At 45.0% G+C, this 72,089-nt stretch overlaps 1 protein-coding gene across 3 annotated transcripts; it reads right to left on the bottom strand.

The window, feature by feature from the left end:
* Positions 1-30,720: 30,720 nt before the first annotated feature.
* On the bottom strand, positions 30,721-69,603 carry LOC135916070 (uncharacterized). Of its 3 annotated transcripts, XM_065449307.1 has the most exons (5): positions 69,465-69,564; positions 56,054-56,120; positions 54,634-54,675; positions 45,681-45,839; positions 30,843-33,223 (listed from the first exon to the last, which is right to left on the bottom strand). In XM_065449307.1, exons 2-5 carry the CDS (start codon positions 56,091-56,093, stop codon positions 32,901-32,903), a joined length of 564 nt encoding a protein of 187 aa, XP_065305379.1. In that variant the 5' UTR covers positions 56,094-56,120; positions 69,465-69,564; the 3' UTR covers positions 30,843-32,900. The 3 variants fall into 3 exon arrangements, with proteins under 3 accessions (XP_065305380.1, XP_065305379.1, XP_065305378.1); XM_065449308.1 differs by lacking the exons at positions 30,843-33,223; positions 56,054-56,120 and adding an exon at positions 30,721-30,829 and having other exon boundaries at positions 69,465-69,603; XM_065449306.1 differs by lacking the exon at positions 56,054-56,120 and having other exon boundaries at positions 30,856-33,223; positions 69,465-69,603.
* Positions 69,604-72,089: the final 2,486 nt, after the last annotated feature.

The raw sequence follows: 72,089 nt of genomic DNA, 5'->3' as shown, positions 1-72,089 counted from the left end.
CTCTTGAGAGTGTGGCAGAGGTCCAGAGGGCTGCTCTGCAACAGTAGTATCGGTGCCCTCACTGCTCTCCTGTCGAGCCACCAGAAGGCACCTTATAAAGGAGCTTTCAGTTTAATATTTTGTTTATTATTCAAGAACATGAATAATTTATTGCAGCAAACATTGTGCTGTGCATATTAGGAGACTTATAACATGCACTTTGTGTCCCTTCAATATAGGCAAAAACGTAAGACAACCTGTGCCGCTCTTTGACCATGTAAATAAAAAATACACTAATGCAGCATACACGTCATCGTGCTGTTTCTTCTTTCTATGTGCAAGAATACAGTGCGTGTTGATTAGCCACAAGATGAACGGTGTGTGTAATTCACAATGAAGACAGGAAACCGCAGGAGCTTAATAATGCTATCACCTATAGACTGTGCATATGACGGCAACACTCCCCGATTCAAATGTGCCATTACATGCATGTTCGATACCACATATTCTTTAACATTGTCTTATGATTGCATGTACCGTATTTCACACATCTTAAGCTCTTGCATAGCACACTTCTGATGTATCCATTTCATAGGCCAAATAATTGTACACGTTGTCCTTTTGTGTTGTATGAAAAGCAGCATCCTTTACAGTCGGATAAAGCTTCAGAAGACAGGAGAGGCCCCACCCAGATGACCAAAGCGTAGCAGCCGATCGCCTACACGTCTAAAGATATAGTCCCTCTCCAACGAGCAGGTATTAGTCTGTCCGGCGGCACGATGTCAGTCTAGAGTGCGTGCCCATTGGTGCAGGCTTGTGTTCACCTGCCTTAAAGTGCAGATTCCGCAGCCTCCTAAAGTTGTATCCGACTATAGAAACACGTAATGCCTTGCACCAGTTGCATAGATTTCTGCAACTTGATAGCACACAATGATCAGGAGCAGAAATCTATAAAGGCATCCAAGCACAGCTGGCTGGCCACACTTCCATTATGAGGGGCTGAAAAAGGTCTCGCCAAATATTCCCATGACATCCTTGAAAAAGAGGTGGTGTTTGGTACTTCTTTAGAATCAAAAACAGATTACACTGAATGTTGTGTAGCACGTCAAAACAAACTGAGCTTGATTATTTGCACAGCATGTAATGAGAGGTTGTGCTTCGCACAGGAAACAAACTGCTCTGTCCAGTACAATTTTTAAGCCGGTATGGCACCTATTATGTCAACAGTGTCTATATGCAAATTAAACTTTTCACAGGCCATTTATTTCGCCATTATTTTTGTATGATGGTTCTTTCAATCAGTGCTTGTATTACATGAGCAGGTGGATCTAAAAGCAAAGCTTTGTTTGCAAACCTTCAGATTTCCATAATTGTGTGGCAAGGCACTGGCATGTTGTCGAATAGCTCACACTTCCTTGGTCCTGCACCAAAGAAGCCCTATGCTCTATTTGAAGTTGGATCGCACAACAATTCAACGGCCCACAAAGAAGTGTAACACACACAGCAAAGCATTCTGCTGCTGTGTATTCCTCTTTGTGTCCCGTCGAATTGTTGTGCAATTAAACTTCAAGCTTTTATACCAAACCTCAACCTCACCAATGCTCTAGTTATTAGGCCACAGTGGTGCACATCCTTGAAATTTTCCAACACAAATTAGCTCTCCAAAAAATCACAAATGTTAAATTCTGCAGCACAGCTGTATTTATGCACGTGGCATATTCTTTACCACTAAACTCACAGGAATCAAAGAGGCAAGCATTAACCAGCCTTGCTGCTGCCGTTACATTATCATCATGACATCATTGGAAGGACAGTGCCACGTTTCAGTAAAGGGAGTGCTGGAGGGAAAGGTGTGACAGCGAGGGCTTACAATAAAAATAACGGTCATGAGATATGTTCAATGCCAATATATGCTGCATGTCGCTCAGCCTACTTTGGCATTGCCGCAAGCGTTTACTCGTTTGGGCATATCACGTTTTGTGTAATCATTGCTCTAAAGCTCTACAAATGGTCTATTTTTACCCCTTGATAAACACACCACGATAAAAATAAAATTTTTTATCATGGTGTGTTGAAGAACCACTTTTCATTGACATCTGCACCACATTTCTCCCGATATGTAATTTTGCCTTGGTGGTTCATGACATTTTCACGTAAAGGGAGTTCTGCAGAGTATCAGATGTGCATTGTTCTACTGCTTAAGAATTAGAGCCCCATTATGAGACGAAAATATACAATTTATCCATGCAGAATAACGCCACCCCCCCCCCCCCAAAAAAAAGAAGATGCACTGAACCTCTGGCACATGCGTCGACAGTGAACAGAGCAAACAATCTGAAGCATTTTCTTCATGCAAGCCAACACACTAAGATCCGCAATGCATTTTCATTTCGCCACAAATGCATAGGCACAACCGGCTCGGCGCAACACCCACATCTCGCACTGCAACAAATTGTGCAATGCCTCGCTGTTTCATAGTGCGGCCGATAGATTACGCATGACCAAAATTCAGCATTGCGCATACTAAGTAACTTCACCAATGAAGAACCCCAAGTTCTTTATGAGATTAGGACTCATAGGTTACTTCACACAATTTGTGATATCCATTTATCTATTTAGGCTTAATTAACCTCTTTCCCAAGAAAGTGAGCCATTTGGAAGGCACCCTGACATACAAGTAGAGCAATCGGCAAAAAGTGATCAACCAGCGAAAAAGTATGTTAATCGCAGTAACGCTGACATTGAAGGCGCCTTAATTCCTACGTACGTTCCGTCGACACACCCTACTACGTTCGTAATGTTCCCACGAAGCAGGAAGCATTCTTTTATATATGCCCGCTCCACCGCAGTATTCTGGAAAGCTAGCCACCGCTTACGCGCTGCTGCATCAATAAGCGCGTCAGACACATCTCTGACACAGTTGCTAACAGTAGTTTGATGGCGTCCAATGTAACGCTCGGCGCCGACGCTTCCCTGAAAACTCCCAGTCCCGTAGAAACGGAGGGCACAGATGACTTGCTCTACGACGGTGAACGACTGAAGCCCGCCACGCTGTCTCCGCAGACGAGAGTCTTCGCCTAGCTCGTCCCACAGCCAGCACACTGATGTCTTCGACAGGCGAAAATGACGCTGAAACTCCCCGTCGGTCATGCAGGTGAACGTGTCCGGACGGTCATACTGACGCTTGCTGCCACTGGATGCAATGAAACAGGCTGCTGCTGCCGCCGCCATGTTCCCGAGTTGAACTCGGAGGGGGTTTCGCGACGTACCAATTAAGCGCGAGTTCACCTGTCAATCAAAACCAGAGGTCACGCCCCGCGCGAGACATGTAACTATTGCGCGCACACCCACTACAGTTGGGCCATGCCCAACTTATCTTCCGGCAACAGCGATGAGGTGTCGAGCTGGGAGCCATCAAAAATCTTGACCGCCGACATAAAACACGCACAACGCACTTCCATCGGTGATGTACTGAGCACCACTATCAAAAACAAAGCGTTGACTGTCGCTGGCTTATGCATACATCTTCTGGGGCTGACCTCTCTGTCTTTCCTATCAATAAATTCTATTCCTTCCTTCCTTCTCGGGCTGAGATTGCCGCACAACACGGTTCAATTGCCTGCATTGTGGCGCGTAGCGCACAGTAAATAATTATCGGCATGTCACTGTAGCTGCTTGCAAGGCGTCAATGCGTCGAGGGGGACGACGATGCTGAGGAGTGCCTATTGCAGCAGTCGTTTGGGATGGTTGCTCTGTAATCGGTGATGAAACGGAGCCACAGCGTCGTAAACACGATCAGCGTCAGAGAATCGCTCGCTCTTCTAGACCCAGTGCAATGGCATTTCTTCATCACAAGCACTGCGCACTCAACAGTTCCGACACCTCTTTCCGTTCGAAATCTGATTTGATAACTGCGCACAAGAGCCCACACCTGCCAAAATGCGAGTGCTGCGGTGTCGTTACGACATCCATCTGCGATCGCTGCTGGCTCCAGCAGAGGTAATCCGCAAGCACCTTCGACTGCACAACACACTCATATACTGCGTACATGCGCTCAGAGGCGCCTTCACTGGGCAAGCGATGACAAACGATGAATTGTGTCGCTGGGGGACCACGCACTTTTCGCAATGTATCGCAGAGGCTTCGCGCACGAAGATAAACTGGTACATTTTCACAGAACTGCGTCACTACGCACTCTAAAATAACATACCACCATTTTGCAGCGACAGCTGCTGTGTCGTTTTTAGTTGGCAAAGCGGGGGCCTTAATGGCGTAGTGAAGCGCCTGCGACGAACCACCATACCGAGGCGCTGCGTTTCTATTCCCCTAATAGAGAAAGAGTGGCCATGATCCTCCATAGATCATGACCGACTTTATTGAGAATAGCACTGCAGCGCCCCTAGGCGACTTATCACCGTATGGACGCCCTCGTGCGTGCGACCCGCTTTAATGTACCGCTTCTAAGCTTTCGCCTCCCTGTCGCCACTCGCGGCAAGAAGTGCAAAATTTAATAATTTTCTCGATCTCCGTTTGTCATGACAAATTTCTAGCGTTGAAAACAAGAAACAGATACCTAAAGAAATAAAAATGTTCGTTCTTTTATTTGTTGAATTTAACGTATTGGTTTGAGTGAAAGTGTAGGTGCAAGAATGCGCCGCATGTACCCTGTTCGCATTCGAGGGAGGATAGAAAGACAGTGCCCGAATGATGAGGCACGCCCTTGACGCGCCCGGGAAAGGCGTGCCAAGCGGCTCACGGCAAGTGTGCAGACAGACAGCGGCACAGTCACGGTATCGCTAAGTTGCGATAATCCGTTGATAACAATACGCGGCACTGGCGCGTTTTGTTGCGCAGCCTTCTGCTCTTGAAACGTGGAAGCAGTGTGCCGCGCAGGGTGCGCTCATGTTGTCATACGCGGCTTTTTGTCTACATAATTTTTTGCCTGCACCTTCGGCGCGTTCCGCGCTATCTCCGTTCACTGAATGCCGTCGAGCAAACTCGGGTAAAACTCGGGTGAACGAGAAACTCAGCGCATCCTGCATAGCACCCCAGGTCTGGGACTCATCTTTGCAAGAAAGTGCACGAATGGCACCATTCATGGCGCAAATGATACTCAATGGCGTTCAATAGTGTTACGTTTGGGCGAGTTGGTTGTACATAGTTCTATTAAACGTTTGCGCGCACAAGGACAGGCCGTCGAAAGAGGGAGATAAACACAGCATGCGCAATGGCAACAGCACAACAGTGTGTCCATTCTTCGTTCGACCACCCATCTATGTGCGCGCAAAAGTTTAATAACACCAGATACGCATTGAGTCAGGCAAGGTACCAGTGTTAATGTTTGGTCTCTTGCCGAACACAGCAGGTTAAGATTCAGCGTAGTTGTAGGAAGACATGTTAAACATAACTTATATGCTTTGAGTGGGTACATTTGTCTGAGGGCATAAAGTTTTTTTTTTCTTGACTGTCTCTAGGGGGGGGAGGGAGGGGGCACTAGTCCTTCCTCAGCATCGGCATCAAGTTGCTATGAAGTTGGGCATCCTGAAAACTCCGAACAATGACCCTTTAGTTAGCACATTATGAAGAAGAGATCAGCTTAAATGGCCTTCATTTTCTGTTGACATACTTGTGCGGTCAGTAATTCCTTCTCAGCTTTCTGAATTATTTTGAGGCCCCAAGCCTGGAGCTCTTGATGTCTTCAAATGCAGACTTTGTAGGATAAGGCTCCTGGCTCTGTAAGTTTGGTTGAAGAAAAGGTGGCCCTCATTGGTGGCTCTTCTAGATGTGAGTGATACGAACTGGCAAATCTTGTTTGCCTCTTGTGTTGAGTTGTGCAGGAGGTAAAGGATTGATGAAAATTAGTCTCGTCTCTACGGCGATGGTAATCACTTACATGGTCCATGACCGAAACTTCACAAATCGTGCTACGCAAGAGAGAGAGAGAGAGAGAGAGAGAAACGTTTATTAAACGAAACAGTGTCCCGAGTGAGGCCGGGTATCTACCGGCCTCGCTCGGGACACTGCTTGACACTTATTGACAGAACATTATAACCGAGACTTACTGGTTCGTCTCAATCGCATGCAGAAAATAAATCTATAAGTCAACTTTTTGGATTAAGCTAATTTGCTCTGCATAACTGGTTGAAGGAACGGTGCGTTCCTTCAACCACTTATGCAGAGCAAATTAGCTTAATCCAAAAAGTCTGCATTCGAAGTCATCGGTAGTGTCAGCGTGCTGCCTCAAGATAATTCGGCTAGCAGGGAAGAAATTAGTGCCAGCAAGAGCTTAGTGCTGACAGAAAATCAAGGGCTTAGAAACTCGAGCGTTCTTTAAAATGAGCGAACTATAGCAGGTCATTATTTGTGTATTCTAGGACATACAGTGTTGTGACTTCGGGGTGGAAGGCAAAGAAGAAACGCAAAGCTTTGTACAATATTTACAGATAGTGGAAGATGGCGTAAAAGTATCAGTAAGAGTGCATCAGACTGACTGGGTGAATGCAAGCGACTCTCTCCTCATAATGGACCGGTTCTTCCTTTTAGTACATATGGCGACCCTGATTTGGTGATGACGTCGCCCGCGTCGAATTCTTGATTCGTCGCGGAGAAGTGGCAGCTCCCCTCCCCTCGATGATATGCACGTTATGGCACAACAGTACCCCCGTCACCAGATAATACATCCCGAATCGAGCTGCTGATTGAGTGACCTCCTTGATGTGGTTAAGGAAATTGTTTTGCCGCCATTTCATCCGCTGGCCTTTCCTTTACTTGGATCTGAAAAAGCTCATGGAGTGACCGAAAATCAACGCCAACTATTTCGGTGAAAGGGAGCACCCTCCCAATGCTATCCACAATGCCAGACCGAACTGCATGAAAACAAACGCTTTAACCTCCTCTGGGCTCTCAAGAGCACCATTACAGTTATTGTACTAAACAAGAAACACGCACCCGATGAATAACCTGGGATACAGACCTCTACAAATAGCGCTCTTTAAGGAAGATCGATTCAAAGAGAATGAACAGCTAATGAACACATTGCAAAGCAATTCCTAACAATTATTCGGGCAGGAAAGACACAGCTGAGGTGATCGAAGGAAGTTTATACTTTTCCCTTTCTCACTCCGAGTGAAATACTGTCCCTTGTCATTGGGTTTACCCATTTGCTGACATGCGTCACATGACCGAACAAGTGTTCCAGCCTATTTCCAGCATCCTGACCAATAGAAATCTAGCGTTAGCCTAGTCTTCATCTTCATGGTACCGAAGTGACTCGCCCAAGCATTTCCATGCGCTAACTCTAAAAGCTGTGGTCGGAACTTTTCCGGCACGAGTGGTTGGTTGTATGTCCGATGCTGGAAACCCTGATATTTCCGGTGCTTCACAGCTGACCTTGTATAGAACGAGATGTTCTTTCGGGCCAATCCTTCATTTACGTTAGCCTGCAGCACACTTAGTGAAGGGTCACTTTTCTTTGCCGCGATAATCGCCTCTCGCTTAACCCTACTAAGCTGCTCTCAGCAAAAAAATACGGGATTAAGCAGTAAGCCTTCCACTTCAGCCATAGGCGCCCGTTCTTCAGTCTCGAGCGGCTCCTCACCCATTATCCCCGATCCTGTAAATGATTTGTGACAAGTCTGAGTAATCTAATTTTCATCAGCCGTATTTCCCGGCCTAGACTTCCGGTGTGAGGATGTTACATTGCCAGTTTTCTCGCTTGAAGATGAGCTTTCACGTTTCTTTTAGGGGGCGTGTGATGGCGATCGCGTTAATGCCATGCAAGTGAGACCAGTAGAGAACGACCGGGGCCCTCCTTTTCTAAAAGCAGTTCCGATTTGATCGAAAAAATATGAAAATTGTTTGGGTAAACATGGACTCACTGCTGCCTTCGTTTGCAACAATCTAAAAGCACCCTCGATGGTTGCCCTGACAAATGGCAAGCACGCACCCTGCTCTGTTGCGACTTGTCTGACCCAGTTGCATTCACCTGTATAGTGTCCGGGAGAAACACAGGACGCATCAGTAACATCCATGGTGGCGGAAGAATGGCGAAGTGCCCTGTACATTTTCCCGCTTACCACAACCTCCTGCAAATATGGCTCGAGCAGCCTCAGATTTTCGTCTCAATGCCCACTGCTGGCTGAGGCGATTTGGTCCTTGAAAATTGAGGAAATACGGCCTTACTTGTTGTAAAGGAAGCAGATAATTTGTCTCCGGGCCCCGAAAGCGTGCTCTGCGTCTGCCTTAGCTTTAGAGGCCCCAGCTGACTGGGCTGTCTCTGCTATCCCTTCCCTCGCTACGTCGGCCTTAGTTGCTACTTCCTTGCTGAACTCTTAGCTCGTGGATGATTTGTAATTCGGCGAAACTGGGTTCCGAAGGAAAGTCGATTTAGAGAATAGTTCTTTTTTTTAGCCTAACTTCCTGAATCAGTTTTTTTTAAATTTTGGCCCGTGTAATATTTCTCCGCGAGCTGCACAGCCTTCTGTAGGTCTACCTCTAGGAGTCTGTCCTGCATCCAAAGTCTAACTTCTGCAAGAACTACAAAAAACTGCTCTAGTGCTATGCATTTAAGCACCTTGTCATGGTTGCCATACACTACTGCACTTTTGAGCCACTCCTTTCAGTTAAACTTTAGCTCGCACGTGAACTCAGTGCGAGACTCGCTGCCCCTTTTTGCCTGTCTAAACCGCTGTCGAAACACTTCGGCAGAGAGGTGGTATTTGCGAAGAAGCGCGGCTTTTACCTTTCCATAGCTCTCGTAGTCTTCTTTAAGCCAAGCGTGCGCGAACTTCCGCGGCCTCTCCTAGGATAACTGAAAGACGTTTCTGAGACCAGAGCCTTTCGTCCAGCCCTATCTTTTCACACGTGCATTCGAAATTCACGATAAAAAGTGCGATATCACGGCCTTTCCAGTATGTAGCATCAGATCCTGTATTCTCCCTTTAGGCGTAGCATCTCCGCAGAAAAGGAGACTTGAACGTGCCGAGCTGTGTCGAATTAGCTCTATTTCCAGTCCTTCCACATTAAGAGCATATTCTCGCTCTTCGCACCTTTCTTACTCCTCTGCCTCCTTGCGCCTTTTCTGCTCCTCTTCGTGCATCTTTTGCTCGCTTCTCCTCTTGAGAATTTCTCCCCAAACCTCTTCGACATCCTCCTCAGTTACCTCCTGTGCCCTCATAACGTCCAGAATGGCTTTATTTCGCCCAACCGCGGCAACCGAAATGCCCATCTCCTGGCAAGCATCAAGAAGGTCCTGTACCCTGAGCTCCTCCATCACAATCTGACGGCTCGTCTCCGGTTTTACCTTTAAATTAGCTTTGCTTCCGAAGCTGCAAATATGTGCAAGGCCCGAAGCGAACTAAGACAAAACCACTACAACCCTTTCAGAATACTTGTGCAATGATCCTTAGCAATTGCTTGTGTGGCAAAAGTCTGGCGAAGTGAAAGGCAAACGTCGGGCACTCACCCCTCCAATGTAGCTGACGCCGATGGTCCTGATGGCAGCCGTCGGGCGGTGTAGCGGGCATTATCTGGCTTCGAATCCCACAGCTTGCCATTTACTGTTGTGACTTTGGGGTAGACGATGAAGGACGGAATCTTTCCGCAGACGAAGAAATGCAAAATTTTATACACTATTTAAAGCTAGTGACTGATAGCGTACAGGTAGCAGTAACAGCGCATAAGTCCCACTGGGGCAGCTGGAGGCGACTCTCCTCACAATGGGCCGGTTCTCCCTTTTAGTCCTTTGGCAACCCTTGTCGGCAGGGACCAGGAGGGCCTGGGTGATAACGTCGCCCGCGTCGAATTCTTGATTCATCGCAAAGATGGCTGGCCACTTCTTGGAGTCACCTCCCATGTTGCATTTTTTATTCTTCGCGCAGAAGTGGGAGCTCCCGTCGCCTCGCTGATATGAGCATGGTGAACTAAGTATGGCAGCTCCGGTAGCATAATGGTAGCCACGTCGTGCACGTAGTATAGTACAACAACAGCTAAATGCCATCTTCGTGTTGACTCTAAAGGACCACCTGTGCAGACAGTTTTAACAAAATAATGTATTAAAACCAAAAGAGCCTATTGCATCCACAAGATACATTGAGGTTGTCTTCCTACAAGCCCACTAAACCTGCAACTGCTATTCTGCACAAAGCAATGAACACTGTGGCAATTCACCCAACCCTGACGAGAGTGACGGCAAGGTGTCTGCCAACCGAGAAAACCGGGAATTCTCAGGGATTTTGAATAGTCTGGAAATACTCAGGGAAAACTCAGGGAATTTTTCTTCTATTAGGGAAAATTAGCTGTACTTTAAGAAAGGAAACGAAAGTCGCGGTTATGGCGGCTCTAGTAACAGGGAGGAATCGTAGTGAATCTACTTTGATGCCGCATCGTCAATTGTAGGAGGTGCCAGTGTACAGCAAACGGCCGCTTTTTGGACGCTTTATAATTCTAACAGCTTCGCGGCACCACCACGTACCCCATAGAGTTAATGTCTGACATTTTGGACGCAAGAACCAACCCTTCGCCGTACGATATTGCTGACTTTTTGACACTGACCAACGTCCGAAATGGCATTACTCAAACAAAGCCACCACCGCAGCTATATATGATTACCTCGCTGCCTCGATCGGCGCTCTCGCACGCAGATCCGCTTGAAGCCGTAGCCATCATCGCGGCAGCGCTAGGCCCAGCTGCTTCGACGTTCGCTGTTAAGCTTCTTGCCGATCGGCGCCGTGTTTTTCATTGAAAGAATTCGCCCCTGTCAGCAATGCCACACCGCCTTTTTGGTCCTTGCTATGGGCTTTGAAGCTCGGAAAGCATGACGCGTTGCATAGGGCAAGTTCCTGAAAGTTCTCTTTGGCTTAGCACAGCAAGATCACGTGGTGAAACATACTCAAAAGTACTGCAGCCAAGCATACCAAGCGCCGGGAGGGGCAATTGTCACGGGAGGCAGTATGTATTTCTTAATTATATATGTGTACACTCGCCGTCTACCGTCACAGTACGAGCACCAATATGCCTAGGAAGTGTACTGGCACGTATTCAGAGCTTTTTCGCATGCGCTTGTCACGATTTGAGCCCTCAAAAGCACCCTGAAACGATTTTGATGGTTTTGTACAAACGTACGGAGTAGGTTTGTACAAATCAGTTGTAGTATGTTCTAAGGTTTTAGAAATGTACATCGCTTCCCAACGGAGCACACTGCTCGATGGAATTTTCACCCGCCCCTATATGAAGTAAACCATCCAATTGACGTCAGTAGGGCAAGCTATGCGATTGGCTGCCCAGGGCGCGTAATCGATAATTTATCCATCTTTATGGTGAACGAATGATGTTCGTAACAGTTGGAATGTTAGTTAATTTGTTTCTATAAAAAGAAAGTAGCAGAAAGCGAATTCACAAGAACAAATTCACAAGAACAATTTCTCACTAAACGTAAGCGCTTCCGGTACACAGCAAGCGTCGTCAGCTTGTGTTACAACGTGCTCCATTTTGACGAGAGCTCCACGGTCAGAGTCGGTCTCAGTCTTTTCGCGGGCACTATGACTCGACTTTCTTGCGTTGTGGACGGCAAACGTAGCGACTGGCAATATATCAAGCTGCGACATTGTGTCCCTCTGCAAGGTAGCAGACGTGGGGACTGGGGCGCTATAACGTAAAACTATTCCAAACTGTTCTATTCCAATTCTGCAATCAGCTCTCCAAGATTGGTTAAAACGTTTTAGGACCACCCCCACTTAACCTGTCTGTCACGCGACGTCACGAAAACCGTGATAGCTCTTCATCTTATATGACGTGGACACACTCATTATGCATGATTTGGTCAAACAAAAAAAATAGTTATTTCTGCTTCGACACCTTCTCGCCATTAGCCCTCGGCTATTGGTCAAAAGTTTTCGGGCTGCACCCACTTCGCCTGCCTGTCACGCGACGTCACAAACCCGCAAAATCTTACGCGTCAAAGTGACGTGTACGCGATAAAGATACATTAATATGCCGAACAAAACCGAATTTTCTTCTTAATAGCCATAGGTTGCCCCGTCCCGAAAGGAATAAAGATGGCTGCCACTGATCGCTCAGGCGCTGGCGGCTCCAACCTGCCGGAGAGCATGGGTTTAATTGCGTATAATAAGACTTTTTGCGCGGCCGTGTAACATTTTTGAGCACTTTCTGCACGTTTACGACCATGTTCTGCCAAATCTTCTTTGCTGAGGATCCATTTCAGCGTCATTCTTAAGCTTCCGTCGCATAGCGCCGCAATTTTCGACGAGCCAGCGCGAGCTACGTAACGCAAAGTGGACCAACCACAGACGCCGATACCAGCTTCATCCAGTTATCGATTTTCAGTGTACTGGCTCGGCCTCATCGAATCCCTCTCCACTTGAGCGTGCTCCTCACCTGTTTTCAGCCAATTAAATAAGACAAGCCGCTCAGTGTAGGCAATATTATTCGTTTTTAAAGCAAACGAAAGTAACTCCTATAAACGAGAAGAGCGCTTGATTAGTCTGTTCAGAAAACCCTTCGGGTGACCGCCCGATCCTTGCGTCGTCGGTTACGCATATTTGACGTCAGGAGATTGGAATAAAAACTTATTGGAAGAGTTTTGCGTTATAGAGCCCCTGTCTGTGCCGCATCGGACTGCCGCTATCCGATCGGCACGAGGATTTGCGTATTGGCGGCCGTCACTTTAAACCGGAAGATTACTAACGCAATAGCGTTCTGTGAGTGTGGTATTAGGGTAAACGCAAACACAAGGAGAGAGGGCCTGGCCGTTTGATCGTGTTGTTTCACAGGATCAGGGGCGCTATAACGTAAAACTATCCCAAACTTCTCTATCCTAATGCTGATATCAGCCCTCCACGATTGGTCAAAACTTTTGGACCACCCCCACTTCACCTGTCGGTCACGCGACGTCACGAAAACCGCGATACCTCCCCATCTGATATGATCTGTACACACTGTGATTATGCATGATTTGACCTAAAAAAAGAAAAATAATTATTTCTTATCCGACGCCTTTTTGCCATTAGGCGTCGGCTGTTGGTCAACAGTTTTGGGCTGCACCCAGTTCACCTGCCTGTCATGCGACGTCACAAAACCGCGAAAACTCACCGCGTCAAAGTGACGTGTGCGGATTAAAGACGCAATATTATGCCCAACAAAACTGAATTTTCTTCTGAATAGCCGCAGGCTGCCCCGTTCCGAAAGGAATAAACGATGGCTGCCGCCGATTGCTCAGGCGCTGGCTACTCGTACCTGCCGGAGAGCATGAGTTTATTCGCGTATAATAAACCTTTTTACGTGGCTATGCAACGTTTTCGAACACCTGCAGCGTGTTTACGACTTCGTTCTGCCAACTCGTCTTTGCTGCGGATCTGTTTTAGCGTCATTCGTAAGCTTCCCTCAAGCTAAGTAAGGAAAAGCGGACAAATCGCAGATGCCGGCACCACCCTCCTTATCCGTTTATCGATTTTCAGTGCACTGGCTCTGCCCCACCGAATCCATCTCCACTTCGGCGTTCTCCTGGCCTCTTGTCAGCCAATTAAATACGACAAGCCGCTAAGTGTAGGCAATAATATTCGTTTTTCAAGAAAGCAAAAATGACCTCCTATGAACGAGGAGAGCATTTGACTGCTCTCTTCAGACAACCCTGCGGATGACCACCCGGTGCTTGCGTCGGTGGTTATGCATATTTGACGACATGAGATTGGAATAAAAACATATTGGAAGAGCCTTACGTTATAGGGCCCCACCAGGAGAGCAAATATGAATGGTCTGCACGGCCCAGCCACCTGGTGGCGCAGAGCTCAACCGCACATAGTAGCAGTAACGAAATGTATTCTTCTTTGCCGCTGGTGTAATTTTTTTGTTTGCAGGAGTGTAATCATTAACACGTTCTTTTTGTAAATGTCTAAAATTTTTCACACTTGGTTAGAACATTATTAGCGCTTTGTTATGGCTGGTTAAACTTTGCGCCAACAGGTGGCTGTACAGTGCCGACCGATCTGGCTGGTCACGTAGGTCTACGCTAAAGTTCCTCCATCAGCTTCAGTTTACGCATCTAGCCATATATCAAAACACCCAGCTCGCCTGTGGTTACCACAATACCACACACGTTCGGCGCTGAGACAGAATGGTCGCAACGCAGTCTGCTTCGATAGCTCTCGCTTGGGGTGGACTGGCAAGAAGCTGGCAGAGCGTTTGGACAGGCTTCGCTTTCCTAGAGAACCGGAAGTCGATGACACGACGTGCCTTCATGACGCAGAGCCAACAAAGGTGGAGCTTAGCCCTGATCACTCGGCGAACGATTTGAGGAGAAAATGCACGACTATGGAGGAGGGTAAGTTGTAATCGTCCGTAGCTCTCTTAATATCAAACGCTTCACGCAAATTGTAGTGCGAATGATTAACTTTAGCTGCACCCTACGCGTCTACAAAATTTGTCCTAAGCATTTCAGGGGCCCTTTAAGGGCAGTAAAAGACAGGGTTTTATTGTTGTCGAATTGCCGGATTGAGATGATTTCGCGGCCCTTAGGGAGTACTGAAAATCGTACGTTCACTGTACAACTAACCAAGAGGATGGTTCAAACCGTTTGTGAAGTGAACGTTCGTAGGAAGGAGGACGAGGACAGAAACGACTGACGCATTGAGGAATGAGCGGGAAACGAGGTGTGCCGCCGCTTCTTTGAAGAAGCTTGAGATCAAAAACCACATGCATTAGCAGACGCCTAGATGCAAGTGTCCATCGTGAAAGCAAAAATAAACTCTTTCAAGCAACGAAACGCAAAACTAAGGCGTTCTACGCGTGCTGAGAGTATGTCTGGACAGCAAAGTGTGATTTAACAGCTGTTGAGGGAGGATCTCACTTGTGACAAAGTTCGGACATCACACCAATGAGTTTGTAAACAATAGATCGAAATGGCTTATGTCCAAAAATATTTGCGTCTGTATGCATCTCCTTTTTATTCGTAATTGAGAACGGTCGACTCGATTAGCAATTGGAATTTTCATTTTTTTCGAAGGTATTTTATTTGCTGAGCATTCCACTAGCCACCCCCCTTCAGTTTTCTTACTGAATAACATAAGCACTACTCCTTACTATAAAAACTGGAAGTCACTTTTTTTCATTTTTTAACAAGCTTACTAAAGGGTGACAACATCGGGCGACGTGGTGTCAGCCCGCCATGGCATATAACAAAGTTCTGTGTCACTCAGGGAATATTGCAAAGCCAATCAGGGAAACCTGGAAAACTCGGGGAATTCCGATATGTCAACTTGGTAGACACCCTGAACCGACACCATGGAACCTGCGAACACTAAGCTCTTTCTGAGACAAGACCACGAACTTAACCTGCCAGAACAAGAGCTCTGTTGGCTCTACTTGGTTCAGTGATCATAAATTCATCATTATGAAACAGGATGTATTAACAATTGCAAACTCAGAGTAATGTATTCACGGGCCTCATTTTGCGGACACGAGATGAAAAAAGGCCTACTGTGACTAATGATCCTGCCGGTGAGTCCATGATGTCAAGAAGTGTGCAAATTATTTGAATAGATTAACAATCGTAAAGCGAACTTGTGCTGTCACTTGAAACAATACCATGTACTTTAAGGAGTGGTGCCACATTTTTAGGTGTAGTGAGCACCTGCACTGCACATATTTTTCAGTTATAAAGAAAGTAAGGCAGAATGGGCCTAATAAAACTAATAGCAATATTTTCCCATAAATAAATATTTGCTCAAATCATCTGAGAACTTCTTTTAAAAAGTGTGAAATTTCGTTAAATGTAGCTGCTGTGAGATTATTCTGTGTAAGAATTTTTCCTTATGCATATACTATTTGCCCTAAGTAAATTAAATTCTATAGTTTTACCTGCCAGAACGACAATATCATTGAGGGATGTTTCAGTGGGGGACTCTGGATAATTTTGGGTACTCTGGGTTCTTTACTTTGCACCCAATGTACCTTATTTTTTGCATTTTGCCAGCATCAAAATGCGAGCATTGTGGCTGGGATATTATCCTGCGCTATTTGGCTTAGCAGTGCAATGTCAAAACAACTAGATGATGATGGTTTTTACGTTGCTTGCGCAGGGGTAGTTTCAAAGTAATTTAGTTTGCTCGAACTGTTTGTGCTGCTTTTTAAAATTACATTTTAGTCTCGTTTTCATCTGTTGCACGGATTCAAGTTACTGGTGCCCTGCAAACTCTCACTCAAGGAACACATTTCAATGATCAACTGTCAGCAGACTGGTTGTATTAAAGCACCATTGGAAGTTCCAATAAACAACACTTGTAGGATGTATGACATGCTTTTGCTTAAATTCAGAGGACATCACTATTATTGAAAGCTTGAATGGCTGCACGAAAGAGCCTTTGGAAAGTATACACTTTTATTTACAAATACAAACCTTTATATTATCTGACATTTTCACCTAAAAATTTATCCTTGTCGTAGAATTGTGAATAAACTTTTACAGTAAGACTAGGCTGCAGTAGGATGAGTACAAGCGATCGTGCGCGTAGTATTACTTACCAGAATTGTATTTGAAATACTATAGTACAAATTTAAATTAAGGGCCAATATTTCTGGGGATTCATACTCTTGCGGACCGTTCAAGGTCGTTCATCTTGTATGCACCCAGCTCATGCAAACTCGTTTATGATGTATGAGAATCTCGTTCATTGGCAAGGACGCAATCTCATACAGACGCGTAGTACGACAAATCGTTCAGTCCGACAAATCGCTCGGTCGGCGAGAAATCGTTCTCTCGACGAAAAATTGTACAGTCTATGGAGAAATAATAGCGTGCAACATTTCTCTTAGATTCTCGTTCTTCTTTTTTGAATAGTGTCGCCGCCTTCACCGAGTGTCCTTTTAAAGATGTTCCTGCTTGACAGTAGAATGCCTGTAGCGGGGTTGAAATATCCTAGCAATTCAGCTATAGAAATCGTACTATAAAGAAAGATTATCTAAACTTCCTACAGTATTTGAATCTGGCGATGATTTGCCAATATCTCAGCATGTTCCCCAGTGCTGACGACCGAATAGAGCAACATTCATTCATTTAAAATTTAGCATATTTGAATTGTGTATCATTACTGTACAAAAAAAAACATTTAAGAGTTTCAATAGTTGACATTATATGTCCGAAGATAAACATCCTTGCTAGCAATTTCATCTTTTGGCGCCTTGAAAGTACACACATGCAGAAGCCCAGACAGTCCATTCAAAGAAAACGTATTGCAAATAACCTAATTTATGCAAATTTGCTGATCTACAACCTGCAGAACCATTGCACAACACACTTTTTACAATAGTGGCTGCCCTAAAGACCTTGTCCATCAGCTATTTTATAATTTTAGTTTGACACAATATGTGTTACCACTCCGAAAACTTCAATATCGTATGTTTTATGTGCCAAATATGTATTATTGTCATTTGTGCCCATTACACATAAAAATATATGCAAATAAAATTTCAGTTTGCCATGAGGATTCTGTGCTTGCTTATTAACACTCACTGAGAAAAAGTGCTTCCCACTATACTGACGGCTACAATAAATTTACTCTATCCAGTATGGTATAGTAGCAAAGACATATCTATCATGGTTTACCTTCACCATCGATGTTCAAGTTGAATTAAACTCATTATTCCTTTAAACTCAAATCGCTACAATAATGAAAGCAGCATTATAAATTCTAGACCCAAATTTCGCAGGGTACAATAGTTAATAATTAGGCATGCATCATGGAATAATATGTTGAAATATTACAATGAATGTTATAAAAAAGTCCGTGTTTATATATGCACGTTTATATACGTAAGAATGGGACTACATGCAGCGCTTCCATTTGGCAAATCAGACAGGCATGTGCATGTTAGGAGCGCGCCCTCATCACTGCACGTCTCACTAGAAATGACAAACATATTATGTTCTCACTGTGACATATATCCGATCATTTTCCTTCCACTATGGGTCCCACGATCCACCGAGTATGTCCACCATTCACCCAACACGCACTCCACTCACCCAGCATTTACACGTCACCCGTTATTTACACCCATCATTAATCCAGCACATCCATCAATCACCCACAGGTCACCCAGTATGTAGCCAGCACCCTCCCAGCAAACCCAGAATTCATCCACCATTTACTCGGGTTATGCAGTATGTACTCCAACATACACCCACGACGCCCACCATTCACCTAACATGCCAACCGTTTAGACAAGTCACCCAGTGTGTATCCCACTAATACATCCCACCATCTAGCACTGGAGCCATCATCTACCCAATATAGCCATGATGCATTCCATCATACCAACCTTGTTTTCCACCATGACAAGATCATTTTACATCATGCCCAGGATAAAATTCATGATGGGCAATGCTGGGATTTTCAGTAGGGTTAATTAACCCCAAGAATAGCACCACATTATTAAATACATCGTTAAAATATGTCTGGTGATATCAAAATTTTGGAGGCTTGTATGCACGCTAACAAATTGCTAGGTGTAACTCGTATTTCATTTCATGGCGTTTTGGGGGTGGATAATAAGAGATTGCGGCACATCTCAGAATCTGAAATGTGGCTTGAGCATTGATCAACGCATTACCGTGCTTTGGCTGGGTGCATAAATGTTCTGCTGCATGTAAAACTCCAGATATGAACTGCTCTGCAATTAAACATCGATGACGTCTTTACTGCAACTCCCAGCCCGTGAAATAGAGCCAGTGGTAATAGTAGCTGCCTATGATTTCAAACAAGTGACATCTGGATCACCTCAAAATGAAGATAGATTCAGTGTCTGTCCCTTAATCTCAAAAAAGCGTAACACATTTTCATTTTAGCACCACATTGTTGAAAAATTCATAATGAGTCTAGTGAAGATACTGCTGAACGAAATTGCCATGACTTGCTGCTATATTTGGCTAAGGTTCTTTGCAAAATCAGGATGGGCTTTAGTCTCCAGGTGACATGCTTGGATTTTTTACGCAAATGTACCAGAGCTTACGGATATCTCCATATGGAAGCTGAGGTAGCATACGCTGGGTGATTGCCACTTCGCACCTGAGATGTTCCTGAAAGTAGGAGCAGCATTATTCGGCATGTGCAGAAGACTTAAGCCACCTGGAGGACCCACGGTGCCTGTTTATGACAGTAAATTAAGGTATTTAGTATGGGAACTTAAGATGACCACTCTTGCTTCATTGCTATGTTTTTTATTTCGGTAACCACTTGAAGTGCATGAATTACTAATTTGAAAAATTCAATCTCAGTGTTCTACAAAGGGCCTCAAACACCTAAAAGTATGATTTAAATTGTTATTTGGCTGGGCATGCAGAAGAGTAGCAATGTCGGGCAAATGCGACAGCACCAAAGCAAATTGTCTGCTAAGTTATGGAAAGTGGTTCATCAATGACGTGGAGTGCTATATTAACTATTTTTACTCAGACTTTTCCCGACATCTACACATTACACTTGAAACGGTCGCCCTTGTTTTCAAGAAAGACCTGCTGATTTGGGACATATAGCTGAACTATGATGGTACACTATACACAGTATTTAACTTTTGTTTACTTTTCTAGCACTCACTGAAGTCCGCCCTTCACAGCAGTCCCCAGAGTCTATCACATCAGTAGTTGCTAAATTAGAGACGTCTTTGTCACCGAACGGTAGGTCCACCATCCTAATATGTTGAGATGTCATTGCTGTGCAGCAAAGTCGATTTTTTATTTGAGGTAATTTTTTATTGATACAGGCTGGTTGCTAGCTGTTGTGTATGGTGACCATATGCACATCCTGCATTAGGTATGTCTTCAGCTTTCAGGTTGTTGCAACTTATTCGTGTTCCCTCGAAGTATTTTAGTTCACTACTGTTTTTAGCGCTTCCCTAATTAACCACCGCTATGTCATGGTTCATTGCAATATGCTTAGCTGTCACTGCTATGCGGCATGGTTCATTTTTATTAATAGTATTTTTTATTTATGTACCGGACGTTTCCTACCTCGCGTGTATAGTGATCACACGTACAACAAAGCACAGTCTACATTAGGTAAGTGTGTAGTTTTCATGCTGTTGCAGCCTAATTGTACTTCCTCCAAGTATTTTTCTTCAGTACTGTTTTTATAGCTGCCATAATGCAGCTCCTAATGCTCCTAACCAGCACTTACTGGGTCTGATGACAAATTTTTGATAGCGCGAAATAATGCAATACACTGGCTAGTGCTATGAGCATTTGCTTCGAAAATATTTTGCACACTGAAGACAGCTTCAGCTACAAGAAGACAAACTTTATTTTGTTTTACGACTTAAAGCAAAAGTTTACCAGAGCTGTCACATTTGAGCGTATCACGTGGAACATACAATCGTGCGCACTATGTCGTACAGTGCTGCACATGTAATCAAGCCTTCCAGTCTATCTAGATGGATTGCTGACTGAGACCATCTACAACATGTGCGTTGTGACAGCTGCGTTGTACTGTCATTTTCGTATAAGCTATGACTTTATAAAATCCCCCATTCTCTAAATTCAAGGCACGACGAGACGAGGCAGGGCCACTGCCTAGAATAGAACGCCGTGCTCCTTCAAATGAAGGCTCGAGGCTGCTACTGCAATTCCTTCGCTACTGCAATATTAGGCTCCTACATAAACAATTGTGTAATGAACTGTTGTCCTTCTCTTCATTTGACATGGTCTGTACTACCAGACCAGACAGCGGGTGTCAGTGACACTCCTGTTGATGCTATGTTTGAGCAAGTTTTACATAGTGATAGCATGGAGTGCACTGATTAAAAAAATCGCCCTTTGTGTAGAATATGCTAACATGAAACTTGTTATTATAGTTTAGTGGACACCTTATATCTGCATTTCTCATCAGAATCACCAGTATATCGCAGTCTTCCAGCGTCTCCGGATGCGTCGCAGTCAGCTGAAGGATGTGCTTACACAAAACAGCTTGAAAAAACCATTCACAAAGAGGATTCATAACATAGTACAACTAATCAGTTCAAGGCACACCACACTAGCTTCTTCCCGACGCCGCCCCGGCTGCGTGAGCCGCCGGGGACTTTCTCCGTCGGCGTCGCCGCCGCTGGGACGCGGCTCTCAAAAGTTCAGAATTGGCAGGCCAGCTCTGGGCCATCCGGCAAGCCAACGATGCTGCCCAAGCACAAGGACTTCGAGCCGCCTCCTGAGGCCACCACACAAAAAAAAAAACTGGGGAACCCTTTTTCAATAAGGTTTCTTCTTCTAGCCACAGCTACTCTGCAGCGTTCAAAGCGGTGCTCTAGAATTAGGGCAAAGCCCAGGATGACGAGATGTAGCAAAAACACGGCTACTTTACTATGACTCTCAATATTGGCGATATGGATCATACGGACGAACTAAAAACGTCATTTTTGACCTAACTAAGTAACCATCCAACGTTTGCGAAAATACATTTACCTGTGGGACTCTGCAGGAAAGCCGGGCTAAGTATATTTTCCGCCTCTTATCTCGGTAGAGAAGACACGAAAACAAAGTAAAGGCAATACATTTTCCTAAGATACCATCCCGCAACGAAATATTTTCGAGGTAGCCAACATGGAAAACACCTGACCATTCTAATGTGATAAATATCAGAAGCCACCGTTGTCTACGTTGCACCCAAGAACAACAATCAAAACGTCAACAACCTCTCGAACCTGTCACTTCGCAGGGAATACCTTTCTGTTGTTTCGCGGGGCCCACATTCTGTCATAACAGTGGAAAGCAGACTGAATTTGCGCTTTTACGAGACTTGATACACTTCGCAAGAAGTTTATGTCTCGACCAATATTTCTTCAGCAAGCCCCAAAAAGAAAAGCCAGTATTACGCGGCGTCATGACATGACAATGGACCCAAGACCGACACAGGCATAAAATCTTAGTTTTGTATATAGACGCAATCCTAGAAGACATCATACACGTGTGTGATGCTTCACAAGCGAAGTATGTCTAATCTTACAAAAAAAGGAAGCTATTTGCTTTTAGGACAAGGCAACCGCAACGATGTACTTGCGGAGCTGGCAAATAAAGGCGGGGATATTGTAGTTCTAAACCAAGTGGACTACGTTCAGTAAGAGAACAGACAACTAAACAATAAGCAATTTCGCAAACACATTGATTCGGAATATACTACAAGGCCTTGCAAGAGATTTAACAGGAGAGCCCGATCGACGCAAAGCTCCGCAACTCATTCAACATGGTATAGATTTGATGTCAGGACATTTCCATACGCTTTTCTAAGTACATAGGAGGAAAATCCTGCCCGGTCCAACATATCAGGTACAGGAGCACTGTTTGAGCAAGTTTTACATAGTGATAGCATGGAGTGCACTGATTAAAAAAAATCGCCCTTTGTGTACATTATGCTAACATGAAACTTGTTATTATATTTTAGTGGACACCTTATATCTGTATTTCTCATCAGAATCACCAGTGTATCGCAGTCTTCCAGCGTCTGCGGATGCGTCACAGTCAGCTGAAGGATGTGCTTACACAAAACAGCTTGAAAATCCCATTCACAAAGAGGATTCATAACATAGTCCAACTAATCAGTTCAAGGCACGCCAGAAGTCAGGACAAGGAGCTAGATCTCAATCTCACAGTCGTACACGTCACGACTTGTGGCAGCTATTGCTGCGGTCGGCAAGCTTCATTTGCTACTTGCTCGAAACACTGTGATTTTTGCGATGCTTTGCATCTCAAGCACGCGTGTTACTGAATGTGTTGCTGTCTTTTTTAGAGCGCACACAAATCCCCGCCTTGGCATCAAACCTTGTGACCAGTGAACTGGTGCTGCCCAAAAATATAAATCAATGTCTGTGCGCCTGCTCGAGGGTTTTTGTAATGAGATGCACTGCTCTCTCTCAGTGCACTCTCAAATGGATTCGCAACGATCAACACCCCAAGATGAAACCTCTCTGGGAGCAGAGCAGCCATCTGAAACCACCTGATCATCCTTTTTTAAAACAAAGCTTTACTTGGTTTTCCTTGTAAGTTTCTTGTGGCTGCAGAGAAAGTATTGCCAGTGAGTCCACCTTCGTTTTGCAAAACAAAAACAAGGATATATGCATACAATATAAACATTGAATGTTGGTGAATGGATCTGTAAATAAAATATCATAATATAACCAACATATTCTTACATATACCTAATTTTCTTTTAATCTAATCGTTTCATGTGTGTTATTTGGTGAATACCCAATTCGGGCCAATCTTCTAGAATGGGTATTTACCATTGCGACACAAGAAGGGCATTCCTTCCTCTACAAGCATCATGCATTTCCCTCATGCTCATGTCAAGCAAACACCAAATTCGTTTTCTGAAAAGTTCGTTTTGTCGTACCTTATCAACTGAATGAATGTGTGTTGGTTAAAAGCGCAAGGGCCAGGTAACCTTATGAACTCTGTAGCACGTAGTATAAACGTTGCATGAGAATTAAATTGTCTTTGTGGTGGATAAATATAGATGTTACTATAGATATATTTGTATGCATACTGTACAAAATTTATTCGTCTGTTTCACACAAGCGCCACAGAATGTCATACTTTTAAACCTCCTACATAAAGGTTTTTCAGTAGTAATGCTGCTTTATTTAATTTTCAAATGACACCTTGAGTTAAGAGAAGGATCCGGAAGGTGTTGACATCTGGCTCTTTCAAGAGGCAGCAGCGCTATCGTGACGAGCATTCCCGCCTCCGTCAAGTTCCTGTAAGGCTAATGCAGCGCACATGACCAATTTTCTCCCGTGCACAGCTTCTGTGTGAAGCAAGAAGGTATGTTATCATAGATTTCTTATATATTCTGAGAGCGCAAATGCATCTGCAGCCACTGGGAAGGATGGGAGGCGATGGCCAATTAAATTTTGAGAGTTTGCCCTCAATACTTATTTTACAAGCTCCATGGAATATGGGTACCTATAACAGGACTAAGCCGTCGTGCTTCGATGTCCTTGAGAACATGGTTATCAGACATTCTGATAGAGCCACGGATCTTGCCTCATATTCTTGATTTCCTTAAGGTAACAACAAAAAATAAGAAGTGCGAGACAGAGCTTGTTGCATGATCTTCGCTCAAATTTCCTTGAAAAAACATTTGTAGTAGGATCAGAAGCAGCACATCATTAATGGAAATGTTCATAATGCAAGGGAAATAACTAGTGGCAGAGCCAACACTACAGTGCTTGTGTTAGTGCTGGGAATAGCCAAAAAAAATAGATTCAGCCAGTTGCTTTTTCACTGGAGATGATGCTGTCTGCTGTAAGTTCCTCTTACGCTTAATAAAATAGCTAATCATCATGCTGAAGGCATGTGGCCTCATTGCAAAGACATTATTTTACGATCAGGGAGCCAACAATTGCGTTATTGCTTGGACACTGGATGTCAGTCCTCAAAAGCCCTTTTTTATCACTGATAAAGTGAAGATCTATTTCATTTTTGACACCACCCACATTTTGAAATGTACGAGAAACGATCGAACAATCTGAGAAAACATGGTATCTCTATTGACAATAATGTTGCTTCCTGGAGGTACATTGAAATTTTATATGAGTCAGAACGTAGCTTGAAAATAAAATACCTACCGATAATGACCCCTAAGCACATCTACGAAAGTGTATTAGGCAACATGAATGTTAGTTATGCTGCTCTGATGCCCAACATCAACGGCTATGAAGGAATAGAAACATTTATAATCTTTGATGGTCTTCCACAAGAAGCTACGAGCACTGCAGAGGTTGTAGAAAAAATAGCTAAATTGTTTGATTTGTTCAATTGTTCTTGCGTTGAGATTACACAGCGAAAAATCAGCTATGCTATTACTGCTTCTACAGAGCACATAGTTGTCACAAATTTATGCATCTGATGAATTAAATCTTGGAAGTTCAAAGCGCCTGGACAAACATAAGTACAAAGAGTTCGCAGGTTACAATAAAGCAGTTTGCCTGTTGTGGACATATCTAAAAATATACTTGAACTTCAAATTTTTACTCACGCACCAACTAAATCATTACCCCTTAGAAAACCTGCTAAGCATTATTCGGCAGTAGCATGGCTGTAATCAGACTCTCAAGGCATTTCAGTTGGCTGCTGGTCTGAAGCATGTTATTGCTGGAAAACTATCTAAGTTTTCAGGTAGCACTAATTGTGAAGCAGACAAAGTCAGTCTTTTAATTAGGTTAAAGAAACTAAGACTTGACCAAGATAGCTGTACTGGGACTGAGAGCTTTAGCTCAATTCTTTCAGATTACTTTTCTAAGAGTGCGGAAGAACCACGAGATGCCTAAAATCAAACATGGTATGTTATGTGTCCGGTTACCAGTCCAAGCATTTCTGAAAAGGGTTCCATATTCACAGGTAATGATCTCTGAAAAGATAAAAGGCCGAAACGACCTTCACTAAGCCAAATTCATCCAATGTTCAAAGCAGTGGAGGTGCAGAATAAGGCCCTCGGAAATATAACAGTACCCACAGAAGCAGTTTTAGATTTTGTATGAAGATTGGAAAAATTGTTTTCAGCACAATTAGGTGCTAGTGCGCACTGTAAAAACCTATTGGAAAAACTGATTCACATTCTGGGGAAGGTGATAGGTTTAAAATTTTGGAGTGCGGAGTGTCACAAGTTGATCCTGCAAATTTTTTTCTACGTCAGGATTCTCTGGTATATTAAATTTAGAAACAGAAAACTCAGTCGTGCAAGGACTTCTAAGTCTCCTACAAAGCGAAACCTGGAAAAACTCACTTTACAACGCAGGTGATTTATTAGCTTTTCAACGCTGATTGTTATATGCATGCGAGAATGGGATCTAAGGGACTCCCAAGTGTTTGCCGCTAATTTGTTCTTGGCCAGTTTTTCTTTCTGATGTGATTAGCTATTGTTTGTATATTTTGTACCATATAGCACTATAAATGGTGAATGTTCTTTCTTGTATTTGCGTTGTCCATTCAGCATGTGGCTATTTTTGGACGCCCAAACAAAAAAGAACAATTAGACCATCCCTATTGGTTTCTCAGCGCATGCCGTGCTGTCAAATGAGCCCTTTGCAAAACCAGGTGAGAATTTTCATAGCCCCTTTGTCTGCAGTCTGTGGCAAGCAGCAATGAATTTCTGCTAATATTGGCAGTTACTTGCATTTTCCGAGCACTGTCTAGCCAGTTGGCTTTGTAGAAAGAATACAAATAGTATGTCAATAAAAATATTTTCACCCTTAAACCTTTTTTTTTTAGTTTTCCTTTAGCTGCTGTGATTTCACAAATTTTGCGTCCATTGAAATTTGGTCGGTAAGTTTAGAGATAGTTCAAGCTAAAGATAGTTCAAGTTGCATACGTGCAAAACCTCCTTTTACAAAAGTAAATGGCCACCATTAGGTTACAAATGCCACACGACGTTCTTTTCGTCGTCATCGAGCCTGATCGGGATAATATTTCTCGGTCGCGATTGGCTTCTTGGCTCAAGCTGTCCAAGGGGGGCAATTGCAGTGCGCACTGGACTCGATCGCGATCAAAAGTAGGAGTGTGACACCGGTATAAGTGGAGGCAGCCAACTGCTGTTACGCCGTAAGCTGTTGCGTTCTTTCCGCCAAGGTACAAGATCTGGTAGTGCCGCGAATATGCTGCATAAAAGTGACACGCGGTGTCCCGCAAATTATTATACTTCGTAGCAGAGCGTAGGTCTTGTACCTTAGATATTCTTTGTAGTGCGCTTTCGCTTCTCCTATTTCAAACCATTTCTTGCATGGCAACCATGTTTATTTGTGTGAACAGCGGCAGGAATGGCGGCAGAACGGCGGCGTAATAAACAAAATACAGTGATGGATGTCCACAACAGTCGGTTCAGACTGTCCGTTAACTCGACCTGGCTCGGTATTACATATATTTAAATATGTAGGCGCTACGTTACCACACAGCAACCCAGCCAGCGGGGGCACGGTACGTAGCCGCGAGAACCCAGAAAACCGCCATATCGCAGAAAAACTCTATTTTTGTTTCTTGTTCTTCAGCGCCATCCCATGGTCGTATACTTTAGCTCACGCCACCGCTATCCTTGTGAACGTTGCGCTGTGGAGGGTACAGTGTTCCTTCTCCACGTTTGCATGTGTGTTCTGTGGCCATGTGACATTTGTGCGTTCTACTGCTTCAACGCAAGGTAGGCGAGAACAGGAAACGCACAAGGGTATCAGCCGTCTGCAGATCCCTTTCAAGATATGGCGCTCGCTACCGCGTGCGGCCGTCCAAAATACGCACTTGTTGATAAAGTCAAAGTCCCACCCCCCACCTCCCGTGCTGCGTACCCGCTTTAATATATTTTTATTCCAATCTTCTGACGTCAAACTTGCGTAACCGCCGACGCAAGCATCGGGCGGTCACCTGCAGGGTTATCTGAACAAACAAACCAAATGCTCCCCTCGTTCATAGGAGATCACTTCTGTTTGCTTGAAAACAGAATAACATTGCCTGCACTGAGCGGCTTCTCTTACCTAGTTGGCTCACAAGAGGCGAGGAGCATGCTGAAGTAGAGAGGGATTCGATGGGGCCGAGCAACTGCACTGAATATCGATAGCCGGAAGGAGACGGTGGTGCCGGCGTCTGCGATTGGTCCGTTTTCTCTTACTTAGCTTGCGGTGGCTCATCGAAAATCACGGTGGCATGCAACGGAAGCTTAAGATTGACGCTAAAAGGGATCCTCAGAAAAGAAGAGTTTGCAGAACGAGGTTGTAAACTTGACGAAAGTTCGCAAAAACGTTACACGGCCACGCAAGAAGTTTTATTACAAGCAAATAAGCCCATGCTCTCTGGCAGGGGCGAGTAGCTAGGGCTGGAGCGATCGGCGGCAGCCATCTTTTATTACTTTCGGAAAGGGGCAGCCTGCGCCTATTCAGAAAAAAATTCAGTTTTGTTGGGAAAATTATTGAATATTTAACGCGTACGTGTCACTGTGACGCGGTAAGTTTTTGCGTTTTTGCGACGTCGCGTGAGAGGAAAGTGAAGTGTGTGCAGCCCGAAAACATTTGAGCAATAGCCGAGGGCGAATGGCAAAAAGGTGTTCAATCAGAAATAACTATTTTTTGCTTTGTTCGGTCATGTTATGCACAATAAGTGTGTACACGTCATATCAGATGGGGAGCTATCGTGGTTTTCGTGACATCGCCTGACAGACTGGTCAAGTGGGCGTGGTCCAAGAACGTTTGTGACCAATCGCGGTGGGCTGGTTGCAGAATTGGAATAGAACAGTTAGGAAAAGTTTTACGTTACAGCGCCCTAGGCATTCTCTTCTGCATCAGCAGATGAAAAGTGTCTTACTTCACACTTACTAGCTGCACGTATACCCTTGACTGAAACTAAGTGCTAATGCACCAGTCTCCTTTACCAAATCTAAACAAACTGTGCGCACATACATCGCGAATGCACAGTGCACGAAGACAACTTCTCAATGCGTATAATACAGCTCGGAGTGTGAAACAGTCCACATTATACACAAGAAAGTTTTGTCTTCTTGCAAGACCAGCCCACCTTCCTCTGTGACTCATAGTCACGCAGTGTTGTCGCCTACAGCTTGAAATTTAACATATCGCTTTCAAGATTTAGATTTCAAGCCATAGGTAAAAACACTTAGTTTGGCTCCTGAGTGTTTATTTTCCTTCCTTCCCGCTTTTTCGTCTTTTTTCAGTTTTATTTATTTATTCCATTTCAATAGTTCCCTTCAATTTTTTTTTCATGAGCAGCGGTTCAGCTGCTCCTTCTATTATCTCTTTCAGAGACACGATAGCCCACGACTACTAGTGAAACAGGTAAGAGAGCCGTGATGTGCACGCCGTTGACGTAGCCGTTGACAGGTGACGGACAGGGGCCGTGTGACTGTCTTTGTGCCCACCACTTCTTTATTCTCACCCGCCGTGGTTGCTCACTGGTTATGGCGCTGAGCTGCTGAGCACGAGGTGGCGGGATCGGATTCCGGCCACAGCGGCCACATTTCAATGGGGGTGAAATTCGAAAACACCCGTGTACTTAGATTTAGGTGCACGTTAATTAACCCAAGGTAGTCGAAATTTCTGGAGTCCTCCTCTACGACGTGCCTCATAATAAGAAAGTAGTGTTGGCACGTAAAGCCCCATAATTTATTTTAGTTCTTTATTATCAATTTTACAACCTCGCCGCTAACACACCTTCGCTCTTTTCCGCACCCACCCGCCACACGCCCCCTCCCCTTAAGAAGAACCCCACTTTTATATATACTGTGGCGACGAAAGTATATGTCACCTTAGAGAAGACAAGTGCACTTGTCAAAATGTTGGCTCCTGCTCTCAGCTTGCCTTGCTTTCTGCAAATCCGTGATTTAAGTGACCATCACTGTAACTGAGCCACAGCAGTTGTGTCCGTGCTTGTGGTCATGGTGCAGGTGGCGGTGGCTTTGCTCTTGACAACAATGAAGGTAGCAGTTTTAAGTCAGACTACCGAGCTATACACTCTAGCGGAAGATAACCGCCGCCACATGGCATTTAAGTGGGTTCATAAAGTGGTGTACACGGCAATGAACTGGTGGATGTCGAATCGAAGGTGCTCGAAGAGCCAGCGCCACTGCTTTCGTTTCCTACTCTGAGAGCGGACGCCAACTTCCTCCTCTCAAGTGTCATCCGAGCAGAGACAGGAAAGCATTGGGGATGATCGCCACAGACGGCTCCATAGATTGCACCACACCATAGACTTTAGGCTACGACCTAAAACTCAACGCAGCTGTGCCAGCTTTCTGCACAGACATGGCCTGGGGGTGGCGTTTACGAGCTGGTACGCGCGGGTATGCCCACCTCATGCGACGCACCGGGTCACGAGGCTGTGAACTGTGCAATATGAAACAGACTATAGGTAATGTACTATGTGACTGCTCGAAGTACGTGGAAGCGCGTCAAAAGTTGTATGGAGTCCTTACGCGCCTCTGTCGGAGGACGTTATTTTAGGTCCTTGGTCAGACGTGAAATTGAGTTTTAAGGCTATCCATGTCTTACTTGGTTTTTTAAAGAGCACGGGCCAAGACTGTAGGCTTCAAGCTGTCCTTACTATACGCTTTATATCTTTCCTCATGATCGGCATCCATCAAGTGCCCTTTTCTTTCCTCTTTCTTTACCTCTTCCCCTTCCTCCAACGCAGAGTAGCTGGCTAGAGGAATGTACCTTAGGCCGACCCCTCTGCGTGTCACATGGTTAAACTTTTCTCTCTCGCTCACTCGCACAAGGTCGTTTTGCTCATTCGCGCCTGGGAAACAAGCGGATCGATGACTGGCAATAAATAAATATTGTGCAGCTGTACTTATCACCCTAGCTTCATGCCCCAGCGGTGGTTATGAAGTGACGCCACAAAAGCCGCGCACGAATGGGCGTATGACAAAGTTTATATTACAAGTCACCTAGTTTAATTTACTCAGTAGCAGCAGAATCAGAGCTATGATGAGCACATGTTTCCCGAAGTTATGAATGTGACGGGCATATGGCTGAGAGGGCAACACAGGTTTTAAGCGTCACTCTCGCAGGCTTTGCTCTTCAAGGTTTTACTGGAGCACACAATATTAGTGACTGTGGGTTATTGAGACCACCAGTGGGTGTGCCAGTAACGCATACTTCCGAGTTTGTGCTATTCTTTTAATGAAATAGTACAATTCGCTACCTGAAATGATAGTCGAGATATTATGAGGCATTGAACTTGACTACTATGTGAACAACAAGGAAGGTCAATGCTATTCTTTTATTTTTATTCAATAGGAAAGATAGTTGATTGCGACATGGCATTACGAAGTAGCAGCGCATCCTCTGTTTCCGTTCACCTCTCACTCCTCTGCAAAAGAAAAAAAAACGCACAAACTGCCAAACACTTCTACATTCTATGAATATTTTCGAACAATAGTATCATTTCAGAGTGCCTATACTACCTCGCCTAATTAATTTCTTTCCTTCCCCTATGGCAATGAGCATTTACTAGGCAGCGAAAGATTTCGTGTGATTATTTCAAAAGCTAACGAATGGAAGATTAGCAGAAAAAAACAGGGGCACACAAAGCATATGAGCGTTCAAACTAAGGGCTCTTATGTAATTTTCCATGGAGTTCTTCTAATTACTTTGTTAAGTGGTCTGAGAATGAAGTAAATTCAGATGTTAAAAAGGACGCGTAGGTCAGGAGAAGGCTGGCGCTTAGCCCAAAAATGAAAACAAAAGAACCTCGCTTTCCAAAATACCGCCTAAAGTATGGAATATGCCCTCGGCAAGTTTGATGCTTTGATGTTTCGGTATGCGTGTAGTTTGAAAAGGAGCACACAAAAAGACACGACTATTTGCGTACGTTTTGGCCGTGCTACGATCATCTGGGCAGCATCAGATTATATATATATAGTGACTATGGTGAGGTGGTGAGGTCACTATGCGTGAGGTGACCAACGTACACAATGTGTCGGTGTATGCGCAACGACGGAGCACGAGGGTCGCACAGGTACCATCGCGCGGCGTGCCTTCAGAGTGCCACAGATCTTGCTAGCTTCGTTTTTTTTATTCTGCATCACATTTGTTACATTGTAACAAGGATCCAACAGAGACATGCAGAAAACATCTTTCGAAGGTAAAATAACAGTATTTTTACAGTACACTGAACGTCTATTGCACGCAAACTACAACAATCTGAACCTTGATGGGAGGTGTTGAATACCTAACTGAAACGTCTCATAAGCATCCATAGCAATGATTATGGTCTTTAGGGTAATGCCAAGTAAGCGGGCTTGCTTGCGCACATTCCGACTCGGATATGAGTCTCGAGTTATGGATAAACATCGTCTGGAAAGAAGCGCTAGCATAGTGAAAAGACGGTCTTAAGAATTGTTTTTTTAAACTGGAGCTTTTCAGAGATTCGTCACTCTCACCATTATTACTGTGGTAACTAGCAGCACATTTTAACAGCCGATACCACAATCGTGAACATAATAGATTTCTCTGATGCTACTCTGTTGTCGGTTCCAGCATCTGAAATGTGGCAGTGGAGGCAACAATTCTCGAGGATATCATGGCAGACAATTAATTTCAAGAAGTTACAAATGAGATTTTCACGAGGTAGTGTAATCGTTTTTAGTGAGAATAAATGGTCTCCATTACCATAGGTGCATGAGTTCCAGTACGCGCAATGGTCGTGATCGAATAAAAATTATCACGCTAATTCACACTCGTATTGAGAATCATATGAACGCTTAATGAAATATAAGTGCGCCCGAAGCTAAAGGCCGATTTTCTACATTGGTGCATGTCGACTTACTTTTTGGTTAAGTGCTCTTAATATAGAAATTTCTCGTTGAAAATTCTATTATGTATTTGTTGTTAGCCACAGGTAACTGAAAATTAGTGGCGGTGCCAAACGCTGCGATCGTGGTCAGCGACTCGCAGGCGGCAATCCACGGCTTCGCGCGCGTTAGCGTCTAGCGGGAAGCCACCCGCATACTCTCAATTTGTGACGACGGCCACTCGTCATCGCCCTCACGACCCCAAAATTCTACGGTTTTCCTCCTCTAGACCCCGGCACACACCAAAGTCTCGCTCGCGAGTAACGAGGCAACCAACGCCACGGTTCGAGGTCTCACAGGACGAACCGCCACAAATTATGTGCCCGCCGCCTCCTCCATCGAGAGTGGAGCATCGGACGTGCCGGATCGGGACACTACGACAGACATGCAGTAACAAGAATCAAAGTGGGTGTGGGGCAATCTCCTAACCACGTTCAGAGACCTCACCCAACACTACAGACTCGAAAGACGCACAATCCCGCCACCGCATGATAAATTAAACAGGAATGAGGCCGTAACTTTACGCTTGCTCCAGGCACACACCTACCCTAACCCCACCGTCTTACATCACTGATAACCAGGTTTATATCAAACAGATTCTTGTAAAGCTTGCGGACAGAGATCAAAGAGATCAACGCTGTGGCACATGCTCTGGGAATGTGCCGGCCACACCAGTGCTGAAACCACCGCCGTTCGCGACGCGTCCATAATCGCGACCGTTGCCAGAGTACAGGAAGTCTCGAGCCCACTTCTTCCCGACGCCGCCCCGGCTGCGGGCGCCACCGGGGACTTTCTCCGTCGCTGTCGCCGCCGCTCGGAAGCGGCTCTCAAAAGTTCAGGTTGGCAGGCCAGCTCCGGGCCATCCGGCAAGCCGAAGATGGTGCCCGAGTACAAGGACTTCGAGCCGGCACCTGAGGCCATCACAAGAAAACAAAAAGCCTTGCGGACCATTCTTCAACATTGTTTCTTCTTCTTCTAGACACAGCTACTGGAGCTACTCTGCAGCTTTCACAGCGGTGCTCTAGAATTAGGGGAAATCTGAGGATGACGAGATCTAACAAAAACTCGGCTACTTTACGACGACTCTTATTATTGGTGGTGTGGATCATACGGGCGAACTAAAGATGTCATTTCTGAGCTAACTAAGTAACCATCCAACGTTTGCGAAAATACATTTACCTGTGTTACTCTGCAGGAACAGCGGGCAAGGTATATTTTCCCCCTCTTATCTCGGTAGGGAAGACAGGAAAGTAAAAAAAAAGTAAAAGCCATACATTTTGCTGAGATACCATCCCGCAACGAAAGAGTTTCGAGGTAGCCAACATGGAAAATACGTGACCATTCTAATGTGATGAATTTCAGAAGCCTCCATTGTCTACCTTGCACCCAAGGGGAGCGATCAAAACGTCAACATCCTCTCGAACCTGTCACTTCGCAGGGAATAACTGTCTATTGTTTCGCGGGGCCCACATTCTGCCCTAACAATAGATAGCAGAGAGAATTCACTCTTTTAAGAGACGTGATCGACTTCGCACGAACTTTAGGCCTCGACGAATATTTATTCAGCAAGCCTAAGAAAGATAAGCCAGCATTACGCGGCATCATGAGATGACAATGAGCCGAAGATCGACACAGGCATAAAATCTTAGTTATGTAAATAGACGCAAGCCAATAAGACATCATAGACGCGTGAAATGCTTCACAAACGAAGTATGTCTAAGCTTACAACAACAAAAAAAAAGCTATTTGCTTTTCGCACAAGGCAAACGCAACGATGTAGTTGCCGAGCCGGTAAATAAAGGCGGGCCTATTGTAGTTCTAAACCAAGTGGACTACGTTCAGTAAGAGAACAGACAACTAAACAAAAAAAGTTGTAAAAAACAGCACAGACAGAGGTTTGTTGCTGACTGTTGTGACTGTGTGGTTTACAAGATCCCTCTTTCATGCAAGCGTTTTTATATCGGCCAAACGGGGCGTTGCATCAACGACCGCATGCGCGAGCACTTCAACAAATTTCAAAAACGGGCAAAAGATAGTCAGTTGTTACTACATTGCAATGAATGCGGTTGCAAGCCATCCTTCGAAGGTGTAACCTATCTGTCAAAATATCGTGATGACCGCGCACGCCTTATATCCGAAGCCTTCCACATTCACGTTAGTGGTGATGCATGTGTAAGCCTCCCGTCCATTTCTCTCCTTCCAAAGGAGATTGCCTTCTTATCACATTAATTGCATTCCCCCTGCGCATGCCCTATCCTGTAGATTCCGTGGTTTCAGATAGCGGCGGAGCATATATATGCTGACTGACGGAATAAACACACTTTCGTTGTTAGTCAGCGCCGTTGTCTGTGTCCCTTCACTCGTCCCGTCGTTTAGCGCTGTTTTTATTGCTCGTAATCATGAACCAACCCGCCCAAATGCGTACTCTTTTGCAAACAATAAGCAATTTCGCAAACACCTTGATTCGGAATATACTACAAGGCCTCGCAAGAGCTCTAACAGGAGAGCGCGATCGATGAGAAGCTCTGCAGCTCATTCAACATGGTATAGATCTGACGTCAGGACATTTCTATACGTTTTCCTTAGTACACAGGAAGGAAACCCTGGCCAGTCCAACATAGGTACAGGAGCACTGAGAGAACCCACATCCACTTACCTTGATTCCCTAATAAAAATACACAACCTACACATGAATCCTACTTGCACGACACAAATCACTTTCTTCGGTATATGACAGACGCAATTCCAATATCATGCTTACTTGGGCTGGTTGGTACATGTCTAAAGAAAACGGGTAAAAGCGCTAAACAATGGCAAGTCACTGAGGTCAGTGCTTCGGCTGTCTGAGGCACGTTCCATGGTTCAGCGCTGTTCCTCGTTTCTTTCTAACGATTCCAAATGGGGCCTTTCATGTCCCATTGTGCAATAATTTACTTTACGCGAATGCTACATGATCGTGATGAGGGCCCTCGCAGAATCACATAGCAAACATAGCACTAGGGCATATCCAACCCAAAATGTATATGGAATTTAAAGGAGACTTAGTCTAGGATTAATTAGTTTCGTAATTAACAGTCTGCATTACTTTTAAACGAGAGGCACAGATAAGCAAAAGAACTGCACCGAACTACGCTAACATGTTCACGCACTAAATAGAGTCCAGTTTCTAGTCAGCTTACGATACCAGACCATGTATCTACAAGTGGCACCCAGATTATATTGCTACGGCACAATATGTGCGATCACGAAAGGCCAGCAGCGTGAAGACGACGACGACGATTTAGAAGCTAGCGCGGGCTGTTGCCTCTTGGCCAAGCGCAGCGTATTTTCCTTGTAAATATATTTGTACATAGCTTGTCGTCTGCGTCTTCCTACGTAACATATTTGGTGGAGGTGCTGGGTAAGAAGATGCGGGACGGGGCGAAATCGAAGAAGCCGGGCGGGTATCAGGGCGATGGGCCGAGCAGATGGTGTGAAGACCCATGTTTTCAAACTCCTGACGGACAACTGCCTGGATCAGTGAGACCGTGACTGCAGATGTGGTGGTGGGACTGGAGTCGAAGGCAGCCGGATAGGCGGCCTCGATCTCACGCCGGACGATCCTGGTAACATCGGCAGTGTTGTTGGGACGAGGAGCGTCGGCACAGGAAGATGTCGCTGGGTTGTTGGGCAGACGGGCAAACTGCTGGTCAATACGTCGGCTTTTGGCTAGTTCCAGGCGGCGGCACTCTTTTATAACAGCATCCACCGTGGCTACGTTGTTGCAAACGAGCAAGTTGAAGGCGTCATCGGCAATGCCTTTGAGGATGTGGGAAACCTTGTCTGACTCAGTCATGTGGGTGTCAACTTTGCGGCACAGAGCCAAGACGTCCTGAATGTACGTGACGTAGGGCTCCGTTGACGTCTGCACACGACCGGAAAGCGCCTTCTGCGCGGCAAGTTCGTGACCGTAGGGGTTGCCGAACAAGTCTAGAAGCTTTTGCTTAAGCGAATCCCAACTGGTCAGCTCATCTTCGTGCGTCCGATACCAAACTCGAGGTGTGCCACCGAGGTAAAAGACGACGTTGGCAAACATGATAGTTGGGTCCCACCGGTTATTGCGGCTGACGTGTTCGTAAAGGCTGATCCAGTCCTCGACGTCTTCCCCATCTTTTGCCGAGAATACGCCAGGATCACGGGGAGCGGAGAGGGTGATGTAGGTCGTCGAAGTGGCAGCTGGTGTCGGAGCCGGTGGAGTCGGGTTGGCGTCGCCGGGAGCCATGAAGGTAGGCTCCACGTACCGTCCACTGCGAAGCTCCGTGACGAGGTACAGGGAACGTCCACCTCCACCAAATGCTCTGTGCTCTTTGAAATTCATGACGCACCCACTGCAGGACATCTTGGGGTAACCCGCACGTACGACCGCGTCCGCCGCCGCTTCTATTGGCCTGGTCTCGCTCGCTCCGTTCGACGCTATGTTGCTGCCTGTGATCCCTGCCAGCGTCGGAAGACACCTCAGGTGCTACCTGCCGGTCATCTCCAGCCGATCACCGTCCCTGTGGAACCGTTCTTTCGTGTTGGATTAGACCTGCTCGGTCCCTTTCCCACGTCATCCTCTGGGAACAAATGGGTAGCCGTCGCGACTGATTACGCCACCCGATACGCTATCACTCGGGCTCTCCCTACCAGCTCCGCCACTGACGTCGCGGACTTTCTCTTGCGTGACATTATCTTGCTTCATGGCGCCCCGCGACAGCTGCTTACTGACCGTGGTCGAAACTTCCTCTCGAAAGTTATCGCTGACATTGTGCATTCCTGCTCCATTCAACACAAACTGACTACTTCATACCATCCTCAAACCAATGCCCTGACAGAGCGGTTAAACCGTACTCTCACCGATATGCTGGCGAAGTACGTTTCCAAGGACCACCACGACTGGGACATTGCCCTTCCTTACGTAACATTTGCGTACAATTCTTCCCGGCACGACACCGCCGGATTTTCTCCCTTTTATCTACAGTACGGTCGCGAACCTACCTTGCCCCTAGACACGGCACTTCCTCCTGCTGCGGTCTCAACAAGCGAGTATGCGCGCGACGCCATCGCCCTCGCCGACCATGCACGCCAGCTTGCCCGTGCTCGACTTACAGCCTCACAGACCACTCAGCAGTGTCAGTACAACGCCCGCCATCGTGACGTACAGTTTTCACCTGGTGCGCTCGTGCTCCTGTGGTCGCTCTCTCGTCACATCGGACTTTCCGAGAAGCTTCTTTCGCGATACACAGGGCCCTACCGCGTGCTGCGCCAGGTGACGCCTGTGACTTACGAAATTGCTCCTGTGGGCTCAAGCTCGTCCTCTCCTGTGGCATCTAGTGATGTCGTACACGTCAGTAGGCTCAAGGCCTACTACACTGCTTCCGAGTCCGATCTTTAGTCGCTCCGGGACGGCGCTTTTGCAGCCGGGGGTAGTGTTACGGCACAATATGTGCGATCACGAAAGGCCAGCAGCGTGAAGACGACGACGACGATTTAGAAGCTAGCGCGGGCTGTTGCCTCTTGGCCAAGCGCAGCGTATTTTCCTTGTAAATATATTTGTACATAGCTTGTCGTCTGCGTCTTCCTACGTAACAATATCTTCATTATTTGGAAAGAAAAACAAAATATGAAGTTACCAATTTCATATTGAATGTTAACAAAGCACATCAAAAAAAATTCCTTTACTCATAGATAGTATCATGTGAAAATAACCTTGCCCGATATGCGCCGTAGAATAAAGGGTGCCTGCTACACGTAAAGCCGACGGATCGAAAGCAGTGTTTGCACTTTAAAAACTGTAACTGGTGAAGCTGTGAGGGGGGTATTTTGTATTCTAAAGCCCACAGGGTAAAAAAAATGGCTGTGGCTTAGCTAAGGTTAAGCCCAGGATGCGAAGGATACTAGCCTTTATTTTAGTTGTTGAACTACTGTTTAACCTGGTGAACTGCTCTTGCTTGGCTATATTTGGTTCGGCTAGACGAAGCAACAACTCATGCAGGCGAGCGCACGAGCTGAGACCCGGCTATGTAGCAACGCAGCCGCGAGCGAGCGCACGAGTTGAGCCTCCGCTTTTGCAGCTGTTATGACGTCATATGGTAGCTACGCGGCCGCGCGCGGCGCAGCAAGGAAGAGCGTGGTTGTGCGGCTAGTATGCTTCGCATAAAAACGGCTTTGGTACGGACGCTCAATACGCTACGCACTTGCGTGATGTATTTCTTGGTCAGCGCTACCCGTCTTGTATTATTGATGGCGTATTCACCAAATCCAGCATGTTGGAACGAAATGTTTTACTTCTGGATTTAGTTTTTTTTCTTTGAAAAAAAGTTCCGTTTCGGTATCGCTCCTGAGCGAAAAAAAAAGATTCGTAATGATTCATAACGGGTTTTGTTGGCAAGCAAAATGTTCGAAGCAAAGTAAACAAAACATAATATTTATTATTTCCCAATATGTGAATTATAAGGACTGCGATCATGCGCAGTGCCATGAGTCAAGGCACTGAGCATGATCTGAGAAACATCACGTCATCGAGTGTACTCGCCGAATTACTAAACGGCTGTTCCGATAAAACAGATTTGCACCAACATAAATGAACGATACAACGTCAGCACCCGCCGTGGTTGCTCAGTGCCTATGGTGTTGGGCCTCTGAGCACGAGGTTGCGGGATCGAATCCCGGCCACAGCGGCCGCATTTCGATGGGGGCGAAATGCTGAAACACCTGTGTACTTAGATTTAGGTGCACGTTAAAGAACCCTCGGTAGTCTAAATTTCCGGAGTCCTCCACTACGGCATGCCTCATAATCAGAAAGGGGTTTTGACCCTTAAAACCCCATAATTTTTTAAGAACTTCGGTAACAAAGTGCTGTACGCGTAGAAAAAGAAAGGAAAAGCTCTTCAGCACGCAAGCATTGGGTGTCGCTACGATGCCTATCTCCTAGCTTAGCGAGCAGCAGCCTTAGATTAGACGAGCGCAGGGTCGGCTATCACTCGCACTTTCCCTGCGTGAAGCTAGCGTTTAGGTGGACACCTGCGGTGCGCGATAATTCTGACGTTGTCTGACGCCGGTTGTTTTGGATTTACAACTTGCCTCCTGAAACGCAAACCGATGAAAAATATCTCGGTTCCACTCCAGAATAACGAAAAAATAAATAACCTTTCTGTCATGTTTTTCTTACGGTCAATAATATTGTTTTGTTTGGTTATTCGTTTTTGTTTTCGTTCCGTTCGGACACATTAGTCAAAAACGCAAATCACAATCGTCACGAACTACTAACGAGCCTAAGAACGCAGATTAGTCGGGTAACAGAAACCGGGTGTTAATCTTCAAAAACAGTGCTCCAAACATAATTAAACTAGTGAAGACATATTTTAATTTAACTGAAGACAGCCAGCGACGGCATAAAATTTAATTTTTATACCCGTAACGTATCTGCGGCTAAAACGTATCATGGATTACATCACGCAATATTAAACACAAAGAAAGCCTGCATGGGATATCGCAATTGTAGGAAAAGTAGATGTGGGGTACGCAAAGGCATGCATGACGAGCGAAGCCATTGCTTGGAACGAGTGGGCGACGAGAGTAAAGGAGTCTGCGCGGTGGCGCGGCAAATGAGGAGTTCGTATGTTGGGACTCGATTGCGGACGGGTGGGCGGAAAGAGCTTGGACCGTGAGGACCCGGCGGAACCTGCTCCAGTGGTGTTGATCAAACGGCTACCAGTCCGCTTTGGCGCCTGCCTGTCTACGGATACAGCCGGGTCAGCCCACACATGAGCGGCTAATGGTGTGCTCGGGCAGTTGTCCGGGTATCATCGGGCCCGGCGGCAGTCGGTCGGCCTTGTTGGCCGTGCTTGCGATCCCGCCTGAGGCTGGATCGACGCCGCAACCACAGAGTGCTACAGCTCGCATGGCAGCCGGCCGTGCTGACGGCCCTTGCCGTGGGCCGGAGCCAGCGGAGCACGCCGCCAACGGGCCAGTCAAGTTACGGGAGCTGCCGCGGCTGCCCAGCCACGGTAGCTTCGTCTGCCAGCACAGCCGCCGCCGTTCAATCTACCGTGAAACCTCGAAGTGGTACTGTGTATGAGCGAGTCGCCGGCGGAGTGGCAACGGACTCCTGAAATCAACGAACACTAGTGCGTCTAGTGAGTGTAGCCACGAAGGATTAGCGACGCGCCGCGAAGACATCTTTAAGTGTTTATAAGTGTTATAAGTATTCATGTGTATTGTGTGCTGGTAACTGTAATACGCACCCTATTATACGGTAGATAAATACAATGGCGGGTCGCCAGGCCTTCGTCAGTCTGTGTTGAGCACTTGGGCCCACGAACCGTTTCTATTACACATGAAAGGAACTTTGCTTGCAAAGAACACACAGTTACCAGTACACACACCTAATCAAAAGGAAATTGATTGAGTCTCGTTCAATATCGTCCTGCATTAGGGATGCGAAGCAAGGAAGTTCCATTACAGAGGGCAGACAAACACCCCCTTTAGAGTTTGGTTCAACACTCGTCGTTCGCATGTTAATAGCTCCCCGACTTGCGCTTCCTAAACATAGCTCATCAAATGGTCACACATGTGACAGTGACAGTACAAAAGTGATATAACTGGAAAGAAATTGTCGCACTATGAGCCAACCCGAACAAAGCGAATACTATTTCATCTACAAATTTCAAATAAATAAAATGCCACAAATGAGCACTACGAGGAGCTCTCAGCATTAGGGTTCCTAGAAGGCAAATGCACCCGAATCTATATAATTGCCGACGTTCTACTTTCTTTTTCCATAGAAATTCACTTCCCTGGGTATGTTTTATTAGAGAGCTGCTTTTAGGCACCCGTTCCTAGGAGGAGCATCGGCGTCCCTTGTAACCGAGTGAACGAGCAGAGCAAAAGATGAAACAGCGCATGCGGTTCGCAGCGGATGATAAAAGACTATGTACTGCACAGAGTGCAAGGAGGAAAGAGGAGGATAGGGGTGCAGCTCAACCACGAGCCGGAAAGCGGAGGAAGAGGATATGGCGAAAGCTTGAGAAGAAAAGTGTTGTGCTACTCAAGGCGGGCTACGTGGCGACGATGGCTACGAGATGGCGCCAGAGAAGTGCGCGTCGTCTGTTCAGCGATAGCACCACCGATACTATAGATAAAAACTAAGCGTTGCATGAGTTGAGGTCTGTATGCGCCAGCTGGTATAAATCGCACGTACCCGTCACCCACACGATACCTCTCGCGGTCTGCCGATTAGCGAGGCAGTCGCGTCAGAGTTGGCTCCGTTTCCAGCCCGCCGCACCACACAGATTGTCAGTGCCAGCCAATATATCGCAAAAACCTGCGCTAAAATTTTGCATTAGGTGCTATCGTAATTGTCAGTGAATTATTTTGCTACGATGAACTACTGTACCATGTAAATTTTTGAATCTTGCAGGTTTATGAATATAAACCACACTGTGAGGCTCCACCTTTTGTCCGTGCTGTGCATATTGTGCTCGGCCAGCATGCACAAGCAAATGCTCCTGGTGATCGTATTTTATGGTGAATTAGTGATTACCTATTTATTATTATTAATGTTCACGTTTTGTACACATTTTTCTCTTTAATCGTTTTCTCTTCTTTTTTTCTCTTCATTTATTTATTTTCTACGTACAAGTCAATTGGAGTAATCCGTACCTGCTTTCCGATCGCGCGCATGCTTGAACCAATTTCAGTTATGTAGGCGTGTCGCTCCGTAACTTCCCCGCTCTATCCCAACCCTTTTTTTCACTACAATAATGTAGTCCGTTAAGATGAAATCAAAATGAAGAACCGCACCACGGCGCATACTGCAAGCAGCGTACGGTCATCATACCTTCATGGGCGCCTTGGCGGCACGCGCCGTCCACCCTAGCAGACAACAAAAGGAACCGCGTGCATTGATCCTGCTAGCGGTTTTACCTGGAAGGGCTTCTCAGGCTGCGTTGGTCTGTTTAGCTGAACCTAAAATTCCGTGCTCCTTCAAGTGAGCCCTTCCTACACAACACTTCAATGGCTATTGACATACAAAACTCGTCTCTATCTCTCTGTGCCTTTTTATCTCGCACTGGTTTACTACCTTTCAAAACTGATATAAAAACGGACTGTGTACTATCTTTTCATGTCATGAGAAAGGTCATCATCGAGACGATACAATATATATGCGTACGTGTGTGCGCGCGTGTGTGGGGGTAGGGAGTTTCTTAATACACAAGAGCCGACACTACAAGAGCCGCAAACATAGATTTTCGCACACGAATTCAGAGACGAGGTGGACATTCTTTGCGGGTAATAATGCGAGCCTCAGAAGAATAATTCCCAATGATGTATTACTAACATTTTTAATGATGCCTTAGAAGCATTCCTTCAAATGACAAATGGGAAGATAGTCAGGTATTAATGCACACCCGTCTTTCTTTTAATCTTCAATGTCCCACGTGCCTAGAAATAGTTATCATCCAATGTTTATTGTGACTCCAAGCAATATTGAAACAGAGCGACCTGGTAGCACTATAAAGGGTAAAGGTTATAAAGGCTATAAAGGCTAAAGTATGTCTATTATATCAGACCCACACACCCCGGGAATGCAAGCCCGAGAAAGTTGAAAACCGAACGTCTTTGCCAGTTGCGGCAGCTACTGATACAGTGCGTTCTACCTGGCCAGAATGTGCGGCTGTGTCTCAGCTCAGGATCTGGCACGGCTACCTATCATTCAAAATTCCCCCCAAACTTCTTTACGGCATGTTGCCGTCTGACGCGCAGTGAGACGCGCTCAGTCGTGATATTGCCTCGATTGACTTTTAAAATTGTATGATCAATGTATTTTATTTAGTGTGGTTTTCTTAGCTAAAAAAATAAAACTGGGCATGCAGTAAAATGTGACTGCGTCAAAATTCGTCAAGCAGATCACTGCCGCTGAGGCAGTAAAAAAAAAGAGTTATTCATTTGCTATAAACTAGACTTGTAGCTCTCACTCTTATGGACAAAGTATGTCTGACTAGCCTAGGAACTCGTGTGTGTTTATATATATATATATATATATATATATATATATATATATATATATATATATATATATAGATAGATAGATAGATAGATAGATAGATAGATAGATAGATAGATAGATAGATAGATAGATAGATAGATAGATAGATGTGTGTGTGTGTGTGTGTGCGTGTGTGTGTGTGTGTGTGTGTGTGTGTGTGTGTGTGTGTGTGTGTGTGTATTTGCCGTGAGTGGTGGCACTGGCTAACACTCCCAGGGTTAGTTTAGTAAAAAAGTGCAAAATACCTCAGGAAGTGGCTGAGAAAATGGTGGCGCTGTAGCTAAATTTTCAAAAGCATTGCCCACATATTGTGAATATGAACCACAAGTTATTTCGCCTACGCTGTCACTGATGTCATTTTGTGTTGGCTTCTCATGATCATATATATATATATATATATATATATATATATATATATATATATATATATTCGATCATTGTATGTGGAGGAAATACAATCCTGACTGAATGGGCCAAGTAAATCGTGTTTGCTGACCGAAAGATAGTGGACCTATGCCCAGCCTTCTTATACGTACTAAAGAATACATGGTAGTTTTGCTTGAAAGCTGAACTGATATTGCCACCAAGGCTTAGTTGGTGTTTAGCTTGCACTCCTTCGCTTGGGGGCTGTATTGTCAGCTTCAGCCACTTCAACGTTGGCTGCACAATCTAGAAAACAAATATGCAGTCCAATTGAATGCCGTTTGAAATGAACATATGAACACAAAAATGTTCTTGTCCCCCGTTCAGGGCAGCCCACGCATAAGGATAGCACTGATAATGCGCGGCTATCACTTTTCTGGTGCCTTTGCTCCAAGTGGCTCCGAAAGCAATGTTCATAGAAATCACATATTCGGTTACGACAAATTATCTTTCTGCCGCCAGTCAAGGCGATGGTGCTCTGGCCAGAGAGAAAAATCTGGACATGTTCTACACTAGAGTATCCATTGAAGAATGAACAACTATGTGTGTTCATCATGCAATCATCGTCACGCAAATTTCGCGAGTTAGCCATAAGATATAGGCTGTTCTTTATAATGATGTTGATGAATTTTTGTGAATGTAGGTATGCAAAGGTTCAAAAGGCTTGCATTCTAAACATAATTGTGCTCCTGATTACGAAGATTTCTCGGAATGAGGATTTAGAGGTGTGATTTTTCAGTAATTTCTTAAACAGCAAGGCTGGAATGCTGGACAGCTGTAGATACAGCAACTATGGTAGTTCTTCGTAGTGTCTTGTGTTCACAGTTAGCTATATTGTGCCTACCAATGTAAACGTAGGCGTAGAATGTTTGTGAAGGTATATTTATGAAAGTAGGTGTTTTCTTCCTATGTATCTTTGTTGCGATGACAGTACTTACGTATCATATCTTGCATCACTCAGTAATCTTTTAGACGACGCGAGCGAATGCTTTGAGACGTGCAAGGTTAGTAAACATGATAGTGCGATCGGAAGCTTATTGTGCTGTAACTCAGTATGTGCTTATAGAGATGAAATTCCTAGAATGAGCATAGGTAGCTTACGGCAACCGAGATCAATGAACCATGGAAAGCGAAGCGCCTCTCGGTACCCTTTTTATCATTTATTTATTAAGGAAGGCCACGAATCAAGGAGCTATGATTCATTAAGGCTGCACACGGGGGGTTATTGGCTGGCTACCTGCTCCCAAGTTTACGTAGTACGTGACGCCTTCTATGGAAAAAAACATTCTTCTGCTGCCACTACCATGGCATGGGGAGATATTGGCTATAGCTCCATGCAATCAATTGGTAAGAGTATCCCACACGTAATACGTAGACGTTGGCTCTGTTTACACCAGCACTATCATACACGTGTGTCATTGTGCTTGTAACCATAACGTTTCGGGAGCAGGCCATTTTTCGGGACGAAGAACCAGTGAACTTCAGACCCCGAGTGTCTCTTTACAGCAATTTGATGCCTGCTAGAGCTATTACGAAGTTAATATATTGAGAAAATACTACTTTATCTAGCCGTTATTCTTCACGTAGGGTTCCTGCGTGCTTGAGTCTTTGCAAACTATAGCCGTTAACGTCGTAGAATCGAGTCACATCACGCTTTTTAAGGACGAATATAGGTGAAAATTGTGATAACAATAGTTAAATACATTTTGAGTAGGATGTGGAATGTAGTCTGTATACGTTTCCTCAAGATAGTGTTCGAGTGTTTCACCATGCAAGGGGACATCAAATCGCATCTGAATGGTTTATAAATCGCGTCAGATTTATAAATGTTGTGCATTCATTTGTTAAACGTTCAATTGTCAGTTGGAATTTGTTACCTGTTGCATCATCTGGAATTTTATCATAATCACCACCGCTGCCGCTTTGAGGACGCTTCAGTTTAGGTTGTGCCGACTGACCATTTCCCTCAGTATTTTCTCCGCTATTGCTGTCTTCGTAATGGTCGTAATCACCGCCATTCTGGTCTTGAACTGCCTCTGGATAGACATGAAATTTTTTGTAAATATAGACAACTTTTTAGAAAAAAAACGGTGAAAGAGCAAACAATATATAAACCAGAAACATTTGTCAAAACACTAAGCAACAACACGTGGTAGGGATGCTGCTGAAACAGAAATGCAAGCAGAAAAAGTAACGCAAACAAAATATATATTCTCTTGCCCAAGTTATGCCCGCGCACGGCGTCTTCGAAAACAAAGAACGAGCAACGTCGCTTTAACCATTTTGTCAGTTTACTACGAAATAAATCCACATAAGCTGTGCTGGAGATTGAAGACGAAGGCTGTTATGATTTGCGAAATGTTGTCGCTTTCCGCTTCCTTGGCAGGAATATAGGTTAGCTTCAAAATTTCAGCTGTGCACACTTCAGATTCAAGCGTATGCTTCATCACGCTCATTCACTGGCTATAAACCCCAACTAGATCACCACATAAATAGTAAAAGCGGCAGAGATTAATAACAGGAATTGTGTTGGTTGCCGGTTAATTTCCTTAGCGGGCAAAAATTCTTGTCTTTGGCGCGTGAGCGGCCTGTGTAACTTCAAACTTACTGGGTTGATTTGTTCGTGTCGCCCTTCTCCATTCTATTTGGCGATGATATATATATATATATATATATATATATATATATATATATATATATATATGGTATCGCGCAATAAACACTCACTTTTGTAGAGTCCGCTCCTTTTGCAGTCCCTGTGCTTCTGCGCTACTATGTCGGTAACAGCACGCTTTTCTCTCGCTGTGTTCACTCTTTTATTAGCTTGACATCACTATTTGAATGGTGTGCTGTGTCCAAGCTATGCGCACCTGTCTCTGTTGCATATTTGTACATAGAATGCGGCAAGCTTGATATATATGCCTGTGCAGGGCGTTTTGCAGAGTTTTAATAAAAGGGACTACCATCGAATTCCTAGTAATGGGTGGATGTTCCTCTTGTCGTAAACGCTCCCCTCTAGCATAAGCAATACAAAAGATGTCGCTCGAGCCATCTTCCTGGTACACCAAGATATACGAGGGCGAACGAAAAATTATTTGCACCAATTTTTATTGGTCAACAAAAGTACATACATGTAATAACAAATATAAGAACAATTATACTTACACTAATTTTACACACAGTGCCCACACTGATCCACCAATTTGGGGCATCGCAGCATTAAATTTGAGATACCCTATCATCAGTGAGCGACGCGCGCGGCCTCGCGGAACGCTTATTGTCATGTAAACCTTCACAGCCTTTTGCGAACTCACAACAACACCACATTCAAACTTCTGAAATGCTGACACCTTTCCCGTTCCGTGGACTGCATTTCCTTGTGGATTTGGATGGGTGCAGACGTCACTTGCTTCATAGAAAACGAGTCACACATTGTTGCTCGTACGCTTTGGAATATGTGAAGCACAACCGCCTTCTTCCATAATTCACAACAGCCCTGTGCCGTGCAGCCCTGTGCCGTGCCCTGTACCGGCAGATAAGATCATGTCGGTCCAAGAAAGGTACACCAAAGTACACCAATGGTTTAATTTCGCATTTAGAGCCGCAATTCGGCTTAAAAGGAGCAAGGCCAAAGAAGCTGTAATTCGCACTCGCATAATTGTGCCGTGAGCGCGCAAGTGATGTGTTGTGCCTTCGAGTGGAATTAAGCTTGATTATGCCAGCGTTATTTATTGTTTTGAAATGAAGGAAGGTATCTGTCTCGGCTGTCTATGATTGCCTTGATATTATACGTCAATCGTCTAATAATTTCTTGGCGTAATATTCGCTTTCTTTTAAGGCGGTGAATCTTCTACTTCTTAAGATGTAAAAGCTTTACGTTCTCACCTCTGCATATTAATCCCTCAAGCTTGCAATCTATTTCTTGACAGACTGACTACTGCTGTCTTATAAGCTTGGATTTGGCTCCTGCGTGGTGGTTGTGAATGGCGGGAGTGTTATAGATGCAACTTCAAGGTTGTTCCAGCGGCTTTACCGACAACGCCCTGCACCAGCCTTCTAACATGCTGGCTTCCAGTGGAAGATTCTCGACGAACACTTATATATCTCTCATTGTGGCGACAGTGTACGCAGAATACAGCAATGGAGTTAAGTTGAGACTCAAATGATATCGGCATTATTGGCATGACATCAATTGTTACCAATAGGAAACAGCCTATTACATTTAGCGCATTCTTATTTCTTTACTTTTCTTTTCCTGACTAGCGCAATGGCTCGAAAAGCATGCTTGCAGGCATCATACAAATATATATATTTACAGGCACACTGTAGGGATGACCACGAATGCTGGCTAATTATCATCACCAGCGCTAGTCATAGTGAGTCAGCAATTGCAGAGACACTTGCTGCAGCTTCACCGCCTAGTTAAGCTCTCTCAGTCCGCAGCCAATAACCTCATCATAAGTGACAGAAGATGCTGGGAATTTCTAACACGACCACGCTGGAGCTACAATTGCGCACACTACTGTGTAGCCCGCTCTACGACGCGTCCCCGCTGGCGCCTCCTCCTATATCGGCAATGTTATCCGGTGTGCTCCACCAATGGGACCCTGCTGTTTTCAGCGGCACGCATGACAACGACGTGGAGGGTTGGCTCTCGTTGTATGAAGAGCAAGCGCGCACATTAAAGTGGGCATTCCGCAAAACTGAGCAACGTTCTTTTCTATCTCGTCGGTGTGCCTGGCTTCTGATACAAGAACAATTACAGAGATTTACAGATGTGGTCAGCATTTAAGACGTATTTTGTTTAGATGCTTTGCACACTTGCAAATCTCCAGCTGCCAGCAAAGCAGCATTTGCGTCAACAAACTCAGCAGCTGGGTGAATCAATGACGAGCAACATTGAAGACGTTCTATACTAGTGAAAGGGAGTTGACGTGACGGTGTCTGAGTCAGACCGAATAAAAAATATTATGAAGGGAGTAGAGGACATTCTCAATGTGCTGCTGGCGACGATTCCGTGCACTGTGGCAGAAACAATTACTCTGTAGCAAAGTTACGAGAAGGTGTGAAGGGAGCGATTATTGACTCGTTGACCTTCATTGCATGACTAGCGTCTCGCTCGATTGGCTGTCATTTCGCATAAGTCAATAATTCTCGCAAAGATAAAGGCGCCTGTGGTTCAGGATTGTGCAAGAAATTGCCCAGGTCTTGTCTCTGCATCACCACCAAATTCCTGCAGTGACGCGCCTTACTAATGCTGAAGCGGTCACCAGGCCTCCACCTTTCCCTAAAGCTGCAGATTCACCCGTCTGTTACGCCGACGCTGTACCTAGGTCCCGCCCACAAGCTGCATCCCGTTGTTTTACCACATGCCCGTACACCGTGTCCTATGACCTAGACAGGCCCTGCCATTGCAAGCTTGTAGCGTACGTCAGAGGATTGGCCAATATGCTTTGCCACATTGCCCGGTCACATTGCCCGCCCTTATCGACGCGCTCAATGAACTGGTGTCGCATCGCCCACGACATACCGTGACGGTGGCATGCAAAAGACAATTTGCAGCTCTTACGACTACTCTTTGGCACTATCAGCTGTGCAACCGATGCCCGTTACTCGCCGTTCGCCTTCTTTGCGTCACCGCTCACTATCGGCGATGCAATCTTTTTCTTTGGCATGAGAAGCGGAAAACTGGTTGTCCGAGTCCGCGAGGCAAGGCGTGCGGAACCATTGAACTACAAAAATCCTCACCATCGTGCTTCAAATGTTATAGAAATTTGTCTTGAAGGTGTACGTGCATTTGCTCTCGTGAACCCTGGAGTGACCGTCTCTCTTATGGACTCAACACTCTGTCGAACACTTCCGAAGCTATGAGGCCATTTTCGCGGCTCTCCGTCCGCGCAGCAAGGGCTCAGTGCATTCACCCTCTCGCGGCGTGCAAAGCGCGTGTGGTCATTCAGGACGTACGGTATGCGATTGAGTTTATTTTATATCTTCGTGCTCTCATGATGTTAGCATCAGTTGGAGCTCTCTCTTGCGCCATAATGCCGTCGTTTATCGTGCAAGTGTTGAAGTTGAACAATCACCTAAGGTATATGTGAACTTAACCGACATTCCACCTATTCCCTGTAAGCTGCTGGTGAAGGATGATATGAAGAATCGCCACAACGCTTCGTGCTTTTGCCCGTACGCTGCAGCAGCTTCTCCTATGCAGGCACACTGTTTTCTCAATCTGACCTTTTCCTTAAACGGGAAGTTGTTGTGCTACATTTCGCTGCTGTTAACATTACGCAAGGTAGCAGCAATCTTTTGTTTAGAGCCCGCTTCTGTATCCTATGACACTGCTTTGAGGAGAATGCTTGTGCAATGTGGAAGCCATTCACTGTAAGCAAGTCATTGCCCTAACGAATGACGCAGCCTCTACAAGCCACCCTACCCTGGGTGTTTTATCTACGACTGCAGCACTGTCCACAAATGTGTTTTGTCCCTCCATCACAGGACCTTACACCGGTTCAGCGTTCCGTAGCCTTGTATGGGTCTTAAAGAAATTTCGTTCTTTTGATGTGAAGCGAACACTTCGGGCCACAAGTCCAATTTAACCATACCATAGACACTGCCACTATCCTGTCAATACGACAACGCCGGCATCGCGTATCTGCTTGAGAGCGTCGTGCAATCAACAAGGATATCGACGACAAGCTTTGCCGCCAGGAGATTGGACCTTTATATTGTCCGTGGGCGTCTCCTGTTGACATTTTTTACGAATACGAAGGGCTTTTTTCTCTTCTGTGTAGATTACTGAAGACGTAATAAAATAACTCGCAAATCACTCCCCTACCACGCATAAATGACGCCACTGACTGTCTATGAGGCGCGGAATTCTTCACTTCATTAGATTTCTGCTCGCGATATTGACAAATGCCAGTGACATAAGGCAGCCGGTGGAGGACGGCTTTTATTGCCCCTGATGGCCTATAATAATATGGCGTAATGTCTTTTGTAGTTTGTAATGCACCCGCAACCTATGAGCGCGCGATGGACACAATTTTGCCTTACGTGAAGTAGCACACATACTTGTGCTATTTCGATGGTGTTGTCTTTTGATCGGGACTTCCCCAGGCACCTTCGGCGGCTAATATCTGGCCTGAAATACTTAACGAATGCCTGCCTATAATCATCATCCCCACCAGCCTGGTTACGCCCACTGCAGTGCAAAGGCATCTCCCATACTTCTCCAACTACCCTGGTCATGTACTAGATGTGGCCATGTTGTCCCTGTATACTTCTTAATCTCATCCGCCGACCTAACTTTCTGCCGCCCCCTGCTACGCTTCCCTTTCCTTGAATCTAGTACGTAAACCTTAATTACCATCGGTCATCTTCCCTCCTCTTTACATGTCCTGGCTATGCACAATTCTTTTTCTTGATTTCAACTAAGATATCATTAACTCGCGTTCGTTCCCTTACCCAATCTGGTCTTTTCTGATACCCTAACGTTATACCCATCAATCTCCTTTCCATAGCTCGATGTGTCGTCCTCAATTTATTCGTCACCTACAGCTGAACTGTAAAAAGTAATGCTTCGCAGCAAGACAGCTTACAATGCTCGGTCATGCTGTATCCAAAGACGGTGTCCTCCACAATCCGACCAAACTTCGCGCAATCGCTGTATCCCCCGAACCGATGGCTATAAGTAACTACGTAATTTCCGAGGTTCATTCAGACAGTTCATTCTAAATTTTCCGGCTATCAGATTATGACAGGCTTGACTGGTCGGAAGCAATGGCACTCTCTCAGTATGGTAATCGAAATGCGAGGGCGCTTTCATGACTGTGCCCCACTTTCTTACTTCACTCCTAAGTAAGCGTCATTAGGAGCCAACATCCCCTACGGAAGTGTACACAGACGCCAGCAATGTCGACCTCGGCGCTGTTCTTGCGCAGCGCAACCCATCTTTCGGTGAATACGTCATTGCATTCACAAGTCGAACACTTACAAATGCCGAGACCAACTACATCGGGACGGAGAGAGAATGTTTAATCGTCGGGGCCCTTTGCAAATCTCGTCCTTATTTGTATGTGCACGCATTACATATCGTAAAAGACCATCATGGACTCTGTTGGCCCTCATCATTTAAATATCCCTCAAGCCGGCCTGCTCGGTGCGCACTTTGGCTACAAGACTTTGACATCCGCGTTGTGCAAAGAAATGGACGCCAGGATTCAACGCAGGCGTCCTGTAATGCTCGGCCTTGCTCGAGAAGATTTACTGTTCCTCAGCGTTTCAGTTTACCATTTATTCAACTGACATTAGAACCATCGCTTTTCGAGCAGCGCAAGGACCACTGTATTGCCTCCTTTATAGACTTTCTCTCCTGATCAATCAACACAGCTGACAACACGCACGCTGCTTCGTCAAGCTCGCCATTTTACCGGTGCCGATCACCGCCTTTACTGACGTAATTAGTACTGAAACGGTCGCCAGTGGTTATTGGTAAGACCTCGGAACCTGCGTTCCGATATTTACTCATCCATCCATGCTAATCCGGGTGATGGACACTTTCAAGTTTTCAACACTTACCACTTTGACAGTGGTACTACTGGTGCGAGATGCAAAGCTAGGTTCAAAGGTTTGATCGAGCTTGCCCCGATTGGCCACACCGCATATCTGCCTCTCCCGGTTTCCAACTGCTGTACTGCCTCTGCCTTGCCCTGCGCGGTCATTTGGGCGTGTCGGAGTTGATTTGCATGGGGCACTTCCCCTAACAACTGTAGGCAACCGGTGAACCACCGTCGCACTTTAAACCCTCTCGCGACAGGTTGAAACCGTCGCCCTACCGGCAGCTGCAGCTCGCGACAGTGTGTCGTTCATCGTTCGCAGTTATATCCTCCACCACGGTCCACCATAGGAACTGCTCATTGATCGTGGGGGCGCCTCTTTGTCTAAAGTAGTCGAAGCCATTCTTGATAAATGCCATGTAGCTCATCGCACAACTACAACGTCTCAGCCTCAAGTCAACTGGCTCACTAAACGCTTTAACCGTACGCTTGGCGACATGCTTGCAATGTACGTCGCCTCTCACTACACAAATTGTGACCTGATTCTACCCTTTCTTACCTACGTATATACCACCGCGATGCAGAGTGCCACTGACATTTGGCCATTTTTCTTTTTGTATGGCTGTCATTCGTCGTAGACTATCGACACAATGCTCCCGTACCTGTCTGACGCATCCCAGGGTGTACCTGTTTATGCCACCGCGAGACATGCTGAGGAGAGTCGTGAATTCGCATGGGCCTTAACTTCATCCGACCAGGAGCACCAGAAGAGCAGCTGCACCGAGAACACTGACGTGCACGTGCTGCCTCGCTTATGCTGCTGTCAGTTCAGGCCAATACAGCTGGTCTCTCTTCGGAACTACTGCATAAGTACAGATGCCCTTACCGCACCATCGAGCGCATATCTTCTGTGAATTACGTCAATGAACAAGTAATGCCATCTCCGCATTTGCGCACTCCGGAATAGATGTCCATCTGCAGCTCCTGAAGACGTGCTACGACCCGCTCATCATAGTGAACTCGTAGGTCACCAGGGCCGCTCATTTTGGTTCACAGCGAAAATTGCAGTGAAGTTGATGAACGCTGGGGAATCAATTATCGCCAGCGCTAGGTACGTGATTCGCCGCTCATGCTCGGCCTTTTGCTGCTACTTGACAGCCACATTGGCTGCTCTCAGTCAACAGTCAATAAGGCCTCTTACGAACACAAACATTTTTTTTCTCGTGCAGGAGGTCTAATTGGGAATCGAATAAGGGGACATAAGTCCAATGTACTAGTTTCGGGAGCGCCCTGTTGTTTTGTTTTCGCTCAGGTTCATACATAAACAAGCAACAGTCAGCCCCCATTCAAAATGAAGATAATTTGAATGTTCTTTGCACGATCCACTATCTTGGTGGATAGGAGAGATGCAGATATGTTAACTAGGGTTGTTTACATTCGACTTCCCCTTTCAACGGGATTTTTGATTATGATGACAACGCTTTGTGACCTAGGCTGAGCAAATGATTGCATACAAAGCTCGTTTTCAATGTATCCATGGGTACAGGAGTATAGGCGCACAGTTATATCGATAATTATTACAGAGGAACATTTTTTTACCTGCACCATCACACACTCGCCATGGTTAAAGTGTGCAACCCACTCCAATTAGAAGATGTTAGCTGTTTCTGAAATCATATTTTTATAGTTTATGTGTTTATCAGCTGTTTATAAATTGGTCGTGCATCTGTGGATAAATATATCTGTCTTGTTCGTGAAAGAAAAATAGCAAACTCATTAACTAGATGTGGACGCAGCCTTGTAATAACTACCGACATTTTTTTTTCTCCGGAACCATAATTAGGAGTTGTACAAGCCACAAATATATCGTAACTCAGCAAAAATATACTGAGAATAATAATGAAAATGGTATCATTGAACTTGACACAGCCAGTATGAGTGTAAGTTTGCAGCAATCCGCAGAGTATCTAATAAGCCTCTGCCGTCATTGCTGGCGCCGACAATGTGCTATATGAAGTACTTTTTCCTTGCAAGAGGCATTATGTGTACAATTCGTGGCGCAACGAAAGCAAAGGTTACTGGTTTAGGCAGACACCTTAGTGCACTGCGCACCTATTAGGCAAAAAGAAAGATCAATATTTTATCTTAGTAAAAATGAACATCGCATGCAACTATTTCGTCGAATTCCTGTATAAAAATCTGCCCATTTTATACATAAAGAATCGGGACACCCTCCTGTACGGAAGTAAAAAATACCACATATCTTGTTACTTACTCTCGAGAGGTCTTCTTTGCTTTGCAATGACCATGGCGACAACTGCAATAAAGTTTAGCAGGGATTTAGAATGGAATATTTCAACACAATTTCATGGTACCACCAAGCTTATTACATGCAGTACAACAGAACCAGAAAAACTCGGCACAAACATGACAAAACAATTATAATGCCTCAGCGCAGAACCGACCCATACAAGCTGTCCTTCTTTCTAAGAACGATAGCAGACTGGAAAAAGTTGCCCTATGATGTGGCCACCTTATCATCACCCGATTCATTTTTTTCATCAGTCAGTACTAGCCAAGAACTTTGTGTGCTCTGTTTTTATGCTTTATTTTCGGATTTGAGTCTAACGCGTTTGCGTCTTATTTTGCTTGTTCCTGATTTGCTTCGGAGTAACCTTACTGTGTGGCTATGCGGTTCTCTGTTGCAGTTGTTACTGTTGTTTTGTTGGTGAACCATTAATATCTAGACGTCATGTACCCACTCCTGCCTTGGCTACCAATGGCGGCTGGCAGTATTGAATAAATAAATGTTTAAAAAATGCTGACACACGCAAAGCACTTACTGAAAAGTAGGCAGCAGTGCTTTATTGGAAAGCCCATTTATGTTGCCAAATTACCATATCTTTCGATCTGTGCGAGACCAATAAAAGGTGCACTAAACACAGCCCATGTTACATAGCGTAATAATACGATTAGGGAGAATAGGTCATTTGATGCAAAGAGAAACGTTGTCGGAGGCTGAGCTCTGTCACCTAGTGCTACTAGCTATTTTACTATTTTCTTCAATCCTGCAGCTGCCCAACAAGCATCGGTTTCTATCGATTTCTATGAGTTATCAATGCCGCTACTACATCTTGCCGGTAACGAGCTGAAACGCTTCAAGGCAGCCATAATCGAAAGGATTAATAAATAGTGGCTGGCACCCGTTCTTGTGAAAACTAAGAAAGATTGCAGCATCCGCCTTTTTGTTGTTTCGAGAGAGCTGAATAAAAAACAAACGGCGGAACTCATCTCTCTATGACTGTCAATGGCAATGCGAATAGCATTCGAGCAATGTTGCGACACACCTTAGTTAGAAAGCTATGTTTATTAGCATTGAAACTATGTACCGATACATTTTTGTAGCAGTGCCATAAACGTTTTACTTGTAAGGAGTGTATACAGCCTTGATTCACTCTCGTGCGTCATCTCTAGACAAACTGTGTCCTTTGGCGGCACCACCTTGAAGTGCGCGTGTGGCGTATGTATCAATATACATTCGGAGATTGACTTTGTATGAAGCGGGCCTAGCTTTGTCAAACACTGGAGATGCTTGAGGTTATTTAATACGTTAACCTCACTAAGGTAATTCACGCACTTTCGGAGGGCAATGTGTGTACGTATGAATGTTTCTGTCTAACCATTTTCCTGCCTACCTGGATTACTGGGTAGCCGATGGTCGATAGGGAAGCGCATCGGGCCGCTGTGGTGAGGTAAGAGAGTCTGAAACCAACCATCGGACTAACTTCGGTCATTGAGTATATGGCAATGAGAACACACGTACTCAATTACGATGACGCAGGACTGGGCAGGTGCCGATGATGGAACAAATTCTTTGACACTCATTTGGAACTATGAGTGTGTGACACATGTTCTGTACTGGTCTTCACCCAACCACCCTGACGCCAGCTTTAGCCACTGGGTACAAGCAACTAAGGTTGTGCTGCTCTTCAGTGGTTCTTACTGGCGCCAACTTTGGTAACTAGGTATCTGCCACTGGGAATGCGCCGCTCTACAATGACGAAACAGCTCCGTTAAATTTTTCATTTGCTGAGCGGAATGAACCATTGGTGAAAATGTTTCGCCAAGTACAGCAACCAGACGCATCAGCAGGCGGAGCCATAAATGCACTGATTTTATCCCGCTTCTGAAAGGACTTCTTTCCCGCCAACGCGAGCTGCGCCATCAGTGCACTGAGAATGCGCCGTTATTCAATGAAACACGCACAAATTCGAGCAAATCAGTATGTGCCGCTGAGTGCGTGGTGGGCGAGGGAACAATTGGCCGCCGCGGTTCTCCTCTGGTAGGCCGCGCGCGGAAATATTTACAGTGCCACAAGATGTCGCAGCGTTAGGTGAAAGAAGTGCAAAAGGGGAGCTCGGTGGTCTCATGACGAACTTCTCAGCGTTCGAAGGCACAGGTGCCCCATGCATTTCTAAGCCACAGCCAGCCTTCGCTGCGTTGGCCTTTGATGACGCCTAGTACTTTTAGAGAAGCGCGAAAGAGGAGTCCTGCTGCAGTACAGGCCTCGTGCATAACGCGCTTCGATGGTGGAAATACGTTGTTTCACAATATTGATTCAATGTTAAGCCTTGCCGTCGACAGTCATTGTGAGATGGGTTCTGTCGCAATATGTTTGTCATTGAGGAATAGCAGGATGAAAACGCTCATACACAGTGACCAAAGCTTGTGTCGAGATAGTTCATTGAAGAACTGAAGATGGCGAGTGGCACATACCGAATTATCCAAGTTAGCGTCAAGAAAGTGTGTTGAACATGGACGCCTACCACATCTTGTTGCACATTGCTGCCATTTGTCAAGCTCGCAACAATCAGGTTCACTGAAAAGCGGCACATACCAGGGGTCACATACACAGTTCCAGATACCGAGTGCCCCATACTCACTGACGGAAGTTTTTCAGGCGAATGCTTTCGAGCGATGTTCATCAGTCCAATAAGGTACCTATTAGACGTTGTAGTAGCCAGTGACTCAGTTTGGTGATAAAAATGGTTAGAGGCAAAGTTGAAGAAGACAGAGAGACAGATGCCGCAAATTGTTCAGCCTACTTTACTATTGCTAATGACATTATAATTTCTGGTAGAAACATTTTATTAGGACAGGGACATGCTACATGTTCCGAGCTGAGCTCATTACTTCTCAAACTAGCTCAGCATCAGCATACCATGAAGTGCGTTTTCACACAGACAATTGGGACATAACCAAATTCGTGAAAAATAAAGGATCATATTGTCCGTTTTCAGTGTGCATCGGTATATCTTAAGCTCCCGCTACTTTTAAAAAAAATTAGGAAGATTATCCTTCCAAGTTGATAAGGTGCCCAACATTAAATCTATGACAATATTACCATTCGTAAGCCTAGGCAGGGGCCCGCTCCCTGTAATGCCAAGTATTTTCTTTCAGTAACCAATCACGCACAGCCAACTACAATATAGGCGAGTGAAGTTGTACCAGGTGGCGTAGCTTGCAGCACAATAATTTAGCAGAGCCAAAGGGTGAAGGCCCTAGACAGTGTTGCGCGAGGGCATTGCTGATGCGACCTTTCGAAAGGGAAACCGGAGCGTTACGTATGTTTCCTCAATTTAACAGTCAATCTGATGTGTGCTCGCCCTGGCGCTGGTATGTGTCAATAGAGACGGCGGCTCAGGACAATAACTCTATCGAATCACATACGGACATTTTTTTTTGTTTTCATTTGCACCACGGGAGCGTCTTAATCAGGTCTAAGGAATAACAAAGCGTTGACCTTCGCAGAGGTTTCATATGCTGAGTAACGACAATTCGCTGCACAATATCCATATAACCTAAACCACTGCCCTATCCTTAAGAGCGCATATAGAGCGAATTATAAGTTTCACTGCTTATGTCTTCGTAAATATCATTGGAAATGAATAGTAGTTGAGGAACGCAATATAATAATGCCTGCAGATGACGCACCAAAAATGACAGGCCAGCTTGTTCTGCTTATGGCGGCTGTGTAATGTTAATGGTGGAGGAACTGGTAAGAACTTTTCAGTTCTTGCCAATTACTTTCGTGAGGCACAGGGTGTGCATCACCCATTGTACCGCACGCATTTCCACTCCTTGTGACCTAGTATTTTATCGCTGTTTCACAATGAGTTTCATGGACCAAGGCCATCACCGATAACTCCGCGGGTCTCTGCGTTCATCTCACGAAGATTGCATAAAATACCTTAATTTCATGAACATATATGTTAAAACGAACGCCTTTATTTCAACTGAGTTTGAATGTGTCATCCGTTTGTAGAATGGATGACACATGTACATAAACGAGCCTCGTGATAATCCCCATATCTTTCGACCACCGTCATGCCCTACTGTGGCGCGCGGACGACGCGGGAGTGCAACGAAACGAATTGGCTAATGTTGATTGAGGGTCTATTAAGCGTGAGACGGCGACCCCTTCTAACCCTACAAATCGCACTATCCCTCACAAATCCCATCAATTTAAATGCTAAATATATCCGTGCTCATCAGCGCGTAGCCCGCAGAAAGTGCCCGCCGCCTCATTCAAGCTTAGCGGGGAAGAGGTCACCGATTGGCGCAAAATACAGGCTGGGGTTTTCCCTTATCTAAAAACGGTAAATGCCATTTATCCTACTCGCTATAGGGCCAACTGTCCTTGGCGCGATGGCATACCCACCCTTATACATGCAAGCTGGGCGTGCACTAAGCGCCCTCGTAGGCCAAATAACAATAACAGAATGGAGCAGTCGAAAGTAGCTGACCCGTTCAGACTTCACAGGACATATTGCTTATTTACCCGGGTCAGGTAGGCGGCATAGGCCAGTGCAGCTCAGGACTGAGACTCCGACTACCCATCCTCTAAATCTTTTCTGTCCAATAAAGTGTCCTCTCTCTCTCTCTCTCCCCTCTCTCTCTCTCTCTCTCTCTCTCTCTCTCTCTATATATATATATATATATATATATATATATATATATATATATATATATATGTCTGTGTGTGTGTGTGTGTGTGTGTGTGTGTGTGTGTGTGTGTGTGTGTGTGTGTGTAATAATAATAACATTTGGGGTTTTACGTGCCAAAACCACTTTCTGATTATGAGGCACGCCGTAGTGGAGGACTCCGGAAATTTTGACCACCTGGGGTTCTTTAACGTGCACCTAAATCTAAGCACACGGGTGTTTTCGCATTTCGCCCCCATCGAAATGCGGCCGTCGTGGCCGGGATTCGATCCCGCGACCTCGTGCTCAGCAGCCCAACACCATAGCCACTGAGCAACCACGGCGGGTATGTGTGTGTATGTGTGTATACATTCATGATCATCTTACCCACTTTGCTTGTTTGCAAAGCGAGGCTTTTTATAACTGGGCATCTCCAGAGAAGACAACCTATGTGGTGATCCGAGGTTCAACGCAGGATGAAGCAGCCCTCACGCTCACTCTCGCAGGCAAAACGCTGCAGCGAGCAGAAAAATCAGTGCGCGCTCTCGGTATACCTATTGACCGCAAAGGCACAGCGGATGCGTGGCTCGCAGACCTTCGTCGGACATGGCATAACACTCTGCACCTCATAAAACGAATCTGTTTCCGCATGGGCGGTGCTGGTACCGACTTATGCCGAAAGCTTGTTAGTGCTTTGCTGACATCCCGAGCGATATATGGAGCGCGCTGTTATGACCTGCTTGCTCGGCACTGGACACAGCTAGAAGTACTCCACAGATCAGCTCTCCGTGTTATTACTGGGCTCCCGAAACACACACGTGTCGAGGAGCTACATCGCTATGCGAAGTTGCCTACCCTCCGTGCAACCATCGAAGCATCGAAGGCAGGACACGAGGAACGCCTGAAGCACACCAGACAAGGCAAGACTCTACTGGCCTACATGGGAAAGGATACATCCACTTTGCCACAACTGCCATCCGACATCTCACCGTGGGATGACATTGCTGTCGTCGACGCTACACCAACGCCCCGAAACATGGGTGCCCAACATGCGCACCGCCGAGCAGCATTTGCTGCGCGTCATGTGCAGACCGTGGCAGACGCACCGCCAAGTCATGAACAAGTGTACACTGACGGAGCTTTCGACCCACGCACCAGCGAAGGAGCAGTCGCCTACCACGTAGTGGGTTCTTGTGAGACACATTCTACCTTTACAACTGCTGATGCTGACGACCCAACGGACCTTGAACTCCGCGCAATAGCCTGGGCATTAGATAGAGTTTCAAGCACCACGCAAGCAAAACACATCGATATATACACCGACTCTCAGTATGCGCTGCACGCCTGCAAGTCGCGCCACACATCATCATCGGTAGTACTCCTCGTCAAGCAGGCCTTCAGGCGTGCGGAGGCCCACGGGGTCACTGCAACACTTCATTGGATCCCTGGTCACCAGGGCATCGAGGGAAATGAGAGAGCCCACGAGGCGGCGCGCGCCCTTCTTTCCAACCGCGTCGTCTCCCGCGATCCTTCAGAAGCCCTCACAACCAGCACAAGCAACACGACAAATGGAGCGCCGTATGACCCAGACAGAGCTCTGAGAGCGGCAGCCAACCGACGCAAGAGGGAACTCCGTGCGAGTGTGCCCTCAGACCCAGACCCACTTCCAGCGGGTCTTCCCAGGTCGGGGCAGGTGCTGCTGCATAGGCTCCGTTCCGGCTTCGTCTTAACACCGGATGTGCTGCAGTGGTGGCGACAGTACCGGCCACGCCGGGAAAGACGCCCTCCATCTCCGCCTCCCAACTCCCTTCCATCGCAGGAACCCGGCCATCCCACAGCCTCCGCGGACCAAGAAGTGCTCCAGACGCCACACAGGTGCCCTGACTGCGACATGGCTACACGGCCATCCGCAGCCCATCTGTTTTGGGAGTGCCAGCGACACCCTCAACAGCGGGACCACCACCTGAGGGCGGTGTGAGTGTCGTCCTACGAGGAGTGGATTAGACCAGCAACTGGCTCGATGGATTCCGATAGGGCCATTCTGGACTCACTCTTGGCTTTCGCCAAGGATGCGCAGCTTCTAGGACGGCTCTGAGTACGCCTCCCCCCTCCCCTTCCTATTCCCCATTATAGGCCTTCGCGCCATCCCTTAATAAATACATTTTGTTATCATCATAACTGGGCTTCCGAGAATATGCAGCCTGTCCTTGAAGTAATTTTCTCACACCTGAGGCAAGCATCGCGCGGTCACCCGCAGTGTTGTCTGAACAGACCAATCAAACGCTCTCTTCTTTGATAGGAGGTCACTTTTTTTGCTTGAAAAACAAATAACATTGCCTACGCTGAGCAGCTGTCTTATCTGATTGGCTGACAAGAGGCGAGGAGCACGCTCAAGTGGAAAGAGATTCGATGGGGCCGAGCCACTGCACTGAAAATCGATAACTGGATGAAGAGGGTGGTGCCGGCGTCTGCGATTGGTCCGCTGTCCCTTATATAACCAGCGGCGGTTGGTCGAAAATCACGGCGGCAAGCAACGGAAGCTAAAGACTGACGCTAAATGGATCCTCAGCAAACAATAGCTGGCAGAACGAGTTTTGTAAGCGTGCCGAAAGTGCTAGAAAACGTTACGTGGCGCCACAAAAAGTTTTATGATACGCAAATAAACCCATGCTTTCTGGTGGGTGTGAGTAGCCAGTGCCTGGGCGATCGGCGATAGCCATCTTTTATTCCTGTCAGAACAGGGCAGCCTGCGGCCATTTAGAAGAAAACTAAGCTTTTTCGGCATATTAATGCATCTTTAACGCATACACGTTACTTTGATGCGGTGAGTTTTTTGTGGTTTTGTGACGTTGCGTGAAAGGCAGGTGAAGTGGGTGCAGCCCGAAAGCTTTTTAACAATAGCCGAGGGCTAACGCGGAAAACGCATTGAATCAGAAATAACTATTTTGCTTTCGTTCGGTCAAATCATACATATTCAGTTGCACACGTCCTATCAGATGACGAGGTGTCGCGGTTGGTGAGCTCTCACAGTTAGGGAGATGGGGAGCTATCGAGTTATCCCGTGACAGCCAGGCGAAATGGGGGTGGTCCAAAAACGTTAATCGGTCCAATCTGTCCAATCCAAAAAGATCCAATCGCCTAGGTTTGACAGCAGAATTGAAATAGAAATGTTTGGAATAGTATTACGTTATTACGTCCCTGGGACACTAGGAGGTCCGAGGCACAAAGGCAAGAACAGATACATAGATCTGATCTTAGCGCAAAAGACAGACCCGCGTCGGCCATGTCTACGTTTACACCACCCACTTTTTGTCTGCCTTCCCAACGCTTGCGTGGTGGCCTCAGCGTTAAAATGTCACGCATGTCTAGTTTTCCACCTGTTCTTCGGTGCGGTGACCTTTCGTCACGATCACCAGTGTTCAAGATAATGGTTTCGTACCTTTGCTCGAAATTCTGCGTCACCTTTGTGTCGTGTGCTAAACATCTTCGCTTGTCGTCCACCTTCACAGAGTTGTATTGCTGATGATTTTCAACTTTTAAGGCTTTCGTTTTTTTGTAGACTTCCTTCTTCCCTGTATAACTATTAACGGAGGGTTTTTATGTTTTGCATCATATAACACTCTCTACACCCGTAAAATTTCATGCAACCTCATTCCTCTCCTCATCCAATGCCCACTATTAGCGCCTGTAAGCTATTTTTAATAAATAAATAAATAAATAAATAAATAAATAAATAAATAAATAAATAAATAACCAGTCACATCTAACGGTCCGTGGTAGCCACCGGCATCTCACGCCGTAGGGAATATTATTCTGTATGTAGCAGCAATTTTTTATGCGTTATAAACCATTGCTTCGAGTATCACCGCACCGACTTAGGCGAGTATTGAGTTTCGAAAATTAACAGCGCAAAACAGATAAGGACGAAGGAAAAGAAGACGACACTGGCGCTATGTCGTGTTCTTCTTGTGCACAAGGGACAGTCCCATTGTCATGTCCTTTTCCTTCGTCGTTTTCTATTTTGCGTGGCTAATTTTCGAAACGTGAATCGCCACCAACTCGCCCAAGTTTCTCTTCTAGTACAGTTCATTTCTTGTACATGAAGCTCTGTCTTACTTCCAAACTACTTCGCGAATGAATCGGCCGCCGCCGACATCGACGATAGCGGTTTGCGTGTGCAGAGCCAGGGTTTGTTCCTGGAAAGTTTTTGTCCACCGCAGTTACAAATGATGTGTGGTTTCCAAAGCCTTCGATAGGACACGCCGAAATAATTAGCCGCGTTCTGTGCTCGGAATAGTGGCGGCAAGTGCAATTTTTCCAGGACTGTTTGATGGTAGCGTGTTCCACAGACACAACGCCACTCTCATGTTCTTCTTTTCCTTCGTCCTTGTCTGTTTTGCGCTGGTAATATAAAAAAATCATAAATCACCAACTAGCCGAGTTTGTCTTCGAGTACAGTTGTATCGAGTTCTGTGCCGCAAACCAAACTCTGTGTCCACGAGCCATTGGTGCTTTTAAAACTGGCACTTCAAAATAGATGAATACAACGAGGAATGGTTTACTTTTCCATATATACGTTAACTGTCTTAAAACGAAATTTCCGGAAATCCAATGCTTTCGACAATGGGACTTGTCTTTGTCTAGGCAATAACTACTTTGGTTGACAGCTTGTATATTGCTCAGCCTCACTGACAGCGACTGAGGACCTCGAATTTGTTCTTGCGTTAAGTAGAATGAAGGAAATCAAAACATTCAAAAAAGAGAGAGTGTTTGCTTGTGATAAGACAGAAACTCCGGTGGATGAGGGATATTGGTGCCGGTTATTCAAAGAAATAGGGGAGGCAAAAGCGAATGAAATTACTTTTAGATGTGGGTCACCTTATCCGACATGTTCTTTTAGTAAAGCCAGAAAATTGAACTTACGAGAAGATCTACTGGGGGTATTTGATTTAAAGAGCGTCTAAAGCCAAGAGTATATCAAGAATTAATTTTTTTTAATTATGTGGTTTTACGTGCCAAAACCACTTTCTGATTATGAGGCACGCCGTAGTGGAGGGCTCCGGAAATTTCGACCACCTGGGGTTCTTTAACGTGCGCCTAAATCTAAGCACACGGGTGTTTTCGCATTTCGCCCCCATCGAAATGCGGCCGCCGTGGCCGGGAGATATATCAAGAAGCATCGACTTAGGAAAATAAAAGCACGTACAGTAGCACACAGAAATAAGCAGGAAAACATGTCTAGTTAAATGTTAACAAATACACATAATTGAAAAAATATAGCTGACTAAATGAGCACCAAGAAGTAAAAAAAAGCACTGCTGAGAACAGTGAGAAATAATTATTAAAAATTATAATTAGCGATGAACGGCTTGAGTCAAATAGACTATTAATTGAGCGGGAGATATCATTCTTCTCACTAGGTGTAAAACACAGACATGACGTGCTCCGCTTCACATTTTTCTCTTTATTAAAACGAGGAGATTCGAGTGCTTTGTTCAGAGGCTACGGCATGCGTCTTGATGACTGTAATAGTTTTGGCGTTTTCGCTGCTAAGTTCGCAATGTGTGCAATTAAATACCAGCCGCTGTGGTCGCCTTTAGATTGGAGAGAACCGGAAAAATTACCGTGTACTTTGCATTGTGTGCACAATAACGATGGCCATGTTGTCAAAGTTATTCAGGAGTGCCCCATTTTAGCGTTGCTCATAACTACAGTGGGGTTGTAGCAAATGAAGGCCCATAATTCATTTGAAATATTTCTCTGAAGGAAAGCTACTTTGACTACAGATAATACCGGTTTCCTAAAAGGCGGTTTCTCTGGTTAACAGCTCAACACTTCTTTCGGAAAAGTATTTGCTTTGTAGACGCAGTCTCATTTAAATTTTATCAACTTCTGTCAGTTTACCATCCCATTTATTTTCCGGCCCACTTGGAAGCCAGATCGAGTTAGTCATACGAGCCCACTTTCGGAACACAACAATATTTCAACTCCCTTTGTGGAAACGTTAGACCCAGAGTTAACACTATCAGATGAGATGTTCCTTAACCTCTACTTTTCAATGCTTCTCGAGGGTTGATATATCTTGAGATATCTAGAACGCCAAACGTCGAAGAATCATTAATGCGCCACAGAAACAAACGGTTATTCATGCTCCTATAAAGCCAGTCGCGTTCGCATCCTAACTATTGCATATAAACCCCATCTTGTCATATAACCTGTTACGCTCAATGCGTCTCAAAAATACACAGGATGGTGAGTTTGTAACGCAAATTTTTAGGACTGTAAAGTACTGTTGCAACTGTTGAAAGTACAGTTACCTTGTGTCAGCCTACATTAGTATTGAACGCACTAACACAGCCTACTATTACCAAAAGCACGCACTAGTTAAGGACGATTTACCTCGGCAACAGGTTTTAGAAAGCTTTACATGGAATACCCGAAATTCAAGCATTGCATGCCTTCATTCCTTGCGCTAGATCACAACAAAACTGAAGGAGTTGCTTTTTACCCTCTCACTGTAATAAAACTGTTGCCCTTGTTAATTGATGTAATTGCTACTCACATTTTTGCATGCATTTCATTTTACATAGTTCGGGACTTCAACCATTATTGTTGGATTGAGGAAGACGTGTATGTAAGTATTGTTAAACTAAATTCCAGAAAAAAAAACTGAAAATATTCTACGGTACACGCTATGCGTCTTTGCTCTCAAACTCGACCCCACTCAACATCTTGAGGATCTAACTTCCTGCTTCTTTCTTGAAGACATTTCAGTTTACAGGAAGCTTTATGGCGTATCCCACTTAACCACCACACTACTCTTAGATGCCCAAATGTTCACGTTTTTTTAAACATACGCCATTTAACCAGACGAACAGTAGTGTGCCGAGTGAGGCACTGCCATGGGCATTCTTCGTCGCCTTAAACACTCTCTGGTAGACGCAACGTGGTGCCTAGCGCTCTTACCGCCAACCACCACCTACTAATGAATAAAAAGGTGACTCCTAACGGTGTCTGCGCAAAACTTCCACTTCCTTGCAGATGAAATTAGTTCGACTTCCCTCCCGTGATGCGCGACGCAGCCGCAAACCCCCTTACACCACATCTATGCAAAGGAAAAGCATAGGCTTGACCACGACGCGGGAAATGTACAATACTGCAGGCACATTGCGTGGCTTGATGAGCCATGACGAGAGGAGGACAATATCACCACCTGGTGTTACAGGAACCCATTTTTAACGGCGCCTTACCGAGCACTGTCCTCACGTCAACGCTGCCCCATGTGCTTCCAGCCATAAAATCAAGTTCTGATGCCTCTCTCGCATTTCTCACCTCTATCGCTGCATAGTATCGCAAGCTACCTATCGCGCGAAACTCAGCAAGCAAGTAAGAAAAACTGCCGAATTCACTATAATTTTTCACTGATTGGTGAAGTCTCCTTGCTAATTTCACCCGGCGAGTGCACCCTAAGGTGTCTGCTAAAGTCTCAAAACACTCAAGTGATCTTCAAAAGAGTGTAGGCTTGGGCTGGTTGGTAAAACGTGGTTACACTGGAAGCACAGCGCGCAGAAAAACAAACCACAAAGACCAGACAGGACGAGCGCTAACTTTCAACACTGCGTTTATTGCGGAAAAGGAGCATATATACGCAACTGATTCTGCCAAGGGAACTTTTGTTTCAAACTTTTCTCCTTCTTCCCTTGTAGAATCAGTTGCGAATCAGCAGGCACCTAGATGTAGGTATGGCCCAGTGTCTCATAAACCTGTGGTGTAGTGTTCAGTTCGCCGTATTATTGTATAATTCTAATGCAATTCTACAATGCTAATTACATATACGAGATGCTAGCTGGTATACGCCTTCTCTTACGGATCATTGCACCTATAACCAGCCTTCTGGACCATTTATTGCTATGTAAATTCTTTGGAAGGTAATATAATATATGATTTTTGACAATTAAGAAGCTTTATAAATCTTGCCTTTTGTACCACGGCATCGGTAAATAGTACAGTCTTGTATAGCCGGACCACCAATCTACTGTGGTAGCTGCTGCAATTTTAATTCATATTCAAGTCCCAGTAGTACTGTTTGGCATCAGAATTGTAGTAGATTCGCATAGACCCATTTTCGCACTATATACGGAATTACTTGCGTCATCCTATATTTCAATGAATGTGCAATTAACACACGTAGGTCCATAAGATATTTTGATGCCAATCGAAGTATACTGGTGTTTGAAGAAGCAAAATTAATTGTTTCACGAGGGCTTTTTCTTGCAGCTCTAATACAAGTGTAGATTGTGCGACGTCTGTTACAAGGTGCTGACGATATGAAATAATATTCGACAGAAAGTCTAGTAATGCTTGCGTTGTCTATCGCTATGGGACTGCACTTTACAAATTATGAAAAATTTATATATATTTTTTATATTTAGCTAATTTTTTTTATATTTAGCTCCCGTGTAATACTCAGTATGCTGTAGACGTTTAGGGCATATATTGAAAAGCGTTGGATAAGGTCGTAAAATACCGCGCATGAATGTGAAAACACCAGAATATGCTGAATATATCGCAGAATAATTCCTAATATCTCTAACGAAAACGTTTATGCTTTAAAAACACTTTCTCATCAATGATTCCAGCAAATAGCCAATGTGTTTCTGATGTAGAAGTACGCACATAATTTGTGCAATGGAATATATCAGATTTTGTAAAAAGCCAAATGTTGTGAAAACTGAATGATTCATATGTATGAGTTCACCACTCTCCAGATGACAGAGGTTTTTGCAGTAATATTCTGAACTCTACCATAGTGAAGCATATCACACGAGCAATATTTAGCTTCAACATTGTGCCTCTTCTTGTTTCGCCTGAAAAATAAAAAAAATTGCCTCCAGGAGCTACTTGCCGTATGGCACTAAATGGAAGTATCCCCTGCGGTAGGACATCATTTGTGTAACAATTTAAAGGAAGGTATTTTGTAAATAAAAAAATTAGATGATAACCTGTACAGTTTAAAACTTTTTTAGAGATATTTATAGAAGGAAGTTGTAGTAAATCTTCGTAAAACTCTGTTTGCGCGTTCCTATATTTTACTTTAACCATGTACACCAATTAAATTACATGAAATTATTATTTCATTTGATCTTGTTACGCACGCATAACTGTGAAGATTGCCTCGCGGTAAAACCCCCTCGTGACGTATTAGGGTACATTAAAAAAGATGCTTCACCACTGTGTAGTTGCCCAAAGCACCAATTGAAATAATTTAGTTGGAAAATAGCATTAAGACTGCAACTTCATTTTACGCCCCACTTCTATGCCACATAGGGGTGGACAGAATGCCATGTCTTTTATGCGGCGAGCCAATTCAGGTACTTTCAACAAATAGTTTGATGCCAGTAATTTTGGTGTGCATTTCCGTTTGAAAATGTTAAAATGCGTAACTAGAATTTTAAGACCATTCCCTCCAACTTTACAATACAAACACGTACCGTACAGTTTGCAGCTAAGAAGTTCCTAATTTTATTTCGTTGGAATATCAAATTGTTTACTTCTGATTTTCTTGCAAATGATGCCTGCTTTTATTTCATTCATCTAAGATACGTAATTGAAGTAAAATTTTAGTCCTTTAAAATAAGTTTTCGAGCTTTAAGACTTTTATTGCACGGTGTGCTGAAAAAGACTGATAATCAAGCAACATAGTGTACCTAACACATTGTGTTCAGTATATGGGTATATGTGTGCAGAAATTTAAAGTAAGCGTTTCACCAGTGATCCAAATTGGTCATATTTCATGCTTGTGGCACAAAATAAGCGTGGAAGAGTCGTCTTGAAGCTGCCGTAGCAAATTCCTAACAGGTAAAGAGTTGACTCCTGGATTTAAAGTTGTCATTAGGAGAATTCTCAGGAAATATTGCAGTATAATATTACTACGTTCGAATAAATACTACTATAATCAGCATATTTGTTGCTTATGTTAAACAAAATAACTCTTATTTGAGGTAGATATAACAACTTGCTTACATTTATCTTCATAATCTGAGGGTTAATAAACGCACAACATATACCGATGGAACCAGAGTAGTATCACCTACTAGAAAAACTTCACGGAGTACTACATACCCAGAGATAAAATCAAAAGAAGGGTCGCACTTTTTGCCACCATTCTCTCCTTCGAAGAAATGAGCAGTCACTCGAGATCCCTTGAACGAATTTGGTGCACAAAGCTTGTTAAGATGGTCTTTATATAAAGCACTTCTCCAGGAAGATGTACAGAAACAAAGGGCGCAGGTATCACCTTTGAAAAAAAAATAAGTCGCGTGCTGGTGTACGTCACCACTGACATTTTAAAAGAGCAAAACCGGTGCGTATGTCCAATGATACAAAAATAAAACTCAACAACTGCACAAAGAATAACGAAAAACTTGGAGCTCTTCAGCTTAGTCACAACTAAGTACCTTTTTTTGCTCTGTTTTTATCTTACATCGTCAAGCCAGCAAGCCAAGCTAACAAGCATTTCTTACGTTGATAAGACAGTTATTGTGTTTGATGATTTCTTGAAGTACTCAACACATCTATTTTTTGCGTGCGTGCTTTGTCATCAACATTTATATACCAATGTCTTGTAGTAAACAATGAACACATGTTTCGTTTAGCTCGACTGCCTTGACATTTCATAGAAATTACCGTTGAGAAAGAACCGCTGAAATTTCTGTAGAAAGATTTACGGCGCCCTTTGGCACAACTTCGGCTTCTATAGTTCACAGATAGTTCACGTGAAGCCAGAAGCATCAGTGTCACTACGTGAGGAACATAGAATTGCTGTCGCTAGGAAAATAATTGTCGTGATAAAGGCTTCTTTTTCCGACAACAAAGTTTTACATGGCGAAAGAAGCTTCTTTCAGCGATGTGAAATTGTGCAATTTAACACCGGTGCTATGGACGACACGGGTGCCAATATACAGACTGTAGTTATCAGTGACTGCATTTAATTTTAATTTTTGTCGCTGAGCGATGCGAAAAAAATTATGCAGATCAAAGGTACATATTTGCAATTAGGTGAAGAGAAAATTTTGTGAAGCGGTCAATGAAATCTTATAAATAAGGCCATTCTATTCCTGTGTCTGAAAAGTAGTGCGCGTGTGACTGACGCGTGCTGGTGCTGCAGAATGCGCCAAATTATGTATAGGCTTCAGTTTCTTTATTTACTTTTGATCATAATCAACAGCACCCAATTTTTATTCACCCCAACAGGAAGAAGGCCTCTGCAAGTGATCTACGATTACTTCTGCTTTGAGCTAGTCGATTCCCACTTGCGCCCGGAAATTCGCTAATCACATTTTGCCACCTAATTTTCTTCAGTTCTTGACTGCGCTTTCCTTCTGGAACACATTCTGCAAACCTAATGACGCACCGATTATCTGCTATATGTCTCATATGACCTGCCCAGCTCTATTTTTTAACGAGATTTTTACGAAAATATCGACCATCCCAATTTGATAATATGACCCACACTACTGTCTTCCCGTGTACTAACGTTTTGTATAATATTTTCGACACTATCACTTTTTGCGCGCTTTCATAACTTTTTCACTAGATTCTTTTTTAACCTCCTCAACCGGATCTTAGTCCCCTTTCCTTTACCTCAACTTAAATGCATCAGCCGATTCTTGGCCAGTCTCCCATTGAATGTTTGTCGTAATGTGCAATTTATAATCTTTTAAATGCTCAGCATTGCCCTCAAAAGGCTTGTTGACAGTGGCACCATATTCTAAAAAGAATCTTGCAGAAAAGGTACCTCCGGATTCTTGGCCAACACCTTTGTTTTCGCTATGTGTCACTTTTTAAATATTACCATTAAATACGCATGCGAACACGCTGCTTCGCCGATCCACCATTCTCGTTATGTGCAATAGTATAGAAATTTTAATCATTACAGCGCAGTCATCGCACAGAGTCAGTTAGTTGGCAGTGAACGATAGCGCGACTGTGGCGTTATGGTTAAAGCACCGGGCGGCTGTGCTTGGGGACAGAAATTTCAATCGCACCACCAGATGCGCATCATTTTATTTTCAGTGACTGCTACTCAACTTGCCAATAACCCGACCAGCGACTGACCGACAGTCCCATGCGGAACCAGGAAATGTTCGCTTTAAATGCCACCCCCAACTGGCCTTTCCAGTGATAATCTTTAGATAAATAACGTATTCATCCCTTTGAAATCAGCCATTGACCTATTTTGCATTGCAGGGGCAAAAGAGGGCATTTCACAGCCAAACGGAGTTTGCCTCATGAATTACCTTAATATCAGGCTTGTCATCGACAATTGCTGATTACCAAACTCTGTACTGGGAAAAACTGTGCGAAGAGGTTCCTGTTTCGGTCAGTGCATCGTCGGCCAAGCTGTTCCTCAACCAGTCTACTGATCGGTGATGTAATACTGACGGGTAACGACGAAGCGCCAGCAACATTCGCGAAAAGAAGGTAGAGTGCTCATTGCACTGCCGGGAAAGTGTTCACCTTGCGCGCTTGTTCGTACCTCTTACCACTGGTGCAAATCAGAAGCGCGCCAAGCTTAACGCTCGGAATAGCGAAGCATACGATCTAGCTTGGTCCTCTCCTGTGGATGCAGAATAAGGTCCCAAATGGAGCAATGAAGAGCGTCCCGCAATCACTCGCAGAGAAAAAGGTGAGCCTGGATGGGACACCAGAGAGCGCATGTTACCTACGCTGATGATGACGCTGCCC

The sequence above is a fragment of the Dermacentor albipictus genome, chromosome 7 (genome assembly GCF_038994185.2).
Source record: "Dermacentor albipictus isolate Rhodes 1998 colony chromosome 7, USDA_Dalb.pri_finalv2, whole genome shotgun sequence".
In the NCBI taxonomy this organism is placed as follows: Eukaryota; Metazoa; Arthropoda; class Arachnida; order Ixodida; family Ixodidae; genus Dermacentor; species Dermacentor albipictus.
This window is presented reverse-complemented; position numbering and strand designations above follow the sequence as displayed.

Bases quoted from the DNA above. Each gene is read 5' to 3' on its own strand.
- LOC135916070 (XM_065449306.1), bottom strand. From the start codon at position 69,507: ATGGTGGCAAAAAGTGCGACCCTTCTTTTGATTTTATCTCTGG. The intron at 54,676-69,464 runs GTATGTAGTACT...ACTTTATTGCAG, and splicing joins TCTTTTGATTTTATCTCTGG to TTGTCGCCATGGTCATTGCA. The intron at 45,840-54,633 runs GTAAGTAACAAG...ATGTCTATCCAG, and splicing joins GCAAAGAAGACCTCTCGAGA to AGGCAGTTCAAGACCAGAAT.